General features: G+C 44.5%; 3 protein-coding genes across 18 annotated transcripts; all 3 read left to right on the top strand.

Annotated features, from left to right (window-relative positions):
* The first annotated feature begins 26,508 nt into the window (after positions 1-26,508).
* On the top strand, positions 26,509-28,269 carry LOC149912504 (rho GTPase-activating protein 32-like). The gene is made up of 5 exons (XM_090131123.1): positions 26,509-26,777; positions 27,246-27,389; positions 27,666-27,768; positions 27,864-27,996; positions 28,162-28,269. The coding sequence occupies exons 1-5, from the start codon at positions 26,618-26,620 to the stop codon at positions 28,267-28,269; spliced, it is 648 nt and encodes a 215-aa protein (XP_089987249.1). The 5' UTR covers positions 26,509-26,617.
* Positions 28,270-28,857: 588 nt separating this feature from the next.
* Positions 28,858-30,639, top strand: LOC149912503 (rho GTPase-activating protein 32-like). Its single transcript, XM_090131961.1, has 4 exons — positions 28,858-28,988; positions 29,452-29,656; positions 29,831-29,976; positions 30,165-30,639. The coding sequence occupies exons 1-4, from the start codon at positions 28,889-28,891 to the stop codon at positions 30,599-30,601; spliced, it is 888 nt and encodes a 295-aa protein (XP_089988087.1). The 5' UTR covers positions 28,858-28,888; the 3' UTR covers positions 30,602-30,639.
* A 1,005-nt stretch (positions 30,640-31,644) lies between these two features.
* On the top strand, positions 31,645-64,610 carry LOC149912502 (uncharacterized). 16 transcript variants are annotated; one of them, XR_016461686.1, is made up of 10 exons: positions 31,645-32,549; positions 32,959-33,062; positions 35,550-35,638; positions 36,508-36,669; positions 37,900-37,973; positions 38,347-38,446; positions 38,541-38,721; positions 51,423-51,530; positions 53,198-53,434; positions 55,102-55,760. XR_016461686.1 is itself a non-coding variant. In XM_090131524.1 (4 exons), exons 1-4 carry the CDS (start codon positions 32,068-32,070, stop codon positions 35,894-35,896), a joined length of 714 nt encoding a protein of 237 aa, XP_089987650.1. In that variant the 5' UTR covers positions 31,645-32,067; the 3' UTR covers positions 35,897-36,235. The 16 variants fall into 16 exon arrangements, 1 of the variants encoding a protein (XP_089987650.1); XR_016461685.1 differs by having other exon boundaries at positions 36,508-37,973; positions 55,102-55,729; XR_016461687.1 differs by having other exon boundaries at positions 35,508-35,638; positions 36,508-37,973; positions 55,102-55,729.
* Positions 64,611-70,465: the final 5,855 nt, after the last annotated feature.

Here is a 70,465-nt window from a genome sequence, read left to right as displayed (position 1 = left end):
TTTCTCCATCTCAGCAGAAGAGGGCAGGAGAGTTCCAAGGTGTGGGCACACTCTCCCCTGTTAATATGGCACTCAAAGAGAAAGAGAAGATGAAAAAAAGATGTGTTTCCCAGCCCATGGCAAACACCAGCCTTTCCATCCTTACAGTCTTCCTGACTTCAGCAATAATTGAAACAACATCCCACTCACCTTTGCCATGTCTGGCAGAGGTTGCAGCTCTTTCTATTGCATCCCTCTAGCTTTCAAGTCAAGAGCTCCTGTGTCACACAAGGAAACGCAATCTTTTAGCTGCTTTGCCATGCTCATGGCAGCAGCAATGCAGATGCCAGCAGCTGATGCCCACAAGGACAGCCAGCCTGGACTTATTTTCATTACATATCTTTGTCCTGATGTCCTTCTACAAGCTGGAACATTTCTCCATCTCAGCAGAAGACGGCAGGAGGGGTCCAAGGTTAGGGCACACTCTCCTCTTTTTCTGGCACACAAAGACAAAGAGAAGATGAAAACCAGATGTGTTTCCCAGCCCATGGCAAACACCAGACTTTCCATCCTTACAGTCCTTCCTGAAATCATCAGCAACTGAAACAACATCCCACTCACCTTTGCCATGTCTGTCAGAGGTTGCAGCTCTTTCTATTGCATCCCTCTTGCTTTCAAGTCAAGAGCTCCTGTGTCACACAAGGAAAAGCCATCTTTTACCTGCTTTGCCATGCTCATGGCAGCAGCAATGCAGATGCCAGCAGCTGATGCCCACAAGGACAGCCTGCCTGGACTTATTTACATTACATATCTTTGTCCTGATGTCCTTCTACAAGCTGGAACATTTCTCCATTTCAGCAGAAGAGGGTAGGAGGGGTCCAAGGTGAGGGCAAACTATCCCATGTTTATCTGGCACTCAAAGAGAAAGAGAAAATGAAAACCAGATGTGTTTCACTGCCCATGGCAAACACCAGCCTTTCCATCCTTACAGTCCTTCCTGACATCAGCACTAATTGAAACAACATCCCACTCACCCTTACCATGTCTGCCAGAGGTTGCAGCTCTTTCTATTGCATCCCTCTAGCTTTCAAGTCAAGAGCTCCTGTGTCACACAAGGAAACGCAATCTTTTACCTGCTTTGCCATGCTCATGGCAGCAGCAATGCAGATGCCAGCAGCTGATGCCCACAAGGACAGCCAGCCTGGACTTATTTTCATTACATATCTTTGTCCTGATGTCCTTCTACAAGCTGGAACATTTCTCCCTCTCAGCAGAAGAGGGCAGGAGGGGTCCAAGGTGAGGGCACACTCTGCTCTTTATCTGGCACTCAAAGAGAAAGAGCAAATGAAAACCAGATGTGTTTCCCTGCCCATGGCAAACACCAGCCTTTCCATCCTTACAGTCCTTCCTGACTTCAGCACTAATTGAAACAACATCGCACTCACCTTTGCCATGTCTGGCAGAGGTTGCAGCTCTTTCTATTGCATCCCTCTTGCTTTCAAGTCAAGAGCTCCTGTGTCACACAAGGAAAAGCAATCTTTTACCTGCTGTGCCATGCTCATGGCAGCAGCAATGCAGATGCCAGCAGCTGATGCCCACAAGGACAGCCAGCCTGGACTTATTTTCATTACATATCTTTGTCCTGATGTCCTTCTAGAAGCTGGAACATTTCTCCATTTCAGCAGAAGAGGGCAGGAGGGGTCCAATGTGAGGGCACACTCTGCTCTTTATCTGGCACTCAAAGAGAAAGAGAAAATGAAAACCAGATGTGTTTCCCAGCCCATGGCAAACACCAGCCTTTCCATCCTTACAGTCCTTCCTGACATCAGCACTAATTGAAACAACATCTCACTCACCTTTGCCATGTCTGGCAGAGGTTGCAGCTCTTTCTATTGCATCCCTCTAGCTTTCAAGTCAAGAGCTCCTGTGTCACACAAGGAAACGCAATCTTTTAGCTGCTTTGCCATGCTCATGGCAGCAGCAATGCAGATGCCAGCAGCTGATGCCCACAAGGACAGCCTGCCTGGACTTATTTTCATTACATATCTTTGTCCTGATGTCCTTCTACAAGCTGGAACATTTCTCCATCTCAGCAGAAGAGGGCAGGAGGGGTCCAAGGTTACGGCAAACTCTCCTCTTTTTCTGGCACACAAAGACAAAGAGAAGATGAAAACCAGATGTGTTTCCCAGCCCATGGCAAACACCAGCCTTTCCATCCTTACAGTCCTTCCTGACATCAGCACTAATTGAAACAACATCCCACTCACCTTTGCCATGTCTGGCAGAGGTTGCAGCTCTTTCTATTGCATCCCTCTAGCTTTCAAGTCAAGAGCTCCTGTGTCACACAAAGAAAAGCAATCTTTTACCTGCTGTGCCATGCTCATGGCAGCAGCAATGCAGATGCCAGCAGCTGATGCCCACAAGGACAGCCAGCCTGGACTTATTTACATTACATATCTTTGTCCTGATGTCCTTCTAGAAGCTGGAACATTTCTCCATTTCAGCAGAAGAGGGCAGGAGGGGTCCAAGGTGAGGGCAAACTATCCCATGTTTATCTGGCACTCAAAGAGAAAGAGAAAATGAAAACCAGATGTGTTTCACTGCCCATGGCAAACACCAGCCTTTCCATCCTTACAGTCCTTCCTGACATCAGCACTAATTGAAACAACATCTCACTCACCTTTGCCATGTCTGGCAGAGGTTGCAGCTCTTTCTATTGCATCCCTCTAGCTTTCAAGTCAAGAGCTCCTGTGTCACACAAGGAAACGCAATCTTTTAGCTGCTTTGCCATGCTCATGGCAGCAGCAATGCAGATGCCAGCAGCTGATGCCCACAAGGACAGCCTGCCTGGACTTATTTACATTACATATCTTTGTCCTGATGTCCTTCTACAAGCTGGAACATTTCTCCATTTCAGCAGAAGAGGGTAGGAGGGGTCCAAGGTGAGGGGAAACTATCCCATGTTTATCTGGCACTCAAAGAGAAAGAGAAAATGAAAACCAGATGTGTTTCACTGCCCATGGCAAACACCAGCCTTTCCATCCTTACAGTCCTCCTGACATCAGCACTAATTGAAACAACATCCCACTCACCTTTGCCATGTCTGGCAGAGGTTGCAGCTCTTTCTATTGCATCCCTCTTGCTTTCAAGTCAAGAGCTCCTGTGTCACACAAGGAAAACCATCTTTTACCTGCTTTGCCATGCTCATGGCAGCAGCAATGCAGATGCCAGCAGCTGATGCCCACAAGGACAGCCAGCCTGGACTTATTTTCATTACATATCTTTGTCCTGATGTCCTTCTACAAGCTGGAACATTTCTCCCTCTCAGCAGAAGAGGGCAGGAGGGGTCCAAGGTGAGGGCACACTCTGCTCTTTATCTGGCACTCAAAGAGAAAGAGAAAATGAAAACCAGATGTGTTTCCAAGCCCATGGCAAACACCAGCCTTTCCATCCTTACAGTCCTTCCTGACTTCAGCACTAATTGAAACAACATCGCACTCACCTTTGCCATGTCTGGCAGAGGTTGCAGCTCTTTCTATTGCATCCCTCTAGCTTTCAAGTCAAGAGCTCCTGTGTCACACAAGGAAACGCAATCTTTTAGCTGCTTTGCCATGCTCATGGCAGCAGCAATGCAGATGCCAGCAGCTGATGCCCACAAGGACAGCCAGCCTGGACTTATTTTCATTACACATCTTTGTCCTGATGTCCTTCTAGAAGCTGGAACATTTCTCCATTTCAGCAGAAGAGGGTAGGAGGGGTCCAAGGTGAGGGCAAACTATCCCATGTTTATCTGGCACTCAAAGAGAAAGAGAAAATGAAAACCAGATGTGTTTCACTGCCCATGGCAAACACCAGCCTCTCCATCCTTACAATCCTTCCTGACATCATCAGCAACGGAAACAACATCCCACTCACCCTTGCCATGTCTGCCAGAGGTTGCAGCTCTTTCTATTGCATCCCTCTTGCTTTCAAGTCAAGAGCTCCTGTGTCACACAAGGAAAACCATCTTTTACCTGCTGTGCCATGCTCATGGCAGCAGCAATGCAGATGCCAGCAGCTGATGCCCACAAGGACAGCCAGCCTGGACTTATTTTCATTACACATCTTTGTCCTGATGTCCTTCTACAAGCTGGAACATTTCTCCATCTCAGCAGAAGAGGGCAGGAGGGGTCCAAGGTGAGGGCACACTCTGCTCTTTATCTGGCACTCAAAGAGAAAGAGAAAATGAAAACCAGATGTGTTTCCCAGCCCATGGCAAACACCAGCCTTTCCATCCTTACAGTCCTTCCTGACATCAGCACTAATTGAAACAACATCCCACTCACCTTTGCCATGTCTGGCAGAGGTTGCAGCTCTTTCTATTGCATCCCTCTTGCTTTCAAGTCAAGAGCTCCTGTGTCACACAAAGAAAAGCAATCTTTTACCTGCTTTGCCATGCTCATGGCAGCAGCAATGCAGATGCCAGCAGCTGATGCCCACAAGGACAGCCAGCCTGGACTTATTTTCATTACATATCTTTGTCCTGATGTCCTTCTAGAAGCTGGAACATTTCTCCATTTCAGCAGAAGAGGGCAGGATGGGTCCAAGGTGAGGGCACACTCTGCTCTTTATCTGGCACTCAAAGAGAAAGAGCAAATGAAAACCAGATGTGTTTCCAAGCCCATGGCAAACACCAGCCTTTCCATCCTTACAGTCCTTCCTGATATCAGCACTAATTGAAACAACATCCCACTCACCTTTGCCATGTCTGGCAGAGGTTGCAGCTCTTTCTATTGCATCCCTCTAGCTTTCAAGTCAAGAGCTCCTGTGTCACACAAGGAAACGCAATCTTTTACCTGCTTTGCCGTGCTCATGGCAGCAGCAATGCAGATGCCAGCAGCTGATGCCCACAAGGACAGCCAGCCTGGACTTATTTTCATTACATATCTTTGTCCTGATGTCCTTCTACAAGCTGGAACATTTCTCCATCTCAGCAGAAGAGGGCAGGAGGGGTCCAAGGTTAGGGCACACTCTCCTCTTTTTCTGGCACACAAAGACAAAGAGAAGATGAAAACCAGATGTGTTTCCCAGCCCATGGCAAACACCAGACTTTCCATTCTTACAGTCCTTCCTGACATCAGCAGCAACTGAAACAACATCCCACTCACCTTTGCCATGTCTGGCAGAGGTTGCAGCTCTTTCTATTGCATCCCTCTAGCTTTCAAGTCAAGAGCTCCTGTGTCACACAAGGAAACGCAATCTTTTAGCTGCTTTGCCATGCTCATGGCAGCAGCAATGCAGATGCCAGCAGCTGATGCCCACAAGGACAGCCAGCCTGGACTTATTTTCATTACACATCTTTGTCCTGATGTCCTTCTACAAGCTGGAACATTTCTCCATCTCAGCAGAAGAGGGCAGGAGGGGTCCAAGTTGAGGGCACACTCTCCTCTTTTTCTGGCACACAAAGACAAAGAGAAGATGAAAACCAGATGTGTTTCCCAGCCCATGGAAAACACCAGCCTTTCCATCCTTACAGTCTTCCTGACTTCAGCAATAATTGAAACAACATCCCACTCACCTTTGCCATGTCTGGCAGAGGTTGCAGCTCTTTCTATTGCATCCCACTAGCTTTCAAGTCAAGAGCTCCTGTGTCACACAAGGAAAAGCAATCTTTTACCTGCTGTGCCATGCTCATGGCAGCAGCAATGCAGATGCCAGCATCTGATGCCCACAAGGACAGCCAGCCTGGACTTATTTTCATTACATATCTTTGTCCTGATGTCCTTCTAGAAGCTGGAACATTTCTCCATTTCAGCAGAAGAGGGCAGGAGGGGTCCAAGGTGAGGGCAAACTATCCCATGTTTATCTGGCACTCAAAGAGAAAGAGAAAATGAAAACAAGATGTGTCTCCAAGCCCATGGCAAACACCAGCCTCTCCATCCTTACAATCCTTCCTGACATCATCAGCAATGGAAACAACATCCCACTCACCCTTGCCATGTCTGGCAGAGGTTGCAGCTCTTTCTATTGCATCCCTCTAGCTTTCAAGTCAAGAGCTCCTGTGTCACACAAAGAAAAGCAATCTTTTACCTGCTGTGCCATGCTCTAGGCAGCAGCAATGCAGATGCCAGCAGCTGATGCCCACAAGGACAGCCAGCCTGGACTTATTTACATTACATATCTTTGTCCTGATGTCCTTCTAGAAGCTGGAACATTTCTCCCTCTCAGCAGAAGAGGGCAGGAGGGGTCCAAGGTGAGGGCAAACTATCCCATGTTTATCTGGCACTCAAAGAGAAAGAGAAAATGAAAACCAGATGTGTTTCACTGCCCATGGCAAACACCAGCCTTTCCATCCTTACAGTCCTTCCTGACATCAGCACTAATTGAAACAACATCTCACTCACCTTTGCCATGTCTGGCAGAGGTTGCAGCTCTTTCTATTGCATCCCTCTAGCTTTCAAGTCAAGAGCTCCTGTGTCACACAAGGAAACGCAATCTTTTAGCTGCTTTGCCATGCTCATGGCAGCAGCAATGAAGATGCCAGCAGCTGATGCCCACAAGGACAGCCAGCCTGGACTTATTTTCATTACATATCTTTGTCCTGATGTCCTTCTACAAGCTGGAACATTTCTCCATCTCAGCAGAAGAGGGCAGGAGGGGTCCAAGTTGAGGGCACACTCTGCTCTTTATCTGGCACTCAAAGAGAAAGAGAAAATGAAAACCAGATGTGTTTCCCAGCCCATGGCAAACACCAGCCTTTCCATCCTTACAGTCTTCCTGACTTCAGCAATAATTGAAACAACATCCCACTCACCTTTGCCATGTCTGGCAGAGGTTGCAGCTCTTTCTATTGCATCCCTCTTGCTTTCAAGTCAAGAGCTCCTGTGTCACACAAGGAAAAGCAATCATTTACCTGCTGTGCCATGCTCATGGCAGCAGCAATGCAGATGCCAGCATCTGATGCCCACAAGGACAGCCAGCCTGGACTTATTTTCATTACATATCTTTGTCCTGATGTCCTTCTAGAAGCTGGAACATTTCTCCATTTCAGCAGAAGAGGGCAGGAGGGGTCCAAGGTGAGGGCAAACTATCCCATGTTTATCTGGCACTCAAAGAGAAAGAGAAAATGAAAACAAGATGTGTTTCCCTGCCCATGGCAAACACCAGCCTCTCCATCCTTACAATCCTTCCTGACATCATCAGCAATGGAAACAACATCCCACTCACCCTTGCCATGTCTGCCAGAGGTTGCAGCTCTTTCTATTGCATCCCTCTTGCTTTCAAGTCAAGAGCTCCTGTGTCACACAAGGAAAAGCCATCTTTTACCTGCTTTGCCATGCTCATGGCAGCAGCAATGCAGATGCCAGCAGCTGATGCCCACAAGGACAGCCAGCCTGGACTTATTTTCATTACATATCTTTGTCCTGATGTCCTTCTACAAGCTGGAACATTTCTCCATCTCAGCAGAAGAGGGCAGGAGGGGTCCAAGTTGAGGGCACACTCTCCTCTTTTTCTGGCACACAAAGACAAAGAGAAAATGAAAACCAGATGTGTTTCCCTGCCCATGGCAAACACCAGACTTTCCATCCTTACAGTCTTCCTGACTTCAGCAATAATTGAAACAACATCCCACTCACCCTTGCCATGTCTGGCAGAGGTTGCAGCTCTTTCTATTGCATCCCACTTGCTTTCAAGTCAAGAGCTCCTGTGTCACACAAGAAAAAGCAATCATTTACCTGCTGTGCCATGCTCATGGCAGCAGCAATGCAGATGCCAGCATCTGATGCCCACAAGGACAGCCAGCCTGGACTTATTTTCATTACATATCTTTGTCCTGATGTCCTTCTAGAAGCTGGAACATTTCTCCATTTCAGCAGAAGAGGGCAGGAGGGGTCCATGGTGAGGGCAAACTATCCCATGTTTATCTGGCACTCAAAGAGAAAGAGAAAATGAAAACCAGATGTGTCTCCAAGCCCATGGCAAACACCAGCCTCTCCATCCTTACAATCCTTCCTGACATCATCAGCAATGGAAACAACATCCCACTCACCCTTGCCATGTCTGGCAGAGCTTGCAGCTCTTTCTATTGCATCCCTCTAGCTTTCAAGTCAAGAGCTCCTGTGTCACACAAGGAAACGCAATCTTTTACCTGCTTTGCCATGCTCATGGCAGCAGCAATGCAGATGCCAGCAGCTGATGCCCACAAGGACAGCCAGCCTGGACTTATTTTCATTACATATCTTTGTCCTGATGTCCTTCTACAAGCTGGAACATTTTTCCATCTCAGCAGAAGAGGGCAGGATGGGTCCAAGTAGCAGGCACACTCTCCTCTGTATCTGGCACACAAAGACAAAGAGAAGATGAAAACCAGATGTGTTTCCCAGCCGATGGCAAACACCAGCCTTTCCATCCTTACAGTCTTCCTGACTTCAGCAATAATTGAAACAACATCCCACTCACCTTTGCCATGTCTGGCAGAGGTTGCAGCTCTTTCTATTGCATCCCACTTGCTTTCAAGTCAAGAGCTCCTGTGTCACACAAGGAAAAGCAATCATTTACCTGCTGTGCCATGCTCATGGCAGCAGCAATGCAGATGCCAGCATCTGATGCCCACAAGGACAGCCAGCCTGGACTTATTTTCATTACATATCTTTGTCCTGATGTCCTTCTAGAAGCTGGAACATTTCTCCATTTCAGCAGAAGAGGGTAGGAGGGGTCCAAGGTGAGGGCAAACTATCCCATGTTTATGGCACTCAAAGAGAAAGAGAAAATGAAAACCAGATGTGTTTCACTGCCCATGGCAAACACCAGCCTTTCCATCCTTACAGTCCTCCTGACATCAGCACTAATTGAAACAACATCCCACTCACCTTTGCCATGTCTGGCAGAGGTTGCAGCTCTTTCTATTGCATCCCTCTTGCTTTCAAGTCAAGAGCTCCTGTGTCACACAAGGAAAACCATCTTTTACCTGCTGTGCCATGCTCATGGCAGCAGCAATGCAGATGCCAGCAGCTGATGCCCACAAGGACAGCCAGCCTGGACTTATTTTCATTACACATCTTTGTCCTGATGTCCTTCTACAAGCTGGAACATTTCTCCATCTCAGCAGAAGAGGGCAGGAGATATCCAAGGTGAGGGCACACTCTGCTCTTTATCTGGCACACAAAGAGAAAGAGAAAATGAAAACCAGATGTGTTTCCCTTCCCATGGCAAACACCAGCCTTTCCATCCTTACAGTCTTCCAGACTTCAGCAATAATTGAAACAACATCCCACTCACCTTTGCCATGTCTGGCAGAGGTTGCAGCTCTTTCTATTGCATCCCTCTAGCTTTCAAGTCAAGAGCTCCTGTGTCACACAAGGAAAAGCAATCATTTACCTGCTGTGCCATGCTCATGGCAGCAGCAATGCAGATGCCAGCAGCTGATGCCCACAAGGACAGCCAGCCTGGACTTATTTTCATTACATATCTTTGTCCTGATGTCCTTCTAGAAGATTGGACATTTCTCCCTCTCAGCAGCAGAGGGCAGGAGAGTTCCAAGTTGAGGGCAAACTATCCCATGTTTATCTGGCACTCAAAGAGAAAGACAAAATGAAAACCAGATGTGTTTCACTGCCCATGGCAAACACCAGCCTTTCCATCCTTACAGTCCTCCTGACATCAGCACTAATTGAAAAAACATCCCACTCACCCTTGCCATGTCTGCCAGAGGTTGCAGCTCTTTCTATTACATCCCTCTTGCTTTCAAGTCTAGAGCTCCTGTGTCACACAAGGAAAAGCAATCTTTTACCTGCTGTGCCATGCTCATGGCAGCAGCAATGCAGATGCCAGCAGCTGATGCCCACAAGGACAGCCAGCCTGGACTTATTTTCATTACACATCTTTGTCCTGATGTCCTTCTAGAAGCTGGAACATTTCTCCATTTCAGCAGAAGAGGGTAGGAGGGGTCCAAGGTGAGGGCAAACTATCCGATGTTTATCTGGCACTCAAAGAGAAAGAGAAAATGAAAACCAGATGTGTTTCCCAGCCCATGGCAAACACCAGCCTTTCCATCCTTACAGTCCTTCCTGACATCAGCACTAATTGAAACAACATCCCACTCACTTTGCCATGTCTGGCAGAGGTTGCAGCTCTTTCTATTGCATCCCTCTTGCTTTCAAGTCAAGAGCTCCTGTGTCACACAAGGAAAACCATCTTTTACCTGCTTTGCCATGCTCATGGCAGCAGCAATGCAGATGCCAGCATCTGATGCCCACAAGGACAGCCAGCCTGGACTTATTTTCATTACACATCTTTGTCCTGATGTCCTTCTACAAGCTGGAACATTTCTCCATCTCAGCAGAAGAGGGCAGGAGGGGTCCAAGGTGAGGGCACACTCTCCTCTTTATCTGGCACTCAAAGAGAAAATGAAAACCAGATGTGTTTCCCAGCCGATGGCAAACACCAGCCTTTCCATCCTTACAGTCTTCCTGACTTCAGCACTAATTGAAACAACATCCCACTCACCTTTGCCATGTCTGGCAGAGGTTGCAGCTCTTTCTATTGCATCCCTCTAGCTTTCAAGTCAAGAGCTCCTGTGTCACACAAAGAAAAGCAATCTTTTACCTGCTGTGCCATGCTCTAGGCAGCAGCAATGCAGATGCCAGCAGCTGATGCCCACAAGGACAGCCAGCCTGGACTTATTTACATTACATATCTTTGTCCTGATGTCCTTCTAGAAGCTGGAACATTTCTCCCTCTCAGCAGAAGAGGGCAGGAGGGGTCCAAGGTGAGGGCAAACTATCCCATGTTTATCTGGCACTCAAAGAGAAAGAGAAAATGAAAACCAGATGTGTTTCACTGCCCATGGCAAACACCAGCCTTTCCATCCTTACAGTCCTTCCTGACATCAGCACTAATTGAAACAACATCTCACTCACCTTTGCCATGTCTGGCAGAGGTTGCAGCTCTTTCTATTGCATCCCTCTAGCTTTCAAGTCAAGAGCTCCTGTGTCACACAAGGAAACGCAATCTTTTAGCTGCTTTGCCATGCTCATGGCAGCAGCAATGAAGATGCCAGCAGCTGATGCCCACAAGGACAGCCAGCCTGGACTTATTTTCATTACATATCTTTGTCCTGATGTCCTTCTACAAGCTGGAACATTTCTCCATCTCAGCAGAAGAGGGCAGGAGGGGTCCAAGTTGAGGGCACACTCTGCTCTTTATCTGGCACTCAAAGAGAAAGAGAAAATGAAAACCAGATGTGTTTCCCAGCCCATGGCAAACACCAGCCTTTCCATCCTTACAGTCTTCCTGACTTCAGCAATAATTGAAACAACATCCCACTCACCTTTGCCATGTCTGGCAGAGGTTGCAGCTCTTTCTATTGCATCCCTCTTGCTTTCAAGTCAAGAGCTCCTGTGTCACACAAGGAAAAGCAATCATTTACCTGCTGTGCCATGCTCATGGCAGCAGCAATGCAGATGCCAGCATCTGATGCCCACAAGGACAGCCAGCCTGGACTTATTTTCATTACATATCTTTGTCCTGATGTCCTTCTAGAAGCTGGAACATTTCTCCCTCTCAGCAGAAGAGGGCAGGAGGGGTCCAAGGTGAGGGCAAACTATCCCATGTTTATCTGGCACTCAAAGAGAAAGAGAAAATGAAAACAAGATGTGTTTCCCTGCCCATGGCAAACACCAGCCTCTCCATCCTTACAATCCTTCCTGACATCATCAGCAATGGAAACAACATCCCACTCACCCTTGCCATGTCTGCCAGAGGTTGCAGCTCTTTCTATTGCATCCCTCTTGCTTTCAAGTCAAGAGCTCCTGTGTCACACAAGGAAAAGCCATCTTTTACCTGCTTTGCCATGCTCATGGCAGCAGCAATGCAGATGCCAGCAGCTGATGCCCACAAGGACAGCCAGCCTGGACTTATTTTCATTACATATCTTTGTCCTGATGTCCTTCTACAAGCTGGAACATTTCTCCATCTCAGCAGAAGAGGGCAGGAGGGGTCCAAGTTGAGGGCACACTCTCCTCTTTTTCTGGCACACAAAGACAAAGAGAAAATGAAAACCAGATGTGTTTCCCTGCCCATGGCAAACACCAGACTTTCCATCCTTACAGTCTTCCTGACTTCAGCAATAATTGAAACAACATCCCACTCACCCTTGCCATGTCTGGCAGAGGTTGCAGCTCTTTCTATTGCATCCCACTTGCTTTCAAGTCAAGAGCTCCTGTGTCACACAAGAAAAAGCAATCATTTACCTGCTGTGCCATGCTCATGGCAGCAGCAATGCAGATGCCAGCATCTGATGCCCACAAGGACAGCCAGCCTGGACTTATTTTCATTACATATCTTTGTCCTGATGTCCTTCTAGAAGCTGGAACATTTCTCCATTTCAGCAGAAGAGGGCAGGAGGGGTCCATGGTGAGGGCAAACTATCCCATGTTTATCTGGCACTCAAAGAGAAAGAGAAAATGAAAACCAGATGTGTCTCCAAGCCCATGGCAAACACCAGCCTCTCCATCCTTACAATCCTTCCTGACATCATCAGCAATGGAAACAACATCCCACTCACCCTTGCCATGTCTGGCAGAGCTTGCAGCTCTTTCTATTGCATCCCTCTAGCTTTCAAGTCAAGAGCTCCTGTGTCACACAAGGAAACGCAATCTTTTACCTGCTTTGCCATGCTCATGGCAGCAGCAATGCAGATGCCAGCAGCTGATGCCCACAAGGACAGCCAGCCTGGACTTATTTTCATTACATATCTTTGTCCTGATGTCCTTCTACAAGCTGGAACATTTTTCCATCTCAGCAGAAGAGGGCAGGATGTGTCCAAGTAGCAGGCACACTCTCCTCTGTATCTGGCACACAAAGACAAAGAGAAGATGAAAACCAGATGTGTTTCCCAGCCGATGGCAAACACCAGCCTTTCCATCCTTACAGTCTTCCTGACTTCAGCAATAATTGAAACAACATCCCACTCACCTTTGCCATGTCTGGCAGAGGTTGCAGCTCTTTCTATTGCATCCCACTTGCTTTCAAGTCAAGAGCTCCTGTGTCACACAAGGAAAAGCAATCATTTACCTGCTGTGCCATGCTCATGGCAGCAGCAATGCAGATGCCAGCATCTGATGCCCACAAGGACAGCCAGCCTGGACTTATTTTCATTACATATCTTTGTCCTGATGTCCTTCTAGAAGCTGGAACATTTCTCCATTTCAGCAGAAGAGGGTAGGAGGGGTCCAAGGTGAGGGCAAACTATCCCATGTTTATGGCACTCAAAGAGAAAGAGAAAATGAAAACCAGATGTGTTTCACTGCCCATGGCAAACACCAGCCTTTCCATCCTTACAGTCCTCCTGACATCAGCACTAATTGAAACAACATCCCACTCACCTTTGCCATGTCTGGCAGAGGTTGCAGCTCTTTCTATTGCATCCCTCTTGCTTTCAAGTCAAGAGCTCCTGTGTCACACAAGGAAAACCATCTTTTACCTGCTGTGCCATGCTCATGGCAGCAGCAATGCAGATGCCAGCAGCTGATGCCCACAAGGACAGCCAGCCTGGACTTATTTTCATTACACATCTTTGTCCTGATGTCCTTCTACAAGCTGGAACATTTCTCCATCTCAGCAGAAGAGGGCAGGAGATATCCAAGGTGAGGGCACACTCTGCTCTTTATCTGGCACACAAAGAGAAAGAGAAAATGAAAACCAGATGTGTTTCCCTGCCCATGGCAAACACCAGCCTTTCCATCCTTACAGTCTTCCAGACTTCAGCAATAATTGAAACAACATCCCACTCACCTTTGCCATGTCTGGCAGAGGTTGCAGCTCTTTCTATTGCATCCCTCTAGCTTTCAAGTCAAGAGCTCCTGTGTCACACAAGGAAAAGCAATCATTTACCTGCTGTGCCATGCTCATGGCAGCAGCAATGCAGATGCCAGCAGCTGATGCCCACAAGGACAGCCAGCCTGGACTTATTTTCATTACATATCTTTGTCCTGATGTCCTTCTAGAAGATTGGACATTTCTCCCTCTCAGCAGCAGAGGGCAGGAGAGTTCCAAGTTGAGGGCAAACTATCCCATGTTTATCTGGCACTCAAAGAGAAAGACAAAATGAAAACCAGATGTGTTTCACTGCCCATGGCAAACACCAGCCTTTCCATCCTTACAGTCCTCCTGACATCAGCACTAATTGAAAAAACATCCCACTCACCCTTGCCATGTCTGCCAGAGGTTGCAGCTCTTTCTATTACATCCCTCTTGCTTTCAAGTCTAGAGCTCCTGTGTCACACAAGGAAAAGCAATCTTTTACCTGCTGTGCCATGCTCATGGCAGCAGCAATGCAGATGCCAGCAGCTGATGCCCACAAGGACAGCCAGCCTGGACTTATTTTCATTACACATCTTTGTCCTGATGTCCTTCTAGAAGCTGGAACATTTCTCCATTTCAGCAGAAGAGGGTAGGAGGGGTCCAAGGTGAGGGCAAACTATCCGATGTTTATCTGGCACTCAAAGAGAAAGAGAAAATGAAAACCAGATGTGTTTCCCAGCCCATGGCAAACACCAGCCTTTCCATCCTTACAGTCCTTCCTGACATCAGCACTAATTGAAACAACATCCCACTCACTTTGCCATGTCTGGCAGAGGTTGCAGCTCTTTCTATTGCATCCCTCTTGCTTTCAAGTCAAGAGCTCCTGTGTCACACAAGGAAAACCATCTTTTACCTGCTTTGCCTTGCTCATGGCAGCAGCAATGCAGATGCCAGCATCTGATGCCCACAAGGACAGCCAGCCTGGACTTATTTTCATTACACATCTTTGTCCTGATGTCCTTCTACAAGCTGGAACATTTCTCCATCTCAGCAGAAGAGGGCAGGAGGGGTCCAAGGTGAGGGCACACTCTCCTCTTTATCTGGCACTCAAAGAGAAAATGAAAACCAGATGTGTTTCCCAGCCGATGGCAAACACCAGCCTTTCCATCCTTACAGTCTTCCTGACTTCAGCACTAATTGAAACAACATCCCACTCACCTTTGCCATGTCTGGCAGAGGTTGCAGCTCTTTCTATTGCATCCCTCTTGCTTTCAAGTCAAGAGCTCCTGTGTCACACAAGGAAAACCATCTTTTACCTGCTTTGCCTTGCTCATGGCAGCAGCAATGCAGATGCCAGCAGCTGATGCCCACAAGGACAGCCAGCCTGGACTTATTTTCATTACATATCTTTGTCCTGATGTCCTTCTAGAAGATTGGACATTTCTCCCTCTCAGCAGCAGAGGGCAGGAGGAATCCAAGGTGAGCCACATTCTCCCCTGTTTATCTGGCACTCAAAGAGAAAGACAAAATGAAAACCAGATGTCTTTTCCTGCTCATGGCAAACACCAGCCTTTCCATCCTTACAGTCCTTCCTGCCATCTGCGCTAATTGAAACAACATCCCACTCACCTTTTCCTAATCTGGCAGGGAGGTGATGCTCTTTCTAATATACCCCTCTGGCTTTGAATTCACCAGTGCTTGTGTCTCACAAGGAAATGCAACATTCCAGCTGTTCTGCCATTCCCATAGCAACAACTATGCAGATGGCAGCAGCTGATGCCCACAAGGACAGCCAATCTGGACTTATTTTCATTACATATCTTTGTCCTGAAGTCCTTCTAGAAGGTTGAACACTTCTCCATCTCTGCTGCAATGGTCAAATAGGGTCCAAGTTTAGGGCACACTCTCCTCATGGCCTCTTGCAGTCAAAGACAAAGGGAACATGAAAACCAGAAGTGTTCCTTTGCCCTTTGCAGACACTAGCCTTTCCATCCTGACAGTCCTTCCTACAATCACCTGGAATTGAAACAACATTTCCCACATCTCTTTTTTGAACTTATTCATGGTTGAATAATAATAATGAGAATTTTACTGTAAATCTTATTTCTGTATGGAAATGATCAGATAACCGGAGCTTTTTTCTCTAAAATAATCCAGCAAATTTGCATTGCTTATCTATGTACGCAAAATGTTTTTGCCATTCTTCTCAAATATCAATTCATCTGGCTAAATAAGATAGAAAAAGTATTTACAGACATTTTTGGACATAGATTACTTTTGGTCAAGTGGGAAAGAATCCCTAAGCTGCAATCATGAAATTCTTTCATCAGTTTCTCTGATTTAGCCAGTGTTACTGAAAGGGAAATAAGACACAGGCTTTTGATAGCAGCTGCCAATTTAAGAATGATAATAAGTTTTATTATTCTTGGCTAAGATCAAAGTCCCCCATTTCAGGATTATCTCCAGCTCATCAAGTATAATTAACAGTTTTGGATAGCCACATTATTATATAGCAATATTGTCTTCCTGCAAGGAATTTCATTGTTTTGACACGTGCCACAGGTTGTTAATAGATTGCCTGATTACCATTTATTTTTTTTTATTGGCTTATGATGACCACAGAAAATTATACAGCAGCACCATAAAAACTTTAAATCCTATCCCATGTATCTGCATTCATATGAAAATCATATTGGAAAGCATTGGTGAAACTAAGATTACAAAATAAAGCAGAGGACAATTTCAGTGAAAGCCTGCAGGTTTTACAGCTCTGCCCATTTCAAACCCCTGAAGACATCCACGGGTTTCCTGCTGTGGGACACAGGCACTCACCTGCAGCTCAGCACTGCCTGCTCATGCCTGCGCACACCTTCAGGCTGGAACCAAGGAAATCCTCAGCAAAGACATCAGTACACTTTTGTTAGGATGACTTTCCTAAAGAAGCATCAAATATTTCTTCACGAGAAATACTGCAAGTCCCTCTGACACTAGCCCTTATTTTAAATGTTTAGATTTGTGCTTCATTCAGGCGTGCTGTCACTCCCAAAAAGATTTTTATTCTTTTGTTTTTCATTCTGAGGAACACAGTGATTTCTGCCTTGTTTACTGACTGTAGGCACAGCAATACTCCTGCACCTTCCGGGAAACAGCAAATCCATCTCTTTCACACCCTAATTCTATCAAGCTCATTCACCTTACAAGGTATTTACTGCAAGCAGCTCTTCCAAAAATGGAGATTAACAGAGCCTGCAACCCAGGACACCTATGTAAGCCAGTACTTTTCATCTCCTGAAGGTGTAGGTAGACACAGAGCTGGAACATCTTTTCCAGAGCTGTGTGATGCTATCTCATCTGTGTTCCTTTACTGTGCACTCAGTTTCACTTCTTATCTAACCTGGTTGCATCCCAGGATTTCTGGTGCCAAAAATAAACTGACAGCTTTCATCACTAGTTAAAAGGAAACTGCAATAGGAAAAGCAATTTTTCTGATTTCTCTGTTGATCAAAGATGCTTCCTGCAAGCCTGATGCGGTAGAAACAATATCAGCTTTAGAATGACAGTCATTAGAGCAGAATCCTTTCACTGATGAAATCCCACAGTCCTGATTCATACAACACTGACACTGGAGGACTCAGTAGTTTAGATGAGAGCGCATTAAAAATGACTAAGTTAAGGTCTCAGAAATAGCAAAGAGTGACAAGTATGAAAAAAAGAAGTTGCAGAAACTGCTTCAGTTTGGCACTCTGGCATAAAGTATGACAACACACAACCTGCCTGTGCAGTTCCAGAAGCAGAAGAAAGCCGTCAACCAAGACTTGTTCTCATCTGCTCTGAAAGTCCACTGGGACAAGGCCACTTTTCTCTGACGTGCTTCCAGAAGTATCACTTCTGAGCACTGTGCCAGGGAGTTACAAGATACTGTTTGTGTGTACAGAGGAGAAAAAGACGTCTGTCTGGAAACAGACTTGGTGAAGGAGAAGCAGCATTTTCCAGAGTACTTCAGAAAGAACTGAGCACTGCCCCAAGAGCTTCAGAGCGGCAGGCTGTCACAGTGTGCCAACCAGCTCAGCTGTGAGTTGGCACTGAAGCTGCACCACAGGGAGAACAAAGCCCCCTGTGCACCCTTGGAGAGCCAAGGGTTGGAGATTCATGAACCTTGAGCTCCTTTCCAACCCGGGCCATGCTGTGATTCTGGGATTCTCACCTTTGCCTCATCTGGCAGAGGGAGGCAGCTCTTTCTATTGTCTCCCTATGGCTGTCAGGTCACCAGGGCCAGTGTCACACAGGGAACTGCAAACACTGTGTGTGCTGTGCCCTGCCCATGGCAGCACAGAGGCAGCTGCCAGCAGCTGATGCCCACAAGGACAGCCAGCCTGGACTTCCTTTGATTCCTTCCCTTTGGATCAGCGTCCTTCAGGAAGGCGGAACATCTCTCCAGCTGAGCAGCAGAGGACAGCAGGGCTTCGTTGTCTGGGCATGTTCTCTTCTGGCCCTCTGGCCCTCACAGACACAGGAGGAGGACACAGAGGCTGCTGTCACACAGCCAGCCCTGCCTCTCAGGTCAGCTCTCAGGCCATCCTCTCTCCCCTCAGCAGCAGCTCACTGTTCTGCACTCCTCTGGCCTGGGCTGGCAGAGGTGTGCAGCAGTTCTGCTGATCTCCCAGTGCTGGCCATGTCTGCAGTGCCTGTGTGAAAGACACAGGAAGCTGCCAGCATTGCACTGCTCTGCTGTGCCCCTGCCATCACCGAGTTTGCTGTCAGCAGCTGCTGCTACACGTCCATTCAGGCACAGGCCTTTCCTTCCTGGCCCTCTTTCCCCCCTCTCTCCTCTGCTCTCTCTCGTGCTCCCCTTTGGCCTGGGCTGGCTGAGCAGTGCAGGCCTTGTTGTTGCTCCCTGGGCCAACTACGTCACGGTTCCCCGTGACTCTGCCAGCTGCTCTGACACAGCGACTGCGTCCTCAGTGTGGATTCCAGAATGCGACAGACGTCCAGAGAAGACTTCCAGGGCTGATTGGAACATGCTGCCATCAAGAACTGCCATGGCTCAGGCCCCCTGGGAATCTGCTCACAGCGAAAGCTGCTGTCACTCTGTGTGGGCACAGCCTTGTCTGTGTAGGCCTGCTCACACTGCAGCCCCTGTCTGCACCAGAACCGTGCCGATCCACCTTCTCTTGGCCTCCTTGCCTGCATGGAAAAGGGCAGCTTGGGCTGAAGGCCCTCAACTTTCAGATGGCCGAGTGAAGTCTCTGAGCCCTGGTGACCCAGCAGGGACAGAGAGGTGATTGTTCCCCTCTACTCTGCTCTTGTGAGGCCCCATCTGGAATACTGCATCCAGGTCTGGAGCCCCCAGTACAAGAAAGACAGGGAGCTGTAGGAGAGGGTCCAGAGGAGGGCCACAAAGATGATCAGGGGACTGGAGCACCTCCCCTATGAGGACAGGCTGAGGGAGCTGGGCTTGTTCAGCCTGGAGAAAAGAAGGCTGCGGGGTGACCTCATTGCAGCCTTTCAGTACCTAAAGGGAGCCTACAAACAGGAGGGGAATCAACTCTTTGAAAGGGTGAGTGACAGCAGGACAAAAGGAAATGGTTTTAAGCTGAGGGAAGGGAGATTTAGGTTGGACGTCAGGGGGAAATTCTTTACGGAGAGAGTGGTGAGGTACTGGAACAGCTGCCCAGGGAGGTTGTGGATGCCCTGTCCCTGGAGGTGTTCAAGGCCAGATTGGATGGGGCCCTGGGCAGCCTGGTCTAGCATTAGGTGGGATGGTTGGTGGCCCTGCGTGTGGCAGGGGGGTTGGACCCTTGAGGTCCCTTCCAACCCTGGCAATTCTGTGATTCTGTGATTCTGTGACCCACTCAGCTCTTCAGCCTGCTGACCTGGTCTGCTTGGGCTGTCTTAAAGGGCAGAGGGCACGTTATCCTAATGTCCCCACATACATCCCTCTTAGCATACTGTAGTCCAGTTCCTAAAAGGACACCTGCACAATCTCTCTGAATGTTAATCAACATGTAGTTGGTCTGTGCACTGCAGAAATTGCACCTAGGTTTTCAGTGGTGCTTAGCTATGTGTTTAGTCAGAGGTGCAATGGTTCTAATGGTGAGAGAAAGACATTCCCAGTTGTCATCAGGTGGAACACACTTCAGACTGGAATCCTCAAGCAGACTGCAGTCAAGCTTTCTTAATTACTCGTTGTTGTTATCAATTCAGATGCATCTCTTAATGCCTGCTTGAATGAACATTCTGTAATAATCTGCTGAGACAGCGCAAGGCTTGACAATGAGACTATAGTTTATGAAAGCAGCACTTTTTACTTCCTTTACAAGTTCTTATCTGAATGCTAAATGCAACATCAATTCACTTCTCACTGGGTTGAACGTTTTAAATATTTGGTAAACATAATGGTTCTAATTCTGACATTTGATATGAAAATATTAAAATTCCTGTGTTAGAGTACTTTTTTGTTAGGATGCCAGATGCTAAAGGGATGAAGTGGCACAAGAAAGCAAAATGTCTCTGCTGATGGCAGGAAGGACTGTAAGGATGGAAAGGCTGGTGTTTGCCATGGGCAGGGAAACACATCTGGTTTTCTTGTTCCCTTTGTCTTTGAGTGCCAGAAAAACAGAGGAGAGCGTGCCCTCACCTTGGACCCCTCCTGCCCTCTGCTGCTGAGATGGAGAAATGTCCCAGCTCCTACAAGGACATCAGGACAAAGATAAGTATTGGAAATAAGTCCAGGCTGGCTGTACTTGTGGGCATCTGTTGCTGGAAAATTTAATGTCAGTAAACTGCCTAGATAATGACAGAATGAGGGTGACAATAGAATGGTACGTAATCACAGTACAATTAAAAAAGTATGCAGGGTGCAGGAAGGGAGGTGTGGACATTCTGAGTTGCAACTCTTTATTTGCTCCAGAAAGCTCTATCAGAATGGAAGACTGAAGGAAATACTTTGAGTGCTTTTTTAATGTGACTGGATGAAAGATCCATGTGGCAAATTGAATAACTGAGTGGTAAAGGGACATAGATACCTCACTGTTTCATGGAACCTTTCAATTAAGCATCTGAGCACTGTGTACAGGACTTGGGAATATAAGTATTAGAGGATGATGGAATATCTTTATTTGGAAGGGACCTCGAGGATCATGTATTCCACCTCCTGGTTCCACACCGGACCTCCTATGGGTCAAGCCCTGTGTCTGAGAGCATTGTGCAAATGCTCTTTGGCCTTTGTCAGCTCAGTGCCAAACCACTGCCCTGGGGAGCCAGTGCCAAATTCCATGTATCTAGTTCATCCTACAGAATGATGCCAAGAACAGTTATAGAGATCGACTGACAAACAAAATTCTTGTCTTGAATTAATGGTACACTCACCATTAAAAAAAAATAAAAAAAAAAAAAAATCAAAGCCACATTCTTACGCTGGCATTTTACAGTATTGTCAGATTTTTGTAATTCTGTTTTGTCATATAAGATTCTCTCATCATGAAATAATGACCAAGTTCTCTTTTCAGATGTAAACATACAAATGCTGAAGGCAGCAGTGCTGTTCAAGAGTACATTACCAGCTCAAACACTGCTTTGGCTGTAAAACTGAAGGTAGTAAGGAATTTTATCAAGGAGTTAGAAGAAAGCATGTGCGTGTAGATTTAAAAGCAACCTGTATTGTTACTTAGAGTTTGATATAGTGTAATCCAATGCACAGTACTTGTAACGTGTGTTTTACAAAATGCTTTGCAATGTAGGCATCTATTAAGATAAATGCTGCAAGTTCTAATATGTCCATGACCTTTTCAAACTGTTCCTTACTCCTACACATCACTACGAGTAGTTCTTCTGTCAGGAAGGATCACATGAGTAATTAACCTGTGACCTTAAGTTTGGAATTAACTGCATACAGTGGAAGTAAGAGCTGTGGGTTATTTTGCTCTTTCAGTGTTGAACAGCCGAGGTGTTTTGTTTTGGATGGTGGACAGTGATGGGACAAGTGGGGAATGGCTTTAAACTGAGATGGGGGGTGTTGAGGTTTAGGTTGGATGTGAGGAGGAAGTTTTTCAGCCAGAGGGTGGTGAGGCACTGGAACAGGTTGCCCAGGGAGGCTGTGGATCCCCATCCCTGCAGGCATCCAAGGCCAGGCTGGATGTGGCTCTGGGCAGCCTGGGCTGCTGGTGGGCAGGTTAGAAACCCAGCATGACTTTATTGCACCTGGGTGCAGGGGGATCACTGCTCCTAGCATGCACACAGAAGAGCTGGAGCACACAGGTGATGTACATTCCACTTGTGAACATTCCTGCAATTGCAGAGAGCGTGCGCCTGTTCCAATCACTGCTGCACAGATTAAAAACTGATTGCAGATGAGCTGTTTTGGTATGGGGTTCTTGCCAACGGTCTGCAGTGGCTGTGTGATTCCTCGGGGAGTTGCTCTCCAGCCCAAAGGTCATGTCCTAAGTCGACCAGATCCCGTTTGTGTCCAGAAATGGCTGACAACAGATCAGCTGCTGGTCAAGTTTCTAACATCACACTGGCCTTGCTCCAGTGTCTGTGTCATCAGCCCCAGCACATACGGTGCACCTCTTCAAGGCTTTGCAACACTGAGACTCTGCACTTGGGCTCCAGACATCCTGCTGCACCAAGAGGTTATTCTAGCTTTGGTATCTTGCAACTTTGTATATAACTACATCACTGTAATCATAAATGTCTAGGAGCATGGAGATGGAGAAATTAATCTTCCTGTAATTCTCTGTACTGCAGCCCCGTGGTTGTCAACACCTAATGCAATATTGAAATTTCAGTTGAGAAATTGAAAGCTGTCCCTAACAAAAAAACATCTGCATTTGTTATTGAAATCACACTAAGGATCAATAAATCCAAATGCTTCTAGCATAACCACGATTATAGGCAGTGTTTAGACAAGCTCTTACAGGAAAACCATGAACACAAGGCTAGAGAGAGACTAAGTGATGCTCTCTGCAGGAATACTCATGGAAGTCTTCACAGTGCAGGAGTCTGATCTGATTACAGATGCTGTGCTTTAAGTACCCCTTATCATATCTTTTTTTTCACTGTTGTGCAGGGGTTGGACTCAGTGATCTCTGGAGGCTGGAGATGCTGTTTGCTAATGGCAGATGGAGAGAGGAAAAGCAAGTGAAAGGCATGCTGTGCATAGCCACCACATGGCATCTGCACCATTTCCCCCTGCACCAAGGAGGAGCAGCTCACAAGCTTGGCCTGGGCCAGGGAAGGGAGCAGACAAACATCTGGACCGACCCCAAACGAGCTGGTTCTGCAGGTTGGGTGTCTTCTGCTGCTTGTCTCACATCCTGCTGCTCAGCGGTAGATTTGTTCCTGCTCAGTGCTAACAGGAAACTCACACAGCATTTCTGTTTCAGCTGTGCCAACGCTTTGATCCCTTGCTGCTTGGATGGGGCGTTTGAAGAATGATGCCTGTGCTGATGTCCAGCCAGGCTTTGGGGATGAGTCTCCACACCAGGGTCCGTCTGGCAGGACTGAGGGTTGGGGATCCGGCCAGGTCGAGTCCAGTGTGCTTTGCTCTTGTTCTTAGTGCTTGTTTTTGCTCAGGAGGGCAGGAGGTGAACCTCGTGAACCAATGCCTGCAGACGGGGTTTGCAGAGAAAGAGGTCCTGCAGGCCTTGTGTGACAGCCACGGAGCTGCAGCGAGGCTGCATCAGTGTAAAACACCAGAGATCCACGGAGGTGTGAAGGGGAGCTGTGGGCTGCAGTCACGCAGGAAGGGATGTGCATGCTCGGGGTTTGGTTGTTGTGTGTGTGTTAAGTGACTGTGATACCACTGCTGGGTCAGTGTGAGTGTACGGAACAAGTGTGACAGCCTTTTTGATGGAGTCCTGTGAAAGGAGTCCTATGGACTTGAGATCCAACTATCAGCCTGTGGGCATCATCCAGGAGTTGGGGTAGGGGATGAGGCAAGGGAAGTTGGGCTGAGAAAGGGATAAAGCAGTCTGGCAGTAGTTCTGTGTTTCTCCCATCTCCTGCTTTATTTCCTTCCAGGTGAAATAGATGGGTGCTGCAACATGCCCTTGAATGTAACAAAAGCCACTCTAGTGTGGATTTGACATGGGCCCAGCACTGCAAGGTACGCTGCTGGGAGGAAGCGTCCATCTGGCTGAGGGCAGGAAGGCCCTCCAGAGGGATGCACTGAGGCCAGTTGTGCGAGGCTCAACAAGAGCAAGCGCCAGGTCCTGCGCTTTGGTCATGACGACCCCGTGCCAGCTTCTCCAGGATTTGGCTGGGGTAGAATTCCAAGCAGCCCCTGATTCCAGAACGTTGGGCTGGGCTGTTGGAATCTTCTGCCCTTGTGACTGGTCTTGCCTCCCCACCCTGTCCGTCGTGGTGGAGCAGCCTGGTGGCCCTCAGTGATGTCATAAGGGCTAGAATGAGGGGAGGAGCAGTGCGTGCTGCGTCCCTTCATTGGAGCGCTGGAGCTCTGACTGAGCAGCTCGCTTGTTGCACTTGTGCACCGACTGCGTCCCTTTGTCTTCACACCGTCCTGTGCAGCACCTTGTAGGTAAGCTGAGACAGTGTGGGAGAGACGGGGGGACAGTGAGTGCTGAGAACTGCTGGCTGGCGGAGCTCATAGGATCACATTATCTCCATCAGCAGAGGGGTGGCCATGAGGGACAGGGAGGTGATTGTCCCCCCCTGCTCTGCTCTTGTGAGGCCCCAGCTGCACTACAGTGTCCAGAAAGACAGGGAGCTGTTGGAGAGGGTCCAGAGGCGAGCCACAGAGATGATCAGGGGACAGGAGCACCTCCCCTGCAAAGACAGGCTGAGGGAGCTGGGCTTGTTCAGCCTGGAGAAATGAAGGCTGTGGGGTGACCTCATGGCAGCCTTCAGTACCTAAAGGGAGCCTAAAAAGAGGAGGGGAATCAACTCTTTGAAAGGGTAGATAACTGCAGGACAAGGGGAAATGGTTTTAAGTTGAAAACTTAAGTTTTTAAGTTGAGGGAGGGCAGATTTTGGATTTTCCCTCGTATTCTTTGCTAAACCGTGGAAGCAAACTGACCTGCTCTTTCTCTCTCCTCTCTCCACCCTCTGCCTGCTTCCCTGCTGCAGCTTTTGCTCGTGGAAGATCAGAGCAAAGTGACAAGGAACGGCTGCGGATTCGAGAGATTTCTCTCCCTCGTTCTGATCTCTTGCCAGGTACCTGCCATGCTTTGTCCCCCCACATGCTTTAGCAGCCCGTGACGCCCCGTGTTTAGTAGCACAGCCTCATCCAGCTTTGATGGGACGCTGGTCACGTGTGGGTTTTCTCCACGTGCTCTGCAGCTCAGCCCTCAGAAGGATGCTGTCTGTGGTGCTGTGACCAGCTGGTGTACAGGAAACCAATCCCTTAGGCAAAGAGTCCCAGCCCCAGCTTGTGCAGAGCTGCACAGCATCACCAGGGACACCAGCAGGCGTGCTTGGGCTGTGTGAGTGTGCCCGACAGCTGTAGGGAGCACAGCAGAGATGTGAACAGAGAAAATAAAAGTGTGTTTCTTTTCAGTTCCAGCTTGTCACACCTACGCTGATGGCTGTGGCGTGCAGCGAGATCAGCTGTGGGCCTGACCTGGCATGGACAGAGGTAGAGTATGAAGCTCTGATTGGTCTTTGTTCCCTGACTGCAGCCAGCAGAGTGAGCCGCAGATGTGCTCTCCTGCTTTCCAAGAGAGCTCCTCTGTGGCAAGACAGCAGTGCAAGTGTGGCAAGTTTATAAAAGTACCAGAGCCATCTCGGCTGTTGTGTTTGTCCTCTACTGACTTTTCCCTTGAAATGGCTGCAGAAACAACAATCATTCTCTGCTCTGTTTGGCCTCGCTGTTGGTTGGACTGCTCAAGAGAGCTGCTTGGTGCTTGCAATGGCACTGTTTGCACCTTGTAACTGCAGCCATAGCTTTGGTTTCCCTCTTCACGGTCTCCTAGCATCTGAAACAGTCAGCCTTCCTGCACAAAGAGCGCAGGAAAGGAGGGGGCAAAATGGACAAGGCCACCTGCCTTCGTCAGTGCCATTGCTGATTAGTCTGGGTGGGGAGAGATGCAGCATTGCCTGGCGTGTGCCTGCTGCACACCAGGGAGAGAAACAGCCGTTATTAGACTTGCAGTTCCTTCTGAAGTGCCCATGATAAGGACCGAGTGCATTTCCTGCAGCTTTCTCTGCAGATGTGCTCCTCACCTTGAAATCCTCCTCGTTGGTTCCCAGCTCCTCACCGTGGCCTGTGCTCTCTGTTTCAGACTGAGAACAAGGGGAAACCCCTGCTGGACCATGGGGAGTCAGCTGTGAACATTCCAGCTATTGCTGCTGCCCATGTCGTTAAGAGATACGTTGCCCAGGCAGCGGATGAACTCTCCTTTGAGGTAAGCAGTTCAAGGCGTTCCTTGTTGTTCAATTTTACAATGGTAAATGCCCTCAGAGCTGCACTGGTGCAAGTGCTCTCAAGCTCGGCGATGTTTGGCAGTGCAGAAGAATGCAGACATTTGAGCTGTGCTTTCCTCCCAGCCGTGCTGAAGCTGGGATTGACACTGCAATCTCTTGCAGGTGGGAGACATCGTGTGTGTCATCGACATGCCACCAAAGGAGCTGACCCCCTGGTGGAGAGGCAAGCTCGGCTTCCAGGTAGGCACAAGCTTCAGACTGGAGAGTGCAACTTCAGTAAAGGCAGGAATCTCAGCTTAGAGCTGCTCTGCCTGCATAGGATGCCTAATGGACGTAAACAGTTTCCCTCTGTCGGTGTCAGAGGACCTTGCCTTCGGCTGCAAATGTTGAAAAATTATTACCTTTATGCTGTGAACTATGGCCATTTTCTGCTGGATAGTCTTATGGAACGTCAGGCAAGCACGTTCCGAGGGAAATGTTACGTGGCTTTTGGTTTAACAGTTCAGATCTGAGATGTGCTGTATGCAATAGTTGGCCTCTCTTCTTGTTACAGGTTGGATTTTTCCCAGGGGAGTGTGTGGAACTGATTAATAAGAACATTCCTGAGGCACTCATCAACTCTGTGCCAAAGCCAGGTACGGATGTTACATTTGATGATGACGGGAAGAAAAATGAAGTCTTTTTTGGGGTGTGCTTAGTACCTCCTTTATCCATCCCACATTGTCCTCTGGGTTGATGAATCTTCATGCATACCATGGGGCAGTGATTTGGCCCAATCCTCCTGATTTTATGATTGGACTTGGCAAAACTATAGAATACTCATGGAATGGCTTGGGATGGAAGGGACCTCAGGGATCATCATGCTCCAACCCTCCTCAGGATGGTCTCCCAGCCCCCACATTTAATGTGAGACTAGACCAGGCTGCCCAGGGCCCCATCCAACCTGGCCTTGGGCTCCTCCAGAGATGGGGAAAATCCCTTTTTGTATGTACTGGTTGGTAATGTTCTTCCCGTTCTGACGTGCTCTGTAGAATGTGCTGTGCTCGGCCTCGTCCAACGGAGCCAAACCTGAAATGACCTGGTTTCTTCCTTTTGTTGTGCAGTGCCCAAGAAACGCAGCAAGATCCTCACCTTCCTTCGTTCCTTGGTGAAGGCCCGCCCAAAGAAACCGACCGAGCGGGAGGTGGAGAAGGAAAGGGTGTTTGGCGGTGACCTGGGAGAGCATCTTCTCCACTCCGGTCGTGATGGTAAGGAGCTGCCCATTCCTGAGATCTTCCTCTGCTGGGCATCTAAAGAAGATGAAAGGGAGCTCATATCTAGCAGGGGGCAGGCTGATAGCCGTGGAGACACGTGTAATGGGAGTTGATGGCTGAAGGATAAAGTGAGGCGGATGCTCCTAAGAGACAAGCACATCTGTATTTGCTTCAGCCAAGCCTGGCTGGGCTTAGTGGATGGGATGTGAAGCACAGCCTGCAGCACGACTGAATCAGGAGCTCCACTGACGGCTGGCACGTGTTCTTCAGTCCCCCAGGTCCTCCAGAGCTGCGCTGAGTTCATTGAGCAGCACGGCGTGGTGCAGGGGATATACCGCCTGTCCGGCGTCGCGTCCAACATCCAGAGGCTGCGGTAAGAGTGCTGCGACTGACACAGCCTGAGTGCATCTGGTGTGGCTTTGGGCTTGCCTTCCTCTCGCTCAACCGGGTTTGCGTCCCTCTCTCCAGGCAGGAATTTGAGTCGGAGCAGATTCCTGAGCTCACCGTCCGTGACATTCACAGCGTGAGCTCCCTCTGCAAGATGTACTTCAGGGAGCTCCCGAACCCTCTGCTCACCCACCAGCTGTACGGCAAGTTCTCGGTAAGCACAAGGCCACGTCTTTCATTTCCCTCTTCCTGGGCCTCTTGGCAGATGGCGGCAGCAGTGCCCCAGCTCTGAGGCCCTTTTGCTGTCAGCCCCACGAGGTTTACTCGCAGTGGTGTACTAGCCTGATTGGTGTCTCGCTCCCTTTCTGCACTACTCCAGGATGCTGTTGGTGCCGCTACAGAGGAGGAGCGGCTGCTCAGAATGCAGGACGTCATCCAGCAGCTGCCCGTTCCTCACTACAGGTCAGTGCTGCCCTCAGCCTGCTGAGCTCAGCCCTGCTGCATTGCAGAGGGCAACGATGCGGTTCCAGCCTTTGTCTTTCTGAATTACAGCACAGCATGCTTGTTGGTGCTGAACGTTTGCCTCTCTTGTTTTCCAGGACTCTGGAGTATCTGATGAGACACTTGGCGTGTCTGGCTGGGAGCTCCACGATAACAAACATGCATTCCAAGAACCTAGCCATTGTGTGGGCTCCAAACCTCTTAAGGTAAACTTCTGCTTCTGTTTCAACACTTCCTCTGTTCTCCAGTTAAGAAAAACAGTCCTCTCTTTTTCTCCATCAAATGTGCTCTTCTCCTGTAAAATCTGTGGCTGACAGAAGCGCAGGAGCCTGGGCTGTTCTCCAACCCCACGGGCACAATGTCTAGGTGACAATTTCTGCAGTCTTGTTGAGATGGGACTGACGTGTCCTTGATCATCCAGGAGAATTTCTGCAGTGCCATCACTGATTGCCCACTGTGGAAGTCTCCAGAGCCTCAGCTGACAGCTTTTGGCTGCAACAATTCAGACTCGGGGAAACGGTCTTGGAGAAATGACTTCTAAAATCTGCCTTTTCTACAGATCACAGCAGAACGAGTCTGCCTGCGCCAGCGGAAGAGCTGCCTGCATGGAGCTGCAGACACAGTCAGATGTGGTGGAATTCATGATCAACCACACCGACGTCCTCTTCTGCTCCAAATCCAGAGCACACATCGCAGATGCAGCAGGTGAGTGTCTTCCTCCATTAGCTTTATCTTGACCTGACACCTTGACCAAATGCAGGCCTTCTCCAGGACCTTTGAGATACTCTTTTACCATCAAGGGGACAGCAGACCTCTGGGCTTCCATTAGGGTATGGCATCCTGTTGCTGGATGCTGAGAATGTCCAAGCCCAAATTTCACAAGGAGGAAACCGTCATTATTATGGTTTGCATGCAGGAAAAGCTTCATGCAAGCATGGCAGCGAAGCTTTCTCAGTTCCCTGCCCCTTTTATCTAGGGGTGAGATCTCTTAATGATGACCGTGTCCTTTGCCATAAACACACCTCTGCCCACGTGGTTATTTTGAGCTCCTCTTCTTCCAGTGGCACGGATAAGCAAGCCTGAGAAAAATACAGCACCTCCCCCAGAACTGTGGTGGCTGTGCTGCTGCTTCCTGATCCTCGCTCTTACCTGTGGTTTTCTTTGACAGGGCACAATTCTCTCCCAGGGCCCAAGTCTGTGGGGGTCTCTTCTGCTGCCACAAAGCTGCTCAGCCTGGAGGAGGCACAGGCACAGAGGCGAGGCCACAGCAGCTCTCCTGTTGTGACAGAGAGCAGCCCCGACATTGAAGTGGAAGAAAGCCCTGCAGCTGGGCAGGGCAAATTCCACACAGTCATTGACTTTCCATCTGAAAGGTAAAGAGGACTTTCTTTTCCAGCACCCAGCATCATTGTTTGGGTGGGTTTTCTGTTTTTCTGCAGAAACCAGGCAGTGCTAGGAACAAGCAACTGCTGCCAAGAGCTCAGTGCTGCTCTTCCCTCACCCTGCACCACGCACGACTCACAGCATTGGCTGTTTTCTCTCTCCAGGCAAAATCCACCCAGCAAGACTGAGGAATCACCAGCTAGCAGTTGGTGTTGCTGCTTCAGCCTCAGAAAGCCATCCTCTGGCAGCAAACGCCAACTGCAGCGCAATGCCAGGCAGCCCTCAGAAACAGCAGTGGTAGTCCTGGCAGGTAAGGGTGCAAATGCAGCTTCCAAATCCCTGCTTTTCAGGAACATAGAATTCAAGCTTGCTCTGCACTTGTATCTCCTTCTGGCATTCCAGCCCCTGCCTAACATCTTCAGTTCACCCCTGATCAAGAACCACTGTCGTAATTCAGTTTGTGAAAGTTTGACACTAACCCCTGTGTATCCTTTCTAGGTGAATCGAGCCCTGGCCAACCCACAAGATCCAGGGCAAGTAGCAAGGATGCTCTCTGTGCTTCCATCATTGGAGAGCTTATAGGGAGCACAAATTGCTGCAACTCCAACAGCAGCCTTCCATCTAACAACAGTAACAACAGTGATGGAGAGAAGGAGCTCATTCAAGTTCATGCTCTCATTACACCTGGCTCTGCTGAAAATGCTGACCTGAGCCTGCCAGACACCACCGTGACCAACCTGGATTTTAACCCCGTGCCTTTGCTGTGCAGCCCAGCCCAAGCACAGTCAGAATGCCCCGAAAGTTGCACCTCTGTGCAGGAACAGGCCAGGATCAGTGAGGAAGAGCAGAGCCTCTTGCAGGGGGACTTTCAATCAGGCCTCCAGTCCCAGGCACCGGACAGCAGCACTGAGAGCTCTGAGCCACTCTCTCCATGACAAGACAGGATGAGTCCCATCGTCACCATCGACCTCTCACACCCTCCTGTCTTTTATATAATAATAAAAGCACACTTGTGCTCAATCAACGTCTTGACTGCTTCCAGAGTCTTCATTCACACGGACTGGGATGAATGCAGCACACAGCAAGGCACCCCAGCTTGCAATGCTGTGGCTGTGGGGTGCGTGCAGCACAGCTCTGGGGTTTTTCCCATTTTGTCTGGCTTTGGGATGTCTGCAGGGGGAGCTCTGCTACCATTTGGCGTGGTAGCAAATAATCTCTCGCATCCTGGATGCTGCTCATGATACTCCCAAGCTTCCTGGCTGTGGCTTTGTGATGCTTTTCAGGGCTTTCTGATGCATTTTCATGCCTTGGATGTTGCTTAACACCTCTCTCCTCCCACCATGTCCTTTCCTGGCTCCCACCTACGTGCTGGCCGTGCAGATCTTACTTCTCCAGCAAAATTGGTGTGCCCTTATCTTACTAGAGAAAGGGCCTCTCACCATGGCACAAAGCTGCTAGAGTTTCCCAGGACACAGGAACAAGATTTTCTCCACTTTTCCACTCTTCCACTGTAGCATTTTGCAGTCAATGCTTTGGGGTTTTGGCAGAACTCACGGGTTACCCTGGTGTAGGATACTGGCTTCTATATTGCCAAGATACCTCATGGTAATTTTGGTCGCCCAGATTTCAGCTCTGTTGGGGATGAAAAAAGAGGCTGAATTTCCCACCGTCAGTCCCACAGATTCCTTCTCTCCCATTGGAAACGTCTGGGACATTACTGAGAAAAACACTGCAGTCTTTTGTTCAGGCGTTGGCAAAGGCAATGCTCCCTGCATTCCTTGCAGGGGGCTTTTTCCATGACTTTTTCACTGCTGTACACAAGTGCATACGGATACTTGGACACTCCGATGTAGGTCGCTCCAAAAGTAATGCCTGCTGTTGATTTCGATGGAAACTGCAGCTCTGCTGCCATCTGCTGGCACGACAACAAAACGTAATGGAGTATTTGTAGGAAGGTTCAGCCTCTGCTGCCGTACCACCAACAGTCACCTCTGATATCACGGGCATTCATCATTATCTGTCATCACAACACCTGAACGTACGGCCACTGACACAGATTGCTGACAAGGCCTACGATTAACCTGCAGCAATGAGGAAACCCATGAAGTCTACGTGGAAATGATAAAAGCTGACCAGGATAACTGCCAGCCAAGTTTCATGTTACAGATCGGTGTATCATTTCTGTATTTGGCAGGGTTGAGCAGTCGGCAGCTGGAAAACAAAGCACTGGATTTTGCAGTGTTAGTGAAAGAGTGAGATGTGAACAAATGAACCACTTGTCACGTACTGCCTTCTTCTGTAGCGACATTAAACTCTGCAGAAATACATTTTTCCTGTGTTTGCCTGTATTTGTGAGGAACCGGGGCAGAAAGAGAGCAGCGTCGGGCAGAGGGGATGAAAGATGGAACCCTGCTTTCTCGGGCTCTCCTGCTTGCAGGAGGCCGCCACCGCAACTGCGAAGAACGTCTGCTTTATCCGAGACGCCGTCCCAGAGCGTTATGTGGAGACTTCCCACACTGCGGCACGTCCTCCGGCATCACCGCGAAGTGCGGACGCCTCGACCGCCGAGGTTCGCCGCTTCGGAGCCGTTCCCGCCAGAAGCGCAGCGACGGCCCGCGAGGCGCGGCGCGGTTCCGGCCGCTTCCCTCACTCACGGCTCCCCGAGGCGACGGAGCGGCCGCGCGGCTCTCGGCCGGGCGGCTCTCGCGAGAGCGGCCGACGCGGCGGGGACGTCGCCGGGGCTCGCCTGGAAAAAGCCTCGGGGGCGGAGCGGAGGCGGCGGGGCGCGAGGATCGCCCGGGCCGCTTTAACGAGGAGAAGCCGCGAGCCGCTCGGACGCGGGACCGCGCGGCGAGGGCGGCCGTCGGCGCCGCCGGGCGAGCGGTGAGTGCGCGGCTCCCGTTGACGGCCCGGCGGCCGCAGCTCCGGAGGCGCCGAGTGGCCGCGGCCGCGCCCGGCGGAAGGCTGACGCCGCAGCTGCGGAGCCCCGGGTGCTGCTGGGCGCCGGCAGACCGGGCGGCTTGTGGAGATGGAAGCTGCGGGTTGTGTCGGCGAAAGCGCCTCAGCTGCCACACGCAGGCAGGGCTGCTGTTCCGTCGTTGCTGTGCTCGGCGGCCGCTGTGTGAAATGGCGGCGCTTCATGTGAACCTGGCTGCTGTCTCAGTTAGTCCAGGCTGTGTCTTCTGTGGGTGGTTCTGCTGGGAAAATGAGGTGCTAGAGATCCACCTCTGCAGTGTGAGTGTTCTCCTGCTCCCGCGTTGCTTCTCCTGCTCCCACATCCCTCTCTGCGCAGGGCTTTGGTGGTTTCTGTGAGGAGAAGCCTGGACGAAGAAGTGGCTGCAGGACGGTGCCCAGAGGCTGGTGCTCAGTGGCTCGACGTCTCGCTGGAGATCGGAGGCAAGTGGTGTCGCACGCTGCTGGGACTGATGTTCTTTTGTGTCCGTGAGATTGGCAGTGGGGCTGAGTGTTCCCTCAGCAGGTCTGTAGATGACACCGAGCTGTGGGCTGTGGTCAGCACACCGGAGGGATGGGGTGCCACCAAATGGACCTGGACGGGCTTGAGCACTCGGCCTGGGAGAGCCTCAGCAAATTCAAGTGCGAGGTCTTGCACCTCTCTACTTTGTGCTGGTGAGACCTTACCTGGAGTCCTGTGTCCAGATGTGGAGTCCTCAGTACAGGAGAGACGTAGACCCCTTGGATTGTATTGAGTGGAGGGCCATAAAAATTATCCAAGGGGTGAAGCACCTCTCCTATGAGGACAGGCTGAAAGAGCTGGGGCTGCTCAGCCTGGAGAAGAGAAGGCTCTGAGGTGATTGTGGCATTTCAGTATCTCAGTGGGAGCTACAGGAACAAAGGTGATAGACTCTTTATCAGGCTCTGTTGTGATAGGACCAGGGGAAATGGTTTCAAGCTTAAAAAGGATGGATTTAGGTTAGATATTAGGAAAAAGTTTTTTACAGTGAAGGTGGTAAGGCAGTGGAACAGATGCCCAGAGATGTGGTGGATGCTGTGTCCCTAGAGACTTTCAAGGCAGTGTGCTGGATCAGACCCTGGGGAACCTGATGTAGATGTAAATGTCCCTGTTCATTGCAGAGGAGTTGGACTAGATGACTTCTAAAGGTCTGTTCCAACCCTAAGGATTCTATGATAAAAGACACTATACACACTCTCTTGGCTTTGATTTCTGTCTCTTGCCACTTACTCTTCCTTTCCTCCTGTCACTAATACAAACATCTCATTTGCTTTTCTCTATTTTGTTTCCATGTAATCTTCTAGTGTCTTTGGATGCCTTTCTTGCACTCAGTTTCTTTGTTTCCTACACAAAGGAAACCCACCCGTGACCCTTTCTTCCCCCCACTCCTCTAACTTCTTTCCAGGCATTCCATTCCTAAACTTATTGGTATTCTGAACTCTCCTCTGATTTCATCATGCAACAATCCATCCTTGACATCTCTCTAGAATTTCTCTCACTAAAGCCTTTGACTGCAGCTGAATCTCAGATCCACATCAGTATGCTTATCTTTTTCAAAATATCAGACACCTGCCTCACATTTAACCAGGCTTTTCTTACTGAATTCTTGCCCTTCCTCAGGGACTGTATCCTCTCTGAGCTTCTCTCATTATTCTCCATTTTTTTTTTTTTTTTTAGTTTTGTTTTGGGGGGGGTGGGGTAGGAGCAAGACAACACCTTTAACTTCCTATGGGTTTTGGATAAATTTTTTGTCTCTATCCACACTGTCTGTGGATAACTTTGTCGGGAAACAAAGTCAGTTCCAAATTCTGAGACAGAGAAGCAGATTAAAACTTGGTTTTCTCTCTTTGGTGCTCTCTTCCAAACATTCAGCAATCCACTCTATTTAGCTGTGACTAGAGGAAAACTCATTTTCTCTTGGCCACCTGGCAGCTTTGTGTCCTGTTTGTTCAGTCCTTAGTCACTGAGGTTATGGCCTGTGACTAGAGTGCTGCAGCAGTGTGACAACCAGAATGACAAATAGCCACAGAGTTGAATTAGGTAGAAACAAGTCAGTTTTGAAATGAGTGTCACAGTACCTTGAAGAACACCTACATGAAGATTTACTGTCATTAAAAACTAAGTATTTGACTCGGTTGTTCAGCATTTGTGTGCGTGCTGCATGGCCTGAATTCAGTGCTCTACAAAAGTTTCTGTTGTTTGGCATAAAAGAGGTCTGGATCCTGTACTTTGCTACCCTAGTATCTCTGGTTCTGCTGGTACATCTCTTGTGCCTGGAGCTGGCTCTCCATCTAACTGAGGCATCATCTTTAACACTTAAAAAAACAAGCTCAAGGAAAAAAGGTTTTGGTGATGTGACATGAAAATAGACAGCACAAATACAGACCAGCAGTAACAGAAGATATACGTGCTAGGTGTTGAATATAATTTGGAAACCAAGCCACAGATGAGAGGTCTTACTTGATTTGGTTTATTTTTGCTAATCAGAAAGTCAGTAGATGTAAACTAGAGATGCATCAGAGGGATATTCAGTCAGGTGATGCAACATGTATCTAATTGTTTTTTCATAATTACAATGATTAATAGATATTAGCATGATGATGACTCTCTTCCTAGCTTAAAATATGTTATCACTAAATTTGAAAATGGCACACTAATAAATAGGGCTTCTAAAGGAGATGTGTTGGTAAAACCTTGTTTTATCTACTTGTTTTTCACTGTAATATCAATATATTGAAACCATTTGCACAGGGCCAAGTAATTGTGAGGGAATAAAACAGCATATGAGGTTATAATTACTATGTTAGGTAAAACAGAGCATTATCAGTCTTCGTTCTTGTTGGTTTTTTTTCCTTCCAATTACTTGATAGTCCAGGAAACTTTTCACAGCTGAGCCATTGTGTTTTCTTCAGAAGTTAGAAAGAAGATTGGCAGATTGATGTCCGTATTCAGCCATGCAGCAAAGTACTGGAAGAACTGCCCTATTTCATCCTACTCTTCTGTGAGTTTCTATTATTTACCACATAAGAACAACTTCTTTGTAATGTCTCCCTTGTAGAAAAATGACATGTTTATCTTCATTGCCAGCCCTTGATTTCCAGTGCATGTTCAAAATAGTTAATGGGTAAAGGAATGCTGGCTGGTTTTATGCTAAGAAAAAAAGCCTCCACAAGTTCACAGTTAGTAAAGTACACTTTTTTTTTTTTTTTTTTTTTGCCAGATGGTCTGCTGGTTTCTCAAGTCTTCTTCTGTAACATGAGGGAACATTTTGTTGTTTGAATTGTTATAACTGCCTATTTTCTGTGTTCAAAGGAATAGATTCCCTTACATCTGGGGTATTTTTAACTGGATAATGTAACTCAGAATGATAATATATAAAAACAGACTTCTGTGTTGGTTGTTGGAAAGAAAGTTGCTTGTTCATTAGAAATACTAGAAATGTAATAATCCCATTTGGTAGTTAGTTTTTCATCTGAATATTAAGTTCTGAGTAGAAAAGAAAATAGCACTAAGTTTAATTGCATGCTTTGAACAAGGTTTAATAACCTATACACTTTCTTAAATATCCCTCAGTAGTGTATGCTATTATTGTCCTTAGAACCTCTGGATGTCCTTGTTTTAATGGTTCAAAGCATGTGAAAAATCTTTATCTCAAAGAATATAACAACTGGGATTTTTTATTTGTACATGATAACACACTAAATTATATCACCTTTAATTAATTTGATTAATTATAATTTAATAATTTAATAATTTAACTATATATAAAAATATATAGCCATAATTCACTGCTGCAGATCTCAATACAAAGATTGCTGGGGCAATGCTTTCAGAGCCAAAACTTCAGCTAGACTGTTGTGTCTTTTGAAGGAATTATGCAGATCCTTCCTATTTGAGGGTCTAGCTTTTGGCTGTCACCTTATGAAGTCACTGCTTTCCATGGACTTCCTGGCATTCGCCTTAATCAAGAGTTGGTGAGGGATAAAAGCCCCTGGCTGATCTCATATCTGCACTTCTTGCACAACCATTGTAGTAAGTATCATCCTTAATCTAACATTGTGAAATGGTTTAATTTATAATGATTAAAAAGGTGCAAAAACACGTCAACCTTCACATACCTTTGGAAGATCATAGAATCATATAATGGCTTAGATTGGAAAGGACCTTACAGGCCCCCCCAGCCCCAACCCCTGCCATGTGCAGGGCTGCCCCCCACCAGCTCAGCTGCCCAGGGCCCCATCCAGCCTGGCCTCGAGCGCCTCCAGGGATGGGGCACCACAGCTTCTCTGGGCAGCTGTGCCAGCGCCTCACCAACCTCTGGGTACAGCATTTCCTCCTAACATCTAACTTAAATTGCCCCCTTTTTAATTTAAAATCATTTCCCCCTGTCCTATTACTAGCAGACTGTGTAAAAACTTGTAAGCTCCCTTCAAGTACTGGGAGGCTGCAATAAGGCCTGCCCAGAGCCTTCTCTTCTCCAAACTACACAAGCCCAGCTCCCTCAGCCTTTCTTCACAGGAAATGTTCTCCAGTCCTCTCATCATCTCCAAGGCCACCTCTGGACCTGCTTCAGCAGCTCCACATCCTTACTGTACTGGGATGCAGTACTCCAGATGGGGCCTCACAAGGACAGAGTAGAGGGGAGCAATAGCTCAGGTTGGGTAAAACCCAGCATCCTGGCCGAGAAGCAAGGATGTGTAAGCAGTGTGCTTACATGTATTTCTGAAGCTGTAGTTTGATTTTTATGGTGTATATATGTATGGGAAGAATGGCCTGAACCTCTGATTGATCACCTGAGGCGAGCAATGAGTCAGCCCTGGGAGCACAGGTGAAGGCAATTCAGCTGTGCTGCTGGAAGGAGTGGAGCCTGGCTGCACCTCTCCTGGTCCCATTTAAGAGCTGACTACCAGTGGGGAAGGATCTTTTTCTGGAGATCCCTTCTTTGGAGTTTTACAGCAAGCCCAGGTAAGCGTAAGCACTCTATCTGTTCTTTCTTTGGTGTATGTAATAATCTGCTTAGCCAAACTCTCTTGTGTTTCGTAATTATAATGTCTGTGTATTCATTGATTATACAGTATAACTAAGGTTTTCTAGCATGTGTTCACTGCAGTTGGGAATTATCTAGGGCAAACACGAAAACCTGGCAAACTGTAGTATTGTGGAGTAAAGAGAAATCCTGCAGTAGAACAACTTGCAAGCAGAGGCATCTAAGCAGAGAACTAATCGCTTAATAGTATATTTTATCATTTGTTTTCTTGAAAGCAAGAAGGCAAAGTGGAAGTGAAGAAGTAAGAATGGACATCATGAAAACATCAGCAAGAATTTCTGTTCTAAAAGTAAGCTAGAGAAGGAGTCTGTAAATACTTACAATTCCACATTAATCATAAATTATTTTTCTTGAGTTCCTATATTCAAGTTTGTTTAAATAAGAGGTTGACATAATCTCTGTTTATGCTTGTGTGTGCATAGCAGTATATTTGGAGATGCTCAGGTTAATGGTGGGCCAGTAACTCAGTCACTCTGTTATAGCAAGAAAGGGATGTTTTAAATTCTTTATTTATTAAATATTTAATTATAATATATAATATATATATATTAATATTTTATTTAAAAATTTAAATAAAATTTAAATATTATAGAAATAGTTGCTAGTCAAAAATGGATTTTTTTGGTTCCCAGTCCTTACCAATACATTTCTCTGGTCTTGAGTCCACAGATGGGTCGCTCATTACAAGATGAAGAAAATCCAGCAGAACTGTGTGGAGCACTGAAGGCGTAGCAAAATAATGGATCGTCAGTACCAGATGATGTATGTATTTCTTAAAATTCCCATGTTTTTATGTAGCAATATAGATGGCTCTACTTATCTTGTCCTTAGTGCACTTCAAATACTTTGATTCCAGCCTGTTCTGACTTCCTTGTCAGTACCAACTGGGGTACAAATCATCTCACTTGACATCAAACCTGTAACCGTTAGGTGTGAAGTTAAGCTGGCTGAAGATCAGATTTGGCTGCTATGGACGTTCTAAGTGCATCTACAGAGGAAGCTTAATCTTTCCCATCCCAGATGGCTGTCTTGAAAAGGTATGGATTGCTATCCTTAATCACTCCTTTCTCTTTGCTGAATATGTAGGGAATCTAAATATTGATTTAAGATGATATGTCTAATTTTTGGATGGCTGATTCTAGAGAACAGAAATTCTATTTTAAGGAGGCACACAAATCCTTCCATGCAGTACTGTTCTCATAGATAGAGTGTAGTTCTTGTAGGCCTGGGATGTAGGTACTTACGTATTTTGAGGAAGATAACAATTTAACTGCTCTGTTCTGTACTCTTGGTGTATTTGGTGCTGGGGGAGAACTGGTCCATTAGGATCCTGGTATGAAAGGCACTCAGAGTCTGTAAGGTACCATTTGACCTGCTGTTTATTAGATTGAATGCTAAAAGGACAGAATAATAGATAACTGATGTCCCTTTAGATGCTAAGAACCCCAAGTTATGCAGCACCGAAGAAGCATCTGATCCCTGCACAACACTATGCAGACCCCTTATTTGAAGGGGTACTCCCATTTGGATAATTTCCCAACATGCCAGCTTTTTGCTGTACTTCTAGACAAAGTCAGGATAACCCAAGTGGCATAATCACTGGTACTAAATGGGAGCTGGAGTTTTTGTGAAGGAAACTTAAACTTGATTGCAGTACTGAATCAACAGGTGAGAATGATGCCTAGAGCACAGATCCACAGCAGTTCTAGCTGTTCGGTTATGTTCACTTGTAGCCTTTAATGTCAGGAAAGGAGTTGAGCACTGAGCTGTGTATGCTCTGTTTTGCTGAGAGTTGCAGCGTGACTTATTGAGTCAAACTGCCATCTCTTCCTGGAAGGCAGGTTCCATTTAAGACACTTTTGTGGCTCACACACTCCAGATTATGCAGACGCACATTTAAAGGTTGTGAATGACTGGCTCTGGGTCTTTTGAAATGCTCCTTTCCTACCTATCTACTTCAACAAGTAAATAGTTTTGTGTCAAGTTAAAGATCAGAGGGCATTATTCTACCTGATCGTATTTGTGGCGTGGAGACAATCACTGTGGCAGATTTCCTGCTCTGAAGAGTACTGCTATGGCATTTAGCTAAGAAACAGAAATTCTGTTGGAAAGACAGACCTCTTCTGTTACTGAGGCTTACTGTGTGGAAGTGCTTTTTTTTGGGAGAGCAGTTTGAAGGAAATCGTCCTGAGAGCTTGTGACAATTCTAACTGAAGACAGAGCTGTTTAGATCTGTTTCCAACCACCACAGAGCCAACAAGAAAGCTGCCCCAACTCCTCTGTAGAGGTCTTATGTGACTGATGATGGGGCAAGGCCAGGGCCTCCTTCTGTTACCTATCCCCCTGTCAAGGAAGAAGCATTGCTGCACTTGTGTTTTCCAGAAGAGGTGACAGACCTTGGCAGCGTGACGTCTGTGATGCTAGCAAGGAAGTCAGGCTGGTCCTATGTAAAAGTGAGAAAAATCATCTGGATAGAAAATCATCTGGTAAATATTGCCTTCATAACCTGGGGTTCCCTTATTGCATCCATGTGCAGAGGGACTGGGCTTTTTCTTGGTGATGGACTGACAGATTAATGAAGAAGATTCAGTATGGATCAGATAGATAGAATTGGAGCTGAAGGTCTCAGCAGCAGTATGAGATGCCTAAGCAATGTCATCCTATGAACTCAGAAAGCTCAGGGTGCATTACAGCCATACATGAATTCATGGAGTTCAGTAGAAGACTCACGGTAGGGGTTGCATGGTCAAGGCATCTGGCTTTTGGTCTGAAATATGCTGCATTTAACACACGACTCAACCTGATGGTGTGGGGCCAGAGCAATGGAAATCTGTGCCCTAATTAAGTCATATTATGGGCCTTGCAGACAAGTTTAATGTCAACAGAAAGATCAGAATTTCCCTTCTCCTATTAGAAGCTTTTAGTAGAAAAGAAAATAAAGCTTGAAATCATACTTTTTTAAAAATTATTATTATTTGGAAGAGAATATCAGTGTACAGTGTGGTAAATGCAGCTGAATGAAAGGATTTTCATTTGTAATTGGCTTGAAGCTAATTTCTTTTCTATTAGCATCTCCTCTACCAAGATTTAATAGCAATCAGAGGGCTAAGGAGGCTTCCCATGCTCTTCAGTTGCAGTAGCATGCGCAGTGTCAATTAACTGGTCTGTAGGTGAAGTCTGTGCCCTTTATCTCAAACCCTGGGCACTGCCTGCCTTTTAACTACATTTCTGGCTTTTCATCTGATGTTCCTACCCTTGTTTACAGATTCTTGATTTTACCTTGGTAATCCAGTTTGGCTTGAAACTTTATTCTGGACTATGAGCTTTGATTTCTTCCTAGGTTAACAAGAAAGCAGGCATAGTTTTAGGTTTGCTCAAAGAAAGCTTAGCAGTGATTATGTGGGGACGTTTTAGAAGTCAAAGGTCTAGTTTCATTTGATTCTGTTTTCTGTATTGTTTACCATCTCTATCTTAATGTTTGGTGGCATAGCTGACTTCATCTCCCCAGCGTCACCGATTCATTCCTAAGTTTGTTGCTTGGATGAATCTCAGCTGTATTCACTCCTCTCTGTGCCTTATTCTCAGATTTCGTCGTTTCCTCTTTTTTTTTTTTTTTTTTTTCCCAGGCATTTATTGAAGTGCAAACTTTTCCATGTAGTCCTCTTTTTCCTTTGGTGTCCAGACAGTACTACCTCCTCTTCATCCTGAGCTGATGAGATTTATTGCCACCCTGCTTCAGTCTGATCAGGGAGTCAAGAACTGTCTTCCTGCTTATGGAATTGTTAAAACTTTCCCAACCGTGCTTTTTAAGAGTTTCCAGTCTCTTGAGTTTACTGTGGCAAGATCAAGGTTCTCAGAATTCTTGTATGCCTATTCATTATGAGTAAAAACAATGTTTTTCATCTGTCAACTGAAGACATGCTCAGAGTGCTAAGTAAACATGCTACAACAAACAGCAAGAAGGCTAAGCCTTTAAAATCCCCTTCATTTGCTGTGATTTGTGACTGTTGTCTTTCATTTTTTTTGAGTTTTGTAGGACTTGTATCTAACCCGCTTACCCTGTGGCATTCATTCAGATGTTGTACAGGTCAGAGCTGAAGTCTGCATTTGTGCGTTTGAGATTTGCTGTAGTTGGAGTCTGGCTTTAATGTATTGATTCACTGGATGAAGGACTGATTCAGCCTTGATGTGACTGTTAAACTGCAGTAGATAGAGACCTTGACCACAGCTTGCCCAGCCTTGAACTTGGCCGTCATGATCACTTGGCACTCCTCCTGGAAAGCTGCTGAGTATAAACTTAGCCTGAGAAGATGAATCTGTTAAATTATGTAACTTCTAACAGATGGACTTGCTTGAACACAGAAGTCTCTGTTATTGTATGGAAAATGCCTTTAGAATTGAGGAAGAATGTATGAAAAGGAAAAATATGCAAAATTTGCATTTTCTTTGGCTATGGGATACTCAGAGCAACTTAACAGTTAAGGTTGGCATGTAAGTAATGTGAGATAAGATGAAGCTTCTTTTTGAATCTGAAGTTTTCAAAGCTTCAGAGATGACGTAGATGTTATTGCAAAATAGCATAGTGGTTACAAGTGACGTGCTTTTTTACCCATATAACAAGCAGAAAAGATTGTGTATTATTTAGAATAATTTAGAATAATTCAAATAGAATTAGAAAAAATCCTTTATGTGAGCAAGAATGAATGTGGTATTCCAAGCACTATCATTCATGGAAACTTGTCAGTGCTCATGTATCATAGATATCTACTGGGATACTTACAAATACATGCACTTAGGTACAAGACCTAATATTTGCAAACTAATGAAGATCATTTAGTTCAGACACTGAAACTAGCAAAAAAGAATAACCTTAATAAAATAAAATAACCCCACAATTATCAACTGTTAGGATTCTGATAGGCTTTTGTAACAAGTCTTTGTCTCGGATACTAAAAATACCTTTGGAAAAGACAGATGGGGAGCTTTCTGACTGGTTTTGTGAGAACAGCCAAAATGTGCTCTGAAAAGGCATTTCCTCCTGTATGACCTGATGCACTGATGTGTGTCCAAGCTGCAGTTCATTTCACAAGTGTTGCTGGGCTTGTTAATGGTGTGTTGAGAGAGCTTTTCCTTATCTGAAGCTGCTCATTAATGACACAAAGGATCTAAATAACCTTAATTGGTTTCAAATACCTATATGCTGAACTCAATTACGTAAATTTGATTTCTGTTCATTCTTTGGAGATAATTTGATAGGAAAATCTTCAAGTTAGCTAAAATGATCCCATTTGCTCCTGCTAGTATAGATAGGTATTGCTGTCCACACTTCTTAAATAATCACAGATTTCTGTAAATTGCATAGTTGGACAGGATAAGACAGCTGTTAAGTTCCCCAGACTGGCTCATATTGCATTGTATACATTACTGTTTTTGAAACATTCCATATGCCTCTGCTGACAGCACTTTCATATCTTCAAGATTAACCTTCTATTGAGTACAGTGATGCCATGGTTTTCATATTGCTTTACCCCAGCCTATGCACATCTGATTGCTGTTGTGGGTTCTTCCTTGTATAGGTTTGATTTCAGACATCTTGACAGTATTGACCTGTATTAAATTGTATAAAACCTTTTGCTTGGAGAGTAATAAGTGACTTTACCCCAGAAAGAACAGAAATATTCCTTCCCTCCTTCCTTCCTCCCTCACTTACTGCTTTGGCTTATTATTGGAAATGCAAAACTCCTAGAGATCTGATTTCAAGTGTTTCAAATGTTCTCTACAGTACTTGTCATTAATTTATGTTATTGCTTTTTTGCCCACATTCTATTTATTATATGGAGCTGGCCTCAGTATGAACCTTGAGAGGTTACCATCCAGGAGCATTAAAGAGACTTAAATCCCTTAATGTTCAATGCATTAAAAACTATTTTATGATATGGCAGTTAAAAATGACATGCTGTGGCAAGTAAGAGGATCCCACAGAGTATGTTACAGGTATGGCTCAGCAGAAAATGAGCAGTATGTCCAACTTCTCCCCTTGGCCTCTTCTTATCTCATAAAAACTGTAACTTTCAAAACATAAAGGAAACAATACAGATCTCTACTGGGTTGAAGGATGATGTTTTGTTGCAGGATGGAAAGTTGCAAGTTATTAGAAAGAAATGACCATTGAAAGTGGTCAATTTATGGTGCAGGAAATCTAATTTCTGGAGCTGTGTGTGCATGTATGTTCTCACTTCATCACTGTTTCCAGATGATGGGGCTACAAACTCAGGCAGTAACCATCATCAGTCATCGTTAGTCTCAAAGTTCAGATCTTCTTTCTGACTTCTTAGAGATCATTTGAGATGTTTGTAGCAATGGTCATGGCATTCTCTGTTTGGCTGCAGCTCTGAGTAAATGGAATAGAATTATGAAGGAAAACATAGAAGCTGATATTCCCTGGGCAAACCTGCATGCCAAATGTACCTTTTGCAGAAAAAGATGTAATGTTTTAGAGCTCAGGAGAGCTGTAGCCATACACTACAGGCATATTTGATGAGCTTGCATTCCCCTTCTGTTGAATCAAAAATCTGGGCTAAGCAGGAACTTTGTAGGGAAAAGAAGATAGAACGTGTTCCTTTCCAGGCTCGCTTGGGAAATGTCAGGTCTTTCTAAAGGCACCATTCAGCCACCGGCATTTTTTGCCAAAAAGAAAACAAGACAGCCAGCACTGCAGAACTGAGTATTCTCCATGTATTTACTCATAGCCTGAAATAGACTATGGCAGTTGTCTTTAAGATCATCAGTATACAGTTAAGAAGTGAGCAGCTGACAAAGGTAAGGGCATACCAGTGAGTCTTTCCATTTTGAAAGATTTTCATGTAGACCTTAACTCTAAGTATTACAGATTGATCACAGTCACAAATCCCATCTTTCATCCCAAACCTATTAAACTATTGCAAATTGACCTTATCTGAGCCCTCTTCTTTTTTCTTTTTTTAACTTAACTGCTTATTATGTATTCATTTTATGTATCTCTTATTTTTGCCTTGCCTCGAGCTGGCAGTCACTTTAAGAAAGCCATCTAAAAAACTCTCTGTATCTCTATTTAGTATGTAAGTAAATCTTGGTGTGAATTGTAGGGTATGCGTATCTTTGGTTCATCTCCTGTACTACATAGTGTGGCAGTATGGCTTTACTCTTTCCAAAACAGTATGCCTTCTCAGAAAGCACTTCACTGACAGCTGAAGCTGTTCCTGTGGTTTTGAAATGTCAGGGGGATAAGAAATGCCATGTGGAAGCAGCAGCTGTGCTGGCTGCATCTCCTCTGTTGTCTGGGGGAACATCTGATAAGGTGCCCATCTTGCACCTTATCTGTGGCTGCAGTGGAATGTGTAGCAAGGCAGAAGCAAAAGACTTGAGCTTTGCAGCTGTGAAGAAAACCTACAAAATAAGACAGTTACTCACAGCTTGAGATAAAAGTGACAGATGTGAATAATGAAGAAGTCCGTGTAATATCTAACCTTCTTCCTCATCTTCCTCAAAGCAGAGATTCACTGTCAGACAGGCTGCTTCAGACATTGATCTCGTATTATCATGCATCTGGAGCAATGACAGCCTTTGCTTCCTGCTTACAGGGAGACCTCTAGGGTAAATGCACACACAAGTGTACAAGGAGAGTTAGCAGTTGTCACTCTTCCCAAATGCACTGTGACATGGGATGTGTTCAAGGTAACAGACTTGCTGGAGGGGCAGATTTCCTTGCAGCTTTATAGGAAACCTGAGAGCTCAGTGCAGAACTCTATGATAAAACACCTTTAGTAAAATCTGTTTGAGAGGTGAATCCTCCTGGTTTCCATGAAGTTTGGGACTCCCTAATAATGAAATTAAAATTCGTATGATTGGAAATTATGTGTTTGGTTCTTTTGATCCAACTGGACTTTAGTTTTAATATTTACCTTCCTGCCTATTGGGGTACTTGAGTAATTTTAATCTGCCACAATATTATGCAGCTCCTCTCTTTAACAGAGTGGTGTAGGCTGTTACCAACTTGGCTGAGGGAGCTGGCATTGTTCAATCTGCTGGAGAGGAAGCTCAGGAGAGACGTTATAGCTCTCTCTACCTACCTGAAAGGAAGTTGTAGCCAGCTGGTCTCGGCCTCTTCTCCCATGTAACTAGTGACATGACTGGAGGAAATGGCCTCGAGTTGCACCAGGGGAGCTTCAGGTTGGACATTAGGAAATAGTACTTCTCTGAAAGAGTGGACAGGCACTGGAATGGGCTGCCCAGGGAGGTGGTGGAGTCACCGACCCAGGAGGCATTCAAGGAACGTTCAGATGTTGTGTTGAGGGACGTGGTTTAGTGAGAAATATTGGTGATGATCTTGCAGGTCTTTTCCAACCTCGGTGATTCTATGATAGCAGGAGAAATAGTTATTGCATATCCTTTATTTTCTATTCTACCTCACTTTGTATTTGGGCTGCTGCTTGGGATCTGCTCAGGATCACAGATTATCTTAGATACTTTTGATCTATAAAGATGAAAATAAGAATGAAGATGGGGTGGATTTTAATATTAGCTTTTGGGTGAATTCCAAGGGTGTAGAAAGGGATTAGAAATATTTTGATGGAGAGAGATTAAAAAAGAAATAGTGGAGATTGTAGAGATTGAATTGTCTTTCCTTCTTCATGTATCAAATTTGTTAATAGAGAAAGTGCTCTTTAAGATCAAGCGAAGGTGACAAATTTTAATTAAATCATGTCTTTACGGATTTTTTTTCTGTTCTTATAAAGTCATCTGAAAATGTTGTAAAGAAGACTGCAACATTTCAGAGGAAGAGTGAGATTCAATTTCCAGTTGATTGCTTTCCTGAACATAGGTGTCCTCATGTCGGTGTGCACATGGAGCTAGGAACTTGGCTCAGTTCCCCACATGCAGGCACTGATGAAAGTTGAGGTGCTCTGGGGTGCTCCTTGTTTCCTGCTGCTGGCTCAGACGAGTCTGGGTGTCTCTGAAGCTGCCTGTCACGTTCAGCAGTCCTGTATGTGCTGAACTGCAGCACAGTTCTGTGCACTTTTAAGGCCACGCTGTTGGATAAGGTGATGAGAGCACTTGACCAGTATAGGGCAATGCAGGAGCACAGGATTCAGTATTGTCTTGAGACTTTGGAGAAGAGAAATAAGATTCAGCTACAAACAGGCCCAGGACTGGGAAAGGGTCTTCCATCCCAGACAGATCCTGCTGATGAACTTCTCAGCATAGAGTTGCCTCCTGCTCCCCAGTGAGGAAACATCAACAAGAGCAGAGCTGAAAGCCTCGTGATCAGGGACTTTGCCTGAAAGAGAGTTAAATGTGGCTCTAATTCTTAGTCTGAAAACCATATCAACAATTTATTCAATTACTGTTTATAGCAGAAGTTTATAGTAGAAGTAGCTACACAGGCTTACAATCAATACAGGCTCCCAGAATGCCTTCTATTTATGTGCATTTTTTGTTTGTTTTCCCCTTGATCTCCAGATGGGTTCTTCATTTGTTCACGTGAGAAAAAAATGAACAGAAGTAGAGAGGTGTGAATTGAGTGTGTGTGTATACTTTTACATCTGTTCCTTGTGCTTCGCATGCTCTATAGGAACGTAGGTGACCTGGATGCAAACTTCATAAGGCTGTGGGGGAAACTTAAATATATTCCTACTCCCTGGGTGGCAATTAAGTATTTGTTATCTTACAGAAGGAGGCTGTGTATGAACTGAGATGCCTGTCAATTTCTAATGACATTTCTGTAAGTCTTGTGGTGAAAGTGGTGAAGACAGATGAAAGGCAGGTAGGTTGGTTTATTAAATGATCATTCTTCACATTGAATAGCAATTTCGTGCACTTTGAATCCAAGTATTAGAGCCTCTTGTTGTTTTGTAACTTGATCACAGCACAGTAACTCCTAAGCTAATTTCTTAAAGGCTCATCTGTAGTCTCAGCTGATTATGCTCCGACAGTGAAATGTTTGGGATGGAAAACAGCAGCAAATGTAGATCACTGATTTATTTTATTGCAGCCATTATGTCTACCCTTGGAGGACTTATAAGCAAATTCTGTTTTCCATGTATTCAAGCTAGAGTAAACCTTTGCTCCAACAGTACTAAATGTAACTATCTGAAATGTTTTGTAGTGTATCAGTAGTTAAGAGTGAGCACCCTATTCAGAGTCACTGAAGTCCAAGACTTGCAGGTAGCTGTCAGAGCTGAAGACAAGTGGCTCTGTGGGCATGTTGCATAGCCACGGTCCCGCATGCATCCCTACTGGTGGACAGGCTGTCAAAGTGCCCTGTGGTTCCCCTTCAGCCTCTGCACTTTCCTTCTCAGGGAATCAGAGTAAGAGATCAAAGGCAGAGAGAAGGTGCACACTGTTTTGCCCACCTGTATTTTCTGGAGAAGTGCCTTCAGATGTCTTGGCACAAGTTTTTCCCTAATGATTTCGTAGGGCTTTGCACATGGCTGCAGACTAGCACTGTCTGAACACACAACATAAAGGTAATGTAGATGCCCTGCTCACAAAGAAGCAAAATTGCTTCTGACAGATTCTTGGAGATACCAGGCAAAGTATTCACAGGTAGACCAGTAATCATAGCAAGAAAAATTGTGCTCCCCCAGCTGGTGAAGGGGCTCTATGGCTACACAGCACTCCTTCCCAGGAAGCAGCCTAGCTCCAAGAGATACTCTCTTGTTGTGGTCTTATACTGACCAAAAATCATTCCACATCATAACATCACACTGTACTGGGAGTTAAAGGGTTAGTACTGCAGTTCAGTGGCTTGCCAGCATTTCTGGTTTCCTGGTCTCAGAAGAAAAGAGTGAGCTACAACTCTCAGAAGACTTCATTGTTCCATTTCCATTTGAACAAAAAGATAAAACTGGCGGAGTCTCAAGACTGCCTCTCTTTGCTCTCTGCGCTCTTGGCTGTCTCTCCTATAGCATTAGAGTAAGGAATGCAGTTTTGTAAACTCTCTCCTGTTTTATTTGAGTTATTAACTCAAAATCCCATCGTATTCTATTATCTCACATTCCGCCACTGTATTTTTTAAATGAAGTTTTTCCCTTAGTTCACTGCTGCTGGTTTTCTTGCCTCTTCCCCCACCCTTTTCTCTTCCCAGTCCGTAGATCCCTTAGCTCCTTATCACCAAACCTGGCCAAACTACGACAACTTCCTTCAGTGACTGGCCCTTACATGAGCCCAGGCTAACAGAAGGGGACTTATTTTCTGGAGAACATTTTTGTCCTTTTGTTTTTCTTCTAAAACTGTGCAAGCTTTGGGTAGCAATGTCATGGTAGGGAAAGGAGAACGTGTGGACTTAGCAACAGGTAGGACATACTGCCACCTGCAGAGCCTGAGTTGACTTCAGACAGAGCACAGAGGGCACCTGAAGAATGGGGGATAGGGCATAATGGATATACCTCATCTTACTAGAGGATCATTAGATGAGGTAACTGGAGGTAAAAGGTAAAGGAGTTTACACTAGACAGCAGGGATTTATCTGAGCATCAGCTTAGTAAGGGCTGTGCAGAATATCTCATCGTGCCAACCTAGCTTCTCCCCATCTCACTTTTGAGCACTGCACAGACTTTTTGACGTGCTGTACTTTCTGACGTGGTGGGACTCAATAGTCAGGAACCAGAGGAGATAGACCATACCCTCTCAGCCCACCTGGAGCGTTTGGTTTGGAAATGTCTTGGGCTGAAGCAAGGGAACAAGTCAGGAAATAATTTTTGCTGCTGTATCTTCAGTTAGTGAGCAGGTGTAGCTTGTGAGCTCTCAGGGCCAAATCAGAGAGTATTCAGGAAAAGCAGCATTACCTTTAGAGTGAGGGTGGAACCACTGATGTGATGAAGTTCTGAAGTGTGGTCTAAACTACTTAAGTAAACTCCAGATTGAATGAATATAGCTTCACATGAAAAATGAAGCTGTGTAAATGCTTACAACACGACAGTCTTGAAAAATACAGCTCTCTTGGTGTTAGATTCTTATATCCGATTAGGGAAAGAAGTTGTGTGATTCCTAATGATTTCATCTGGGAGCACCCAAAGGTACAAAAAGAGTAATTTCAGAGAATTTCAATCGGAATCACAGATTCTGGAAGGGCACCTTTGGAGATGTTCTAGTCCACTGCTTGCTCAGGCAGGGTGTTGCTCGCAGACGTGTCCAATTGGGCTTGAGCATCTCCAGAAATTCCATCACCTCTCTGGGCAATCTGTTGCAGTGTTTGACTTCTCCTGGAGTAAAACTGTTGTTTTTTTGTTTTGTTTTTCCTATTTATACAGACTTTCACAGGTATTCACTTTGTGTTCATCACTTGTTATCCTGTCACTGGGCAGAATCTGGCTCCCTCTTCTTCATTCCTTCCTATCAAGAATTTATATCATCAACAAGATCCCCCTAAGCCTCTTCTTTTCCAGGCTGAACAGTCTCAGTTCTTTCAGCTTCTCTTCATGTCATGTTATCCTCTTCCTTTGTTATTTTTGTGCCCCTTCACTGCACCTGCTGCAGTAGCTGCCTGTCTCATGCCAGTAAGCCCAGAGCTCCAGATGTATCGCACCAGAATTGAGTACAGGAGAGGGAATTCCTCTGCTGACCTGCTGTCAATGCCTTGCCTAACGTGACTCTGGAGGTCGCTGACCTCCTCTGCTGTGAAGGCACAGTGTTGGCTTGTGGTCAGCTTTTTGTCCTGCAGAACCCAGATTTCTCTCTGTAGTGCTTCTCCTCATCCAGTAATTATGTACTGGGGAGTCATTCCTTGACAGACACAGGACTTTGCATTTCTTCTTGTTGAATATCACATGGATCTTTTCAGCCTAATATTGCAGCCAATCCAGCTCCCTTTGAATGGCAGCACACTCAACTAGTGCCTCAGCAGCAATGTTGTACCATCTACAAACTTGATGAGAGTGCACTTTGTCCAGACGTTCAGGTCATTAATGAAGATAGACAATGTTGGCCCTGATGTTGTCCCCTGGCACACTTGTTGTGGTTTCAGGATTTCTGCTATTGGTGTTCCACATCATAGCATCAGGTAATGCACGGGGAGTTAAAGAGTTAAGGCTTCAGTTCCATGGACTGTTGATAGTTCCAGGTACATTTCACAGAAGAGAAAGAATGAACTGTGTCTCCCAGAATACTTCACTGTTCCATTTCCATTTTCTGCTTAAAGGGAAAGAGAAAACTGGGAGTCATGAGACTTCTTTTTCTGCTTGGCTCTGCAGTGTATGCTCCCTAGCTGTCTTACCTTCAACATTAGAGTAAGGCCTTTGGTTTTGGACAATCTCTTGATTGGTTTATTAGCTACAATTCCAATCGTATTGTTCTATTGCATTCTCTCACACTGTGCTCTAATATTTAGTGAATTAATTTTCTCCCTTAGCTCGTTGCTGCTGTTTTGTTTTTAGACCCATCACAGGGTCCCCCTGTGCCATTTAGTCAAGGAACCAGGTCAAACCAGGCCAGAACTGTGACAGTGCTGTATCTGAATAACTGGGTAAAAGGCACGAGGTGCACTGAGTAGGACTTCTGCTCCACCGTACATTTTTGTTGAGTTTGTAATATAGAGCTGGTTGTATGGAAGTGGAGCTTAATTGTAACTTTCCTAAAATCAGAATGCTGTAATGTTGTAATTCCAAAGATGTTCACTAGATGTTTCCCATTTACGAGTATTTATAGCTGACCTACTGTTACTGAATCCTTGCTGATTTTGTATTTACTTTTATTCTTTGAGAGATATAACTGTTAGGTGAGAAGATGAAAAATTCATTGCACTCTGCGGAGAAGAAAGACAATTTTCTTTGCATGAATGGCAGAACAGCCCCATGGCAAGACTTGTAGGGTGAGTTAATACCTTTTTCTGGAGTAACTGAAAAAAATAGAGAAGACATGAAAGCTGCTTGCAGTTCTGAAATGGGGGATGTATGGCAGAATAATTAGTATTGACCTCCAAAGGTAAATCCAGACTGAGAACAGTTGTGATGACTGCAACTGCACAATGTTGCTCAGTTAAGGAAAAATTAAATGTAACGCAGTGGAGAAAAGGAGAAAGAAATGAAGAGTTTAGTGTTCAGATCACATACACGGAGCCAAAAATTTCTATATATCACATGTGAGATGCCTCTGCTAAATGAAAAAGCATCATTGATTTTTACCCCTACAGACTAAAGCACCATGAATTTTTACCAAACGCTGTGAGTATGCTTGCTTCATCACAGTTTTTCCACTCTCTGTCAAGACTAGTGGGGTAAGAATCCTCCACAAGGGAAACACTGGGGCAAAAGTACTAAGAGAATCTGCTGGGAAAAGGTGAAAAGGAGTTGGGTGGTGTTGTCTGTAAGAGTGGATGTGATGATGCCCCAAATTGCAGGTGTATTTTGGATGTTGGCAGCAGTGTTTTCTTTGCGTAACTCTGCTTCATGGTATGAGTGGTGAGAGGCAGTCAGAAAGCTCACCTGGCTGTCTGCTCAACAGGGATCGCACTGAACCTCTATTTCAGTAGCGAAAGAATGGTGAATATATGATGTCTGACTGTCTGCTAGCAGTCAGTTTGGGTATGCAGTTTTTGTGGGAAGAGTGGTGGAACTGAGCAGACAGCTGGCCTTCTAGTTTTCCCTGAAGAGCAGCTTGTGCTACCATGGCTTGGAATCACAGAATATGGAATCATAGAATGGCCCGGGTTGGAAGGGGCCTCAAGAATCATGAAGCTCCAACCCTCATGCCACATGCAGGGCCACCATCCTCCAATTTTAGTACTCGACCAGGCTGCCCAGGGCCCCATCCAACCTGCCCTTGAACACCTCCAGGGATGGGGCATCCACAACCTGGAAGATCTTCCTGGAAGATCTGGGCATTCACTTAGGGACTACCTGAGTTCAGTAACTCTTCTGCTGTCCATAGAAGTACATGGAAATTGTGAGTAAATGATACTACAGCACATCAACCAATATTAGTACTGCTGCTAATGCTGATGGAGGTAAATGAATAGATGTAAGAAAAACTGGGAAGTTAGAAGAGACAAAGTTCTCCTAAAACATTTGCTGAGAGTTTTACTCAAAGAAGTGTGACTGTTGTACTTTCTTGAAAAAACAAACAGATATTTTACTGTAGTATTCTTTTCTTCTACATCTTTTTCATTAAGTTTTACATAAACTGCTTTACATATGTGATTTTTTGAGACTTTTTATGCTTCTCTTACTGTATGATTGTCAATTTCTATATTTGATTCAAATGAATGACTTTTAATATTGTAACATATTCTGTTGGTTATATTGCAATGAGTCACAAATATGTCTCATGCTCAGTTTCCTCTCATTCCCTTTGATCACTCTGTACGACTGATTTCTCAGTACTGGTGTGCTCTCTTTCATGGTTTTTGTCTTTTCCTTTTGCAGAAATTGCTGACCTTCACACAATCACCATTCATCCATACTCTGTTCTCATCAAAGTTAGTATAACCACAAGCTGTAGGCTTCTTTTTTTAGCTTTACTCTTTCTCATTTATCATAGATGAGCTGCATTTAAGCTACAGTCAACAGCACCTCCTTGCAGGTCCACGCACTGGAGATAACGGAGGTCCTTGCTGTGAAGAAAGGGGAGTAGAGATGTAAGGGAATGATGGAGCTGAAAAGAAGTACACTAAGAGACTTTGGCAAACTTTTTTCACAGGACAATGATTGATCAGTTTGCTCTCTTCTATTTATGAATCATCTGGAAGTGGGCTTTGCCACAGTGTATGCTCAATCTGTGAGTTGCTTTTGAGTTAATTACTATGACTGTCAGCCTTTCTATTAATTTGTAATGTGTAATAATCCAAATCACCTGTCTGATGTCTTTTCCTTGGTTCAAAGATTCATTAATCCCACAAATGGCTTTGAATATAAATGTGAGTACGTTGATATAACGTTCTGTTCACAAATCCATGTTCAGAGAATAGAAGTAGTCCTATCTTAATTTTTTTTCCGCTTACAAACTGCCATAGAGTGTGCTTTCAAATTTACATGAAAAGAACATGAACAGTGTATTGAAGGAGAATTTACAGACATACAGATATCGTTGTGCAATATTTGCCCACGTTTAAAGTGTTTGCATAAGTATCAAACATGAGGAAGAATCAGAAACTCGTTAACAGAATTTCATGTACGTTTAATGTAAACACTATCTACTAAAGTCCCCAGTTAGGAAAGCATAACATGGTTAATGTATGTGACTCAGCTGAATCCCAGTGTTAAACGTGCTGTGATTAAGTAATGGATGGCTTTTGGGAAATGAATTGATGGTCTCAGGCTTGTTCCTGCTGGACAGTTATCACTGTCATACAAATGAAATTGTTATCCTATTGCTTTACAAGATAAGGAGAAGGATAATGAACAGAATAGATAAAGCAGCAGAACTATTCCTTGTCCTTAAAACATTTAAGTGGCATTTAATCATCTGGATGATGTGGTAGTAACTTATATTGCCACTGGCCTCGCTGAAATCTTTGTGGCAAAAAATATAACTTCCAAGGTCTCTAAATCTTTCTTATCAGTGACATCTCAGATGTAAATGTTCACGCAGGTTCCTACATCAGGTTGCTTTTTACTGTCAGAATTTTACACAGAAAGTTTTCTAAAAGCTTTACTACTTACTGGGAAATGAGTCCTCACGTGGAAGGAACCCAACCCTTGAAAACCAAAATGTTGGTTAAAATAAAGCAAAATAACAATATGCAGTAATGCAACATTAATTAAATAACTTTTCTCGGGGAAAAAGTTCATAAGGTATTTTTCATCAGCTCACAAATGTTCAAGAGGAGTCCATTCTGTTAAAAAGAGCTCAGATACTTCCAGTACTTAAAGCTGAAGATGCATATTATGAAGTATGAAATGTCAGGAGATGCCTTAAGGTACCGTCTACTCCATCAGTGCCTAGAAAGACAGGATCAACCACAGATGTATGTCATTCTTTACCACTGTCTAACTTGTTATTGAAACTCTCAGATGACGTAGATCCTGTACTGTTGGTTCAACAAACATCTCATTGTTTAATTAGCTCTGTTTATTCTTCCTCATGTCTGCTAGGATTCTTCTGTACTTCAGTTTAAGCCATGTTTTGTCTTACTGTCAATGGATTTATGTAATCCATACGTAATATGTATGCATGATGCCATGGGCTTCTCCTGCCCTATTCCCTACAAGGCTTTCTCCTCTCTGTCGTGTAAGCCAGTTGTGAAGATTCTCTTTAAATCCTAATGATTAATATTTTTCTTTTTCATCTTTATTATTTTGTCGGTCTTCAAGGAATTGAGAAAATGACAACATGGCATAGAACTGTGGCTTAAACTGTCTTCTAACAGCTGTCACTAAACCAGCCATCTGTACAGTATCTGTAAGGATTCCTAAATATTCATTTTTCTCTGCTTTTTGTTTTAGAAAAGATGATGGCTGTACCACGAGACACAAAGGACCCGAGAAAAGATGAAACAAAGGTCACTCATCTCTGGGCCCTGCAAACAGTGCAAGGCAAAAAACTCTTACCATCCCGAAGGCCCGTTGTTGTGCACACCACTGATGAATCATCAAATATCCAGTGTGGAACCCTGCAGATACCAGTAAGGTGTGCCAATTAACAGAGTAATGATGTAGATTGCTCTTACTCATAATAGGCCATTAATTTTCTGGTAACTCATAATACAAATAAGACAGTAGCTATCCAAGCATCCCAGTCACCTCAATTTCATATAGTAGCTATTGTTGCTAAGAATCGTATCGCCCCTGTGGGTTTTGGATCAGCTGTATCCTTGAGAAGTCTCCTAAAGTCTCTCTGCTCTGAAGCAGACACTCATGCCAAGAATAGGAGTGCTAGAGATGGAATACCACACGTGCTTCAGAGTTTACACACTGCCTAGTGCTACAGGCAAAGAGGCATAAAGGAGGAAATAGGCAGAGCAAATGTGGAAGTTTCATGTGAGATTATCTTCTCCTCTTTTACCAGACCACCACTAGATTAATTCTGATGTCTTTTGCTGACAGGTTTACAAATTATCTCATTAGTTCCTGTGAGTGTACATTCTTCCACTCAGTGAACAAATAAGCAAAGACAAAAGCAAAACCAAAAATCACAGCAGGCTGGAATTCCTACACTAAGTACAGGTCAGGCAACAGAGCTATATGATAAAAGGAATTCACACAACAGAACTGAACCAAACCAAACCAAAAACATCTTGGTGAAGGCTTTTAGTTAGAGGTATCTGGTTCAGCTTGTTATTGAAGTAATGTATTGATCAGCATTATTGTCACATTTTCCTGGACCCCAGAGGCATTCTGCATTGCCACTAATTGCTACTGAAATATTTCCTATTTTTCTGTAATTTTCTATGTTTCTCTAATTTTCTTTCAGAATTATGTTCCTACTAAAAAAATCCAGCTTTATACAAGCACTGTTGTTAAGTACTATATATTAAAAATATAGGTACATAATATATTTAAAATTTAAAACAAAGGGTATAATTATACCCTTTTTCATAGTGATAAAATTAACCCTTTTCATTTATAGGAATATTTGAATACTGTCTATTTATTGACTACTTACAAATCATCTTATTTCTAGATGAGCAAAACTATTTTTGGAACGTGATGTTGCATGTGTCCTTTTTAAAAGCTAGAAACTATGCAACACTTCATAAAGTCTTACAGGTCTTACAGTCCATGCTTGCAGTATTTAGTTTTGAGGCATATGGTTTTTAAAGCTCATCTCCTTAATGTTGTTTGTGTGCCAAGTTTACAGCTTGGCTTCCAGACTGGGATTCTCTTCTTTGTTCTAACAACTGTGAATGCCTAAAGCCCTAGCAAAGTGTCTGGAGAATTTGTTTCCAGTAGCTGCTCATATGGAAATTAGTGAGCTACTTTGACACTTGTGAAATACACGGATCACTTCTTAGAGCTTAAACATGGCTTTTTTTTTTTTTTTTTTTTTTTTTTTTTGAGGAATTGAAGTTGAATAAGGTAAAGTGGGATAAAGATTAAAAAAGACTGTGGACAGCTTAGAAAGTAGGTGGAAGGGAGATTTTCAGGTCTCTACTAACAGTGCACAAATCACATAGGAATGACAGAGAACAGAGGCTCATGGAACAGAGGCTGAATAAATTACAGAAAATATCAGATATTATAACTGAAGTAAGATGCCTGTAGGTGGAAATTCCATACCTAAGTAGGTAAGCAGAGCATGAAAGCCATGCAACTGCCTGCCTCTCTTTATCCAGGTGATGCCAGTGACTATGGAGAGCAAGTGACCATGAGATGCTACTACCTCACAGTAATCTGATTGGAAAGGGGCTTCAGGAAGTCTCTGTCCCACCGTAGGACAAGCTTTGGGGTCAGACCAAGTTGCTCAGGGCTTTTTTCATTGGAGTATCTAAAGCCATCATAGCCATATCATTTGCATAGTGATGCCAACACATGTCAGGGCAACCTGCTCCACTTTTCCAGGATAATTAAGAGGCCTTACCATGAGCAGCTCCCTTCACTAGGTGCATTCCATCAAGTTCCTTGGGCTCACGTCCTGTTTTATTGAAATGCATCCTAATCTGATTGTCCTCTGCTCAGGATAGGTCCTTATTTGGCTTCTGACCTTCCCTCTTTTCTCAAGGGTCAGGAATTCCTAAAGACCAGTCTTAACAGGAAAGACTGAGGTAAGAAAGGCACTGAATACCTCACTCTTTTCAGTGTTCTGCAAAGGGTTCCTTCTTCATTCAGCATTGAGCCCTTATTTTCCCTAGTTTTCATATTCCTGCCTATGTACCTGTAGAAGTCTTTCCTGTTGCCTTTTATGTTCCTCACCAGATTCACCTCCAGATGGACTTTGGTTGGAATAATGACTCTGTGTTTGTCCTGGGTCATCTGTTGCTGCTTATGTTTGAGTTTAGTCAGGATACCTACACTTGATCTTTTGATCACCTGTGTCAGGATCATCAGTGCACTCCAGAAATCTGGATTGTTTCTGATTGTGCTGGACTGCGTTGTCTCTTTTGCATTTATTAGGCTGTGCAAACAAGAGGTTTCTTCCAGTTATCTAATAGGCTCTAATTATGTGAGCTATCCCACTGCTTTCTGATGAAGTCATAGCCCTTTCCCTGCATACAGGCCTCCATTTCATGCTTTTGTTCCCATGACGTGGGCATTAGTGTAGAGCACTTCAGCGAGTCACAGAGATGTGCTGGTTTTCCAGAAGGAGTGTGAAAGCCTTCCCCACGTGCTGAGGAGACCTTTTCAAGAGACTGAGGCAAAACAGAAAACAGATGAATAATGTCAGATATTTGTAACTTCACTAGACCACTTTTGATTCAGAAAAGTTATATTACTAGGATGTACTTGTTATGTATTCAAATAACATTACCTCTGCTCCTTAGAGCACGTTGTCCTGCAGGAAAAAACAGCTCATGACTTAATTGTAGAATCAGAGAATTGTTTGAGTTGGAAGAAACCTTTCAAGGTCATCTTGTCCAACACCCCTGCAATGATCTGGTGCTCAGTGCCCCCATCCAGCCTGACTTTGAGTGTCTGCAGGGATGGGGCAGCCACCTCCTCTCTGGACAACATGTTCCAGTGACTCACTACTATTACTGTAAAAATCTTTTCCCTTATGTGCAATCTAAATCTCTCCTTTTAGTTTAAAACTCCCCCTGTCCTATCACAGCAGGTACTGCTAAGGAGTCTGTCCTTTCTTATAGTCCTTGTTTAGATACTGATAAAAATGACAGTGCCATTATCAGTTTCGTCACGCTAATTATTCACCTAGATAATTTATCTCGGCGTAAAGTGAAAGATGAGTCAGACTGAGCATTACAGATCTTTCTGTGTTCCCTACCTGTCTCGTGTGAGCACTTTCACTCAGTGGAACAGCATGGAAATCAACCAAGAAAAGAATATTTTCTTTCTTTCCGGTATCTACAACTAAAAGATCAATCAATTTGTTTTGCTTATGTATATATAGACATATACACATATTCTTGGGATATCTGTTCGCAAATTAGATGATTGTTTTTTGATGGATATCTTTGATTTTTATTTGGGTTGTTTCTTTCTTTCCCCCCTGAAAGCATCAGTTGGTGAGCTCTTCTCTGTGAATTTTCCCTTCTTGTAGCAAGCTGGGGAGAATTTTCTTGCCCTTCTCAAAACTCACTGGCCCTCAACATGTGGGCTGGAGTATCATCTGTTCTACTTGGGATAGTATGCATTCTACTTTGCTGAGCATAAATGTTAGCATCTTTGATAAAGCAAGAAGGCGCCTGCCTGGAGGCAAGTACTGATACAAATAGGGAAAAACCTCACTCTTAGAAAACCTTTGACAGCACTGATAACCTGAAAATGGCTTTCATTGCTAGCTGAGAGGAACATATAAGAAAACGTAGACTTGATGTTCATGGTTGAATGAAAAAATCAGGTACAGTTCTTGTTCATAACGCCCAAACATTCCTGAGTCTTTTCCTTTAGGAGCGACAAAATTGGTTTAGCTTATTCACATCAGCAGAAAGCTTCATTAGGTAAGTTTAATAATTTTTAATAATGTCATGGCATAATATTATTAAACTGTATCTCACGTATTAGAGTCTTTCAGTCAAAATAAAATACAATGAACTATTTCTTTTGTAAGTCTCATGACTAGTAACAAGGTTACTGATTACCTTTCCTACACAAAGGGAGACTTGTCTCTGTGAAGAACTGATTGTCTTCAGATGCTTGTTGGCAGCAGGCGACGTAGGGTGTTCAGGTATTCAGCAAGTATTCTTGTCCAAAAAAGCCTCATGGCCTTGCCCTCAGAATGAATCTGTACCTGTTCTGCAAAGTGGAAGGCTGCACTGGAGTTCTCAAACAACTTCACACGTGCAATTTGTCAAGGACAAAAGCCACCAATCCCCAAGAAGCTGATAAAGGAGTGGGAAGTTCATTCTTTGGCTTTGTCTCTGTCTTATTTGCGCCTGTTCTGTTTATATCCAAAACTGTGCTGAATCTTACAGATATTGCTGTCTTATACAGGGTATGAGGACTCTGGGGAGCCAGATTTGCTATGTTATGATCCCACAGATGGAAAAAATTCTGCCAATTTATTTAAATAAAGAGGCATAATTCACTACATCTTTATTCTAGGAAACCAAACTTTGTGTGATAGTAAGTTTTCAAAAGCACTAAAATTGTATTTCAGCTATTTTTTATGTTATCAGTTGTGTAGACTTCTTATTTATTGTTTCTTTTGATACTATTGGGAAGGAACCAGTCTTTATCTCTTGGTTGTCCTGAACTTTGAGGTGCAGGGAGCCAGGGCAGTACCTTCTTAATTTGTATATACACTTTCCAGTCCATGGGTGAATGCTCTGTAACAGAACAATTACTAAAGGGAACAGAAGTGATTTCTGTCACACAGAATACAGTCTGACATTGCTGACTTAGTGTTTTTCAGAAGTGTTGTCTACAGAGTCTTTCCTGAACAGTGACTAGGATCCCTGCCTCTTGTAATTGTATCCTTGCTTCTTATATGCCAGTACTGTGGGGATTTGGAGATGCAGAAATGTTATTTAGTCATGCACCACCAGACTAAACTCAGGTCACCACGAAGTGACCCAGCCCAGATCCATAGGGTGGTATCTAAATTTGTCATTTAATAGCAGACGTTTGGACATGGTAGCAGTAATAAGGGTATCTGACAATCTGGGCAGTTTTGGTAGGGTTTCCTTCTCCAGAGAGGCTTCTCCTATCTTTTTGTATCTTCTCTGGGAATGAGCTCTGCATAAGCCTCAATGGAGTTAGTCTGGTTCCAAAGGGGAAATAGAAAAATGTTGCCTTTTATACATAGTCTAGCTCTTAATACATGTAAGAGTACAGGAAGAATTTCTAAGTATTTCAAGAATCCATGAAGGAAAAGGAAGCAATCCAAATTTATTTGCTCTCAGAATATCACCCAATAACAGAAAGTCTCTGTGCCTACATTTTCCTACCTCTGAGTCTCTAACCTATAGAGAAGAGTAGTGATACAGCTTGAAACATCACCTTAGGAACAAGGTCTAACTGGAGATTAAACTGAGGATGTTATCAAGATGAAACTGAGCAATAGATGGGGCCCTGCACAGCCTGAGCTAGGGGGGGGCAGCCCTGCCCACGGCAGGGGTTGGGGCTGGGTGGGCTTTGAGATCTCTTCCAATCCAAACCATTCTCTGATTCTATGATTCCAACATCTCTACTAATCTCTACTCTAATTCAGGGATTTCCAGTAGTGGAAGTGTAACAGCAGATAATAGCTCTGTCTATTCTGTGATTATAAGCTCTTGTCACATGTGCCCAGGGTTTCCAGGCTCCTTCTCCTGCAACTGTGGGACTGGGAGACTGGATTTGGCAGGACATGCAGCAAAATTCCTGTCTGTATGCCAGCATCGATGGGAACAAGGGATATAGCTGTTATAGCTGCATAAGGTAAACCAAGAAAAAAACAACAACAAAGCTATTTCTGTGCCAGATGAATGTCACGTTTATTTTTTACTGCTTTATGACTTATGATCCCCCTACAGTATAAAATAAATATCCCTGTGGACCTGAATCAACCTTGCCCTTGTTTTAATATAGGGGTTTGTATTGATGTTTGTGAGTATAATAACTTGTCCTCGACTGAAGGAGCTCTGTGATTTTTCTTGCTCTTTGTTAAATTTATTTTTGAGAGGTACACTTGCTGCTAGTTTGATACTTACATTTTCTTTTAGCATTGTGCTGAATTCAACCTGATAGCAGTGAGAGCCCTAGGCAGAAAATACCAATTTTATGATTGTATGGTAGGTTTATTACGCCTGAGTAAAATTTCCTAACTTGCTATTGCTAGTGTCATACACTGCTTCAACTGAGCAAAAGTACTTTAGATGTTCATTGTGCATTCTTATTAATAAGACTTTCTTGCCTCTGAGCCCTTGCAAATCCAAAGTTGATCAGTAGGAGATAAAAGGAAATATCAGAAAGGGATATTCTTAAGCAAGTTCTACAAGATTATAGGAATTTTTCTCACTAGGAAAACAGACCATACATTTGGCAAATTACTAGGTTTTTTTTCCCTATGTTCAAAAGTTTTTATGAAAAATAGTCAAAATAAGCCTGAAGACAAACAGCAAGAAGTGTACTCTTCTTTTCCAGTGGAGATAGTTCAGCTTTTGATTTTCAAATACTGTTAGCCATGAGAAAGCTATGGAAAAAACAGAATCTGATGACTACGTGCAGTGATTAATGTAATTGCCTGCAGGACTAGGCCCCAGATATGTCTCCTATTTTCATCTTGTGGGCACTGTTGGTTTAGGAAAGCTATCAGATGTGTGGATTTCTCCTCCAGGTGTGTACTAGAACCACAAAATTATATAGGATGTAAAGGACCTCTGGAGGTCATTTAATCTAATGTCCTGTTCAAAATCAGGTACAGGCTAGATCTGGGTGCTGAAGGCTTAACCAGTCAAGCTGTGAGTATCTTCAAGGATGGAGGTCTCACAACCTTTATGAAAGAATCTGTTCTGGATTTTGACTACAATTTTTGTTACAGGATTTTTTATCTAACATCCAATCATAGTTCCTCTTCTTGCAAGCAGTGTCTCTTGTCCTTTGTCTTTTTCTCTATGAATCTTCAAGAAGTGATGGGTCTTGTTCTGCTAGCCTCCCACTAGCCAGTTGAAGATACGGTCTGTCCCCCTTCCACATCCCAACACTGAACAAACACAGTTCTGTCAACCTCTCCCACATGTTCTGTAGACAATGGCATAAAAAATAAAAGAAAGGGATTTTGGAAATATGCGGTAGAAGGGAGAAAGGTCATTGATGGGCTGCCCAATATTAGATCAGAAATATCCTTAACATATATTAACTTGTATCCTTGACACTAAAAATGTCAATATGTGTTAGTGTAGGTTTAATTTTTCATTTGTTTAAAGTCTGTAGGAAAGAGAAGGGCTCTTCAGCCACAGTGCAGCCCAATGGAATACAGATTTTCATGTCTCCTGGTATGTGTTCATATCTTCCAGGTTCCCACAATCACAGTGCTTTATGTATCAATGTTGCACTGCAAGCAGATAGCTATTTTGATCTTCAGGCACAAATTGGAATATTTTTACCCTACATATTTTAAAATATTCCAAACAATAATATTTATGTTTTGAGTTATTCTCCCCAGAGACATCAGTCTACATATTTAAAGTCTAACCTCTTTTTTTTTTTTCCATTTCTCAATCTTCTGGATTGCTTTTCCCTCTATTTCATTGGAGACTACAATCTTTTCTATTTGAATAGAACTTGCAGCACGCTATTGACTCTTTCATCAAGTTATGGAAGAAGTCAATTGGGCAGTCTTTCCTGTACTCAACAAGAACATCCCTCTGCACTGTGCTGGTCTATCGTGACATCCTGCCAGCATTGCTCCGCTCTGCTTATAGCCCTTCACTGAGTTCATTACTGCTCTAACCTGCCATTCCATGCAAAACAAACTGCAGTACATTTCATTCTTCAAATAAACTATTAACCTATATTCTTAGAGAGGGAAACTTTTTGAGCTGTGTCCTACAATATAGATTGAGAATATCAGTAGAAATGAGCTCAAAGAAGTGTAAGGAAATATTACCAAAAAGTTAGGAATTAATGTTAAAGCATTACATGTCCTCTCCAGATTGATGCAGCTATATCCCACTTAAAATGTCAGTGCATATGCAGACACCATCTTCAGAGAACTTCTACTATATGCATACACGTATATATAAAATTATGTTAATAAGATCAGCCATTTCTGTCTTTGCTCTGAATACTTTTGAGAAAGTGTAGGTGGTTTTCTGTAGTATGATGAATATCTTTTCAGATTAAGAGACTGTAAAAAGAGAACATTCACCTAAGAAGGGCCATCAAATGATATCCAGACAAAACAGTGAATGACTGCATTTCTTTGTGCATGGTTATTTCTTTTCCCTTTTTTTCAAGATACCTTGCTGTTTAAAAATCCCACTAGAAGAGTTTTTCTGTTGAACAGACAGAAACAGCCATACTGGATTGAACAGGAGATGCCTTAGGGTTTAGTCTTTATTGTCTTTTGAGATAAGCCTTAAAGCAACCTTACAGCCAGTGTGCTATGCCACATGGACTCACTCACGCTCAGCCACAGGCACATCAATCACACATCAGTCTTTCAGGGACATGCAGGCAAACTCCGAGCATGCCTCTGGGTCCTGCTCTGCTCACTCATTTAGAACAGGCTTTGGGATCTAAAGATGTGTAAAGCAGTTGGTATCCCATCTCTTATGCAGTTGGGGGTTAGATGCTTCAAAGGAGGATTCCTGGCTATACTAATGGTGAAGAATTTTGAAATCAATTAGAATCATAGAATCATTGAATTATTTAGGTTGAAGGAGACCTTTGGATGCCATCTAATCCAATCTGTTGCTCAGAGAGGGTCTGATTATATCAGTTTGCTCAGGGAGGTTTCTAATTGAGTGTTCAACAACTCCAAGGCTGGAGATCCCAAAAGCTGTCTGAACACGTTCCAGTGTTTGACTATCCTTATAATGAGAATATTTTCCTTATATCTAATTGGAATTTCCTGTGTTCCAAACTCTGCCCACAGCCTTTTTTCACCCTGCTGTTCTGCACATCTATTAAGAATTTTGCTCAGCTTGGCTCCACCTGCTCTGAATCTTCTGTTCAGGTACCAACTTGGTTGTTCCTCCTAATCTAGCGTTGTCTGCAGACTTGCTGAGAATGCATATTGTCCTGCCATTGGGGTTAATAATGAGGACATTAAACAGTATGAACTTCAGTGTCAGCCCCTGAAGGGTGCTGTAGTTTCTGGCTGCCAGTTGGACTTTGCACCGCTGATCACAACATTTTGCTATGTTGTTTTTGCAGGGACTGAACTGAGACTGACCAGCCTTTAAGTGACCTGGATCCTTACGCCTGCAATTTCTGAAGCTGGATGAAGACCTGCTGAAATGTTCTTGCCCTGAGGCTCCTGTGGTTGACAATTATTTTATTCTTTATACGTAAGAACTTAAAAACCTCATAGATAGTGTATCTAGATTTCCATTAAATAAAAAATGCTGCAGATTTCGTGGCTCTAAGAGTAAATTGGGTTAGCAAATTCATGGGTCTGAAACTGTTCCTGTCGATTTTTGTTCCTGAATATGAGCCAGTACCAATTTTTAGAAGTTCTACTTCTCATTAACACAGCTTTATTAGGTTCCTTCAGAATCCCTTGCAATCTTCTCTGATCTTGCCAAATGAAATAATTTTCAACCATCTGCAAAATTAATTGACTGACTCACTGTTCACATTTTTTTTTCTCAGTGATTGTACTCATACAAAACACATGGGGTTCTATCAGACGTTGGTCCTATCATGTTCCCTGAGATGTTTTAAAAGACTATTTTTATTTAAATTTTACAAGATTAACCTATATTGAAATAAAACTCTATGATCTGTGTTTCTCCAGTTCCCTACCTTTTCTTTTTTCCTTTCTTTTTTTTTAATAGCTGGAACAGTTGTTACCCTGCAGGTCTCCAGTGGAGCTGCTGATTTTAACCAGAGATTGAATATTTTGATAGCTGTTAAATCCCTTCTGTCTTCAGCATCCGCAGAGCTTTGGAGAGGTACCAGCTAGTCCTAGTGAGTTGTTGTTTGCCAGTTTGTGCCAGCCTCGTTTGCTGTACTTTTCATCTTCAGTCTCTGTTTGAGGCCCATCTTCATTACTTGAAATTACTGATCCTGGATGGGTGAATGAATACTTTTGTTGTGACATGGTGGGAAGGGATTATTCAAAGAATTCTTTAAGTTTATTTGCATTTTTGCTGTCTTTTAGTTCGTGGTCGTCTTGGGCTTGGAGATAACTAATTCACTTCTGACTTCCTGCTTCTGTAATACCTAGAAAGTTTCATTGGGTTTGTTGTATCCCGTGCAGTTCTTCTCCAAATTCCTGCTTTGCTCTTCTATCTTCTTTTCTGCACACTGTCACTAATGATTTTCCCTTTCCTGTTGACTTCTCTTCTCTTGGGTCAGATTTCTTTCTTCTCAGTGAGATTAAGTGCACGTCAGTAGATTTTTAACTTTTTTTACTTATCTAGCTAACTTCCTCAGCTACTGGCTTGTATTTCATACTAGTCTTTCTTAAGTATGTATATATACATGAGATTCATTGTATCATTTTTCCCACAAAGTAAAACTTCTAAGATACTTCTGTTACTGCACAGAAAAATCCAGCTTTAAATAATGTTTTGTGGAAAACCCAGCTAATCATGAAATCTTTAGCTGTCAAGAAACGTGTTGCTCAGTCCAGTAAAGCTACTTCTGTTAATTCAGGATTCCGTTAATTAAGCATTCACTTCATCAATGGAGACCACTGTGGAAATGTCAGGAGATGAGGAAGTGGGAGATTTTCCAGCAAGAAACGTTTAAAGCAGTAACCCTGAAGTCAGCTTTAACAATAACCAGAGAACAAAAATTTCATAGTGCTTGACAGTGGCCTTTAAGGTGAAGGATGAATACTGAGGGAGGAAGAAAGAAGCCACACTCGTGTAAAAACAGGTTTTGGATTTATAGATTGCTACAGGCTACTGAAGATGCTTATGTTCTTCAGTTTCTGTAAATCTTTCTGTGTGAACTTGTTCATCCAGATGGAGACTCAGTGATGGTACTGATACTGCAACCTGCAGAGTGGAGTTGTAGATTACTTCCTTAAAGATTACTTGTGAACTTTTGTTATAATTTCACAGAGATCCACATATATTCATGATTTTTAAGAGTTCAAACTTTTTATTTATAGCTAGAAGATAATACTTTCTCAGCACCAACCCTCACGTACCAGATTTATTTCTCTAGCTTTGTTATTCTTGGCAGCAACTGAAACCCACAAGAACTTCCTCTTCATAATCTGCAGCTTTCACTACCCTGCAGCAATTCTGAGTACTTAACAAGTACATTTCTAAACCAGACACAGAAAGGAAGTGTATTTACGATAAAAAGAAATTGCCAAAGGAATTCTGAAAGCTAAGCAAGCTATCACTTTCTTTCTTTCCCCAGTTCCATCACAGTATGATGAATCACAAATCAAGTTATCTTTTATTCTCTTGGAAAAGCTTCCAACCAAATCCTTGTTTAATGTCATAGGCAGTGTTTCAGCCAGGTTTTCTCAAGAGAGTAGCTCTATTTCATGAAACAAATTTAGATTTGCTTGGTGACCTAAAAGCCTCAACTGGATTTCAAGCTTATAAACACAGTGGGAAGAAAATGATTCCTGAGAAATGAGAACGGAGTCAAGCTGGGGATAAATACTCTAAATAGTGATCTCAGCCACAAATCCTGTTTCAGGAGCAGAGAGAATGCAGGCAAGGTGGTGATCCAGACTGACAAGACATGAAACTGCAGTACTGGTTTATTAAGTCTAGCACAAGCATGTTAATCAAAGTCAGTGAAAGAAAAAAGGAGTTGCTGGACTGAAGTGATAAAATCAGATACAAAATCTGATCTGCTAAAACAATCTGCAAGAGGCAAAATTTCATTGTAGGGAGCACGGTCACAAAAAGGTAGAGAGTGCTGTGCTCACCTACACTGAAGCAAAAAGCTGTGTAACAGTGAGGGAGAAAATCAGTATCATATAGGAATAAACAGAAAGAGTATGTGCCAGCAGTAAGTCCTTTCATTCTGTTTGAACTCTAGGAAGCTGTGGGGACTGCACTGGGATCTGAATGCTAACTGCATTGCAACTCTTCTCAGGTTAAAGGTAAGGATCACCCCCAGACTGTCTGATTTTCCACTACATTCACATCAGTGCATATAAAAGCAGTTAAGCAAGAGAAGAGCTATGCCTGAATCATAGAAACATATAATTGTTAAAAGGTTGGAAAAGACCACTAAGATCATCTGGTCCAACCATTCACCTACCACCAGTTAAACTGTTTTTGGATATTCTGTTATAGGAGAGCCTCAGTCAATGTCTTGCTAGTTCATACTTGCCTTCTGCAACACTTTTTGAACAAGCAGTTTAGTAATACATTCTGATGGGGGGACATAGCTCTGGTCTTTGGCACTATGTCTGACATTTTCCTTAACTTGCTAGCAATACCTTACTCCCCTCCCTTATACTTACTCTACCAAGCTTTCTCCCTGCTCTGATCCAAAGGATCACTGCATTTTCTGTTGTACGTGGCCCAAATCTTGGTCTTCAGCAAAGTACGTATTTCTGTGTAGATGTTCACTGTTCCAATTGGTCTTTTCCATGGAAAGGATGACTGGGTTCAAGTGAAAACAGATTGTTGTAAAGTTTTTTTCTATGCCATATTTTGTCCCATGGAAAGGATGGAATAATGCTGCTCCACTGCCACACTTGTGCTGCTTTTGAGTTGTGTCAGGGAAGATATGCTGCCACAGTGAGACCCGGTGTGAAGGGCTCTTGCCAGTGCAGTGGCTGTTTCCTGAATGCAGTCCCTGTAAAGATGGGAAACAGATCTGACTGTGAATTCTTGTTCTGCTATTTTGTAACTGCTGGAACTTTTACTATTTGATGCAGATGCTCTTACTAAAACCTCTGTCAGTTGCCATCCCTAGGGAAGTGGTGATACTTGGCTGAGAGTAGAAAAGGGAAACCTCAGTTAGAGAAAGCGAGAAGCCTGGGGCAGGGAGCAGGGGGAGCACCCACCATAGATTTTCCTGCTGGAACCAGCAGGGAAAGGCTTCATGCACTTCTCTTTCTGCTCCCTCTTTGCTGAGTGGGAGGCAGAACACTTCTCCCCAGACATCCCCTGGTGCCTTCTGACGTGTCCTGTGCGGCACCTCTGAAGCACACAGCAGTCCCTGCAGATGAGAGAGCTGTCCTTCCATGCTTTCCTGGGGACGTTCGAGCAGATTGCATTCTTCAGGGTGGTTACTTTTTGTCCTAATTACCAAGAACAGCTTTACAAGGTTACTCAAACAGTGGTCTGTCCAGAGGAAGTTGTGTAACTTGTGACCTGATGGCACTGTGACTGACTCAAATGGGTTTTGAACGTTCAGATCTGGTGTTATTGGCTTTTGTTGTCCAATACAGTTTCTTTTCAACACAGGCAGAGTGTTGAAATATTTCTTCAGTACACTGCATCTTTAACATCACACAGGCAAACAAGAGCCTCACAGCTCCTCCCTTCAAATTCATGACAATTATTTAAATACCACAAGAAACATCACAAGAAGGATTGTATTTTTCTTTCTTTTTTTTTTTAATATATATATTTTTTCTCTGTTTACAGCCTTTAAATTTATGGCTATGGTGGATTGACTCCAAGTGGCAGCTAAGTCCCCACTCAGTTTCTCACTCCTTACCTGCAGTACTTGCGAGAAAAAATTGGAAGAGCAAGAGACAGAACAGATTAATGTTCAAGACAAAGACAGTGTCTGTATCCCCAGCTTTTATGGTTGAGCATGATGTCATATGATATGGAATTTTGTTCAGCTGGAGTCAGCTGTCCCTCCCAGCTCCTTTTGCAGCCACAGCATCCTCACTGGCAGGGCAGTATGGGAAGCTGAAAGTCCATGACTTGGTGTATGCACTGCTCAGCAGCAGTCAAAACACTGCTGTGCTATCAACATTATTTTCATCCCAAATTCAGAACACAGAACCACCCCAACTGCTATAATAACTCTGTGCTACCTGAGACCAGGACACCTCCCAACCCTTCCCTTCTCTCCAGCCTACTTTCAGTGGGGCCAGAAAGGGAAAAAAAGACAAGGCCTATATACCGTGCAAGCGCTGCTCAGCAAAAGCTGGAACACCAGTTTGTTATCACCACTCTCTTGGCCACCAATCTAAAGTAAAGCCCCAAGGAAGCTATTATGAATTCCAGCCTAGCTGGACTCAGTTCAGTCTCTGCCCCTTTTTCCATGCCATTTACATCATGGTCAGTAATGCCCCACTATCTAATGCCTCTTTGTCAGCCACACCTCTCAACCTCACCTTCAGCACATCTACCCATTCCCTGTGTAACATCTGTAAAATGTACAGCAAATATCCACCAGGTTCATTCAGCTTTGCCTGTCCATGCCCACCCCTGGGCCTTCCCTTGCCCAAGCCCAGGCCCCCACACCATCCTGGGGCTGTGGTCCCTTTCCCAGCAAGACAACAGCAGGCTGGGCTTTGGCCCTTCACAGCCCTGCCAGGTCAGCCCTTTGCCCAGCTGAGCCCACCTGTGGCCCAAACCCATCCCAGCTTGTGGGCCTGTCCCCCCCCAAGGAGACTCCACACCCAAGGTCTGCACCACTGTCCCTGACCGCCTTCCTGTGCTTGGGAACACAGGATGGGATCAGGTTGCCAGGGCCTGCCCTGAACTGCCCATGGGGACCCCCAACACTCTTGTCTTACAGGGTGCCCCTGGCCCATCTTCCCATGCTGTGTCACTGAGTGGCAGAGAACTCTTCCATCCTTTTAAAGAAATTGTTGTTGTTTTCAGCTTTTGTTTGTTTCTTACTTTCTGCATCCAAGCTGTGTTTCTTGCCCAAGCGTGAACCTTAGAGATGAATCTTTCAAAACAACAGAACATAAAACCATACTTCACAGCAAAGTTGTGTTTACACTTGTGAATATGTTGACAAAAAGGCCAACTTTCAAGACAGAAAGAAATTCAAGGGAACACAAGAGACACAGGAATAGTCTGTAGACAGAAATATGGCCTGCCTTACGTATGAATGGGAAAATACTTCTTCTAATGTAATATGTAAATAATTATAGATGACGACCCCTAAGAAATATCTTAGAAACAGTTGCTTTTTCCAACACCTT

This window comes from Phasianus colchicus, chromosome Z, assembly GCF_987193195.1.
Source record: "Phasianus colchicus chromosome Z, bPhaCol1.hap1.1, whole genome shotgun sequence".
NCBI lineage: Eukaryota > Metazoa > Chordata > Aves > Galliformes > Phasianidae > Phasianus > Phasianus colchicus.
The sequence above is the reverse complement of the archived record's forward strand: the minus strand, read 5'-3'. Positions and strand labels throughout refer to the sequence as shown.

What these genes read in the sequence shown, in the direction of transcription:
- LOC149912504 (XM_090131123.1), top strand. Translation starts at nt 26,618, where the DNA reads ATGTTACGTGGCTTTTGGTTTAACAGTTCAGATCTGAGATGTGCTGTA. An exon ending in TCCAACATCCAGAGGCTGCG is followed by an intron (nt 27,769 to 27,863) that starts GTAAGAGTGCTG and finishes CCCTCTCTCCAG; the next exon opens with GCAGGAATTTGAGTCGGAGC. An exon ending in AGCTGTACGGCAAGTTCTCG is followed by an intron (nt 27,997 to 28,161) that starts GTAAGCACAAGG and finishes GCACTACTCCAG; the next exon opens with GATGCTGTTGGTGCCGCTAC.
- LOC149912503 (XM_090131961.1), top strand. Translation starts at nt 28,889, where the DNA reads ATGGAGCTGCAGACACAGTCAGATGTGGTGGAATTCATGATCAACCAC. An exon ending in ACACATCGCAGATGCAGCAG is followed by an intron (nt 28,989 to 29,451) that starts GTGAGTGTCTTC and finishes TTTCTTTGACAG; the next exon opens with GGCACAATTCTCTCCCAGGG. An exon ending in ATTGACTTTCCATCTGAAAG is followed by an intron (nt 29,657 to 29,830) that starts GTAAAGAGGACT and finishes TTCTCTCTCCAG; the next exon opens with GCAAAATCCACCCAGCAAGA.
- LOC149912502 (XM_090131524.1), top strand. Translation starts at nt 32,068, where the DNA reads ATGGAACCCTGCTTTCTCGGGCTCTCCTGCTTGCAGGAGGCCGCCACC. An exon ending in TCGGCGCCGCCGGGCGAGCG is followed by an intron (nt 32,550 to 32,958) that starts GTGAGTGCGCGG and finishes CTCTCTGCGCAG; the next exon opens with GGCTTTGGTGGTTTCTGTGA. An exon ending in CGTCTCGCTGGAGATCGGAG is followed by an intron (nt 33,063 to 35,549) that starts GCAAGTGGTGTC and finishes TGTTTTCTTCAG; the next exon opens with AAGTTAGAAAGAAGATTGGC.